The sequence below is a fragment of the Psammomys obesus genome, unplaced genomic scaffold (genome assembly GCF_907164565.1).
Source record: "Psammomys obesus unplaced genomic scaffold, mPsaObe1.curated_primary_1811, whole genome shotgun sequence".
In the NCBI taxonomy this organism is placed as follows: domain Eukaryota; kingdom Metazoa; phylum Chordata; class Mammalia; order Rodentia; family Muridae; genus Psammomys; species Psammomys obesus.
Genome location: NW_026596051.1, coordinates 7,399,224 through 7,471,312, shown reverse-complemented (window position 1 = coordinate 7,471,312; position 72,089 = coordinate 7,399,224).

The following is a 72,089-nucleotide window of genomic DNA, read 5'->3' as shown; positions in this document are numbered from 1 at the left end:
GTCCCGTAGTGGCTACAAGGCCTTCGTTGCTTGGGCCAGCGAACAGAACAGGTGAACATTTCACACCTGCAGCACAGGCTGGCCTTCTTTTGAACACAAACACAGCACGTTCCCATCCAAGGGCCTTTAGGATCTAAATATATCCTGCAGGCTCTGCTCAGACACCTGATTCTCATGGAGCCCTTTTCAGACCCCTTTGTACCAAAGCACACCCCCACCTTCAGTTTCCATCTGCTTCTTGTCCAGTATCTTGAATTTTGTTTGACACTCTTGCCAGTTGTCTTGATGTTTTCTTTCGGATGCTTATCACTTCATTTGTGTGTGTGTGTGTGCGTGCTCGTGCTTTATATGTCTGTTTATAAACAAGGTGCTTATATGTAATGCCTTTTATATTTATATAAATTTGGGTGTGTAAATTACATATACATGGTATATAAATATACATACATACATATCATATTGAATATGTTTATGTGTTTGCCATGGGTCTCATCCTGAGAATGTGACTCAGTGAAGAGTGGGACTTGTCTGGCATTTTTCATTACTCTCAATACCTAGGACAGAATGAGGGTGGATTAGGGCTTACTACATAAAGAGAATGTTGAATGGATGAGTTTCCAGGCCTCTTTCCAGCTCTGGGTGTGGGTATCAGAAGATCTTTCCTGGAATCTCTAAGCTCAGTCTATGCTCTGGACACCAATGTGGGAAAGGGTAGCCTGGGAGAGGCCAGTAGGCCAGAAACTAGGGACCTAGACCTGAGTGACCATCCCAAGAAGTATCAGTGGCAAAGATAGTGGGCAAAGATAGCAGCTGGAAGTCATGAGCATGGTAGGCAGTCGGTTCTCATAGACAGAACACCACGAAAAAGTCATTAGAGGAAGGCACTGTCCACCTCCACGCCGAGCTTCTGATTTCTGTTTTAGGAAGAAGGCCCTGGCAGCATTGGGCCTGGACAACCTCCAAGTCTAAGGAAGCCACTAAACACCACAGTCTGAGAAACCCAAAAGGGAAATGGAGTGGGTGGTATGAACTGGAAAGAGTTATCACAGTGAAGTAAAAGGCAAGATCAGGCTTGAAACCAGCAGGAGGGGCTAAGCCCCCAAAACCTCTGCTTAGAGTGTAAATGGACCAGCCCTGGCAATCCCAACCCAGATTCCTTCATGGAAAGGGTCCCGACAGATCCATCTATGTACAGTTCTTTCCAAAATAATGTATTCTACAGATACACATGGAGGTCAGTAATATGTAAAACTAGACAGAGAAAGCAGAAATAGCAGACAGAAAGCATAGGTCTCTCAGACAGAGGTTATAAAATAAGGGCCTGAGGGGGGATTGTGTTCAGTGTCAGTTGCCAAGATGACCCAACCACTGTGGTCACTGGACACTTTCATGTACTCTTTGATTTTAGTAGAACAAATAGCATACTGACATGTTAGGACACTGATTCCAGGAAGAGGGTGACTCCTCACTGCATGCACTTTAAAATGTTTTTCAACAAACCAGCACTTTTTCAGATATTGACCATCACACAATATTTATAGAAATGCAAACATCCAAGATCTTCTGATAAATATTGTTAAATGTGAGTGATAATGCAGTATTTATCATTTTGCATGATGTGACTTGTCCACAAAGACTGATGACATCAGGATCCCATCAAGTTGTCACTTAATGAAGAGGGAAGCAATCTCATTGGCACTGCTCCAGGCCTCAACTTCCTGCATGCTACATGAAGGCTGTACTTCTATCCCCCTCATTAAAAATCTCAGCTAAGCACCTGCTGTGCTTCCCAGGGCTATAACTGGCAACCTTGGCTACATGACTAAGCTCTTGACCCAGGGGAAAGAGCTAGCACCAGAGTATAGGTCACTTGGAAGACTTTCTTGTCTTATTCTGTCCCAGCCCTCTTATTCCCTTCTACCTTTCCATCTCAAGCTTTACCTTTCCTCTGGCAGAGAACCTGGGACCTCAGGACCCTACTAGTATATATCCAGACTAGATACAGGAAAGCCCGGGGTTGTATCAAGGGTACATGAGGATGGGTAGAGGTGGTCTGGCGATGTCAGTGCTTTCTGAACTTGAATGTTGAAAGAATGCAGATTCTGATCCAGTCTGTGGTGCACCTGAGAGTTGTTGTTCCTAATGGCCCCTCAGGGATGCAAAGTTTGCTGGCCTGGGATTTGAAGGTCCCACACAGTAGCTTCTGGATTGATCTTGTACTGACTGGTAGTGTTGCCAGAAGCAAATTCCTTCTCTCTAAGCATTCATTTCCTTCTGTGAAATATGAGAGCAATCTGAACAGATTTGGGGTTTTAGGGTCTTAAACTTTCACAATTTTAATGATTTTTTTTCACATTTTTAATTTTAATTTTTTTTAAATCTGTGCAGGAGTCCTACATTATCTTCATGAATGGTCCTTGGTTGGAGTATGAGTCTTAGAAAATACCCTGGGCCCAGATTTTTTGGTTCTGTTGCTCTCTTTGTGGAGCATCTGTCCCCTCCAGGTCTTTCTATGGCCGCCTTCCTTCATAAGATTTCCTGAATTCTGCCCAAAGTTTGGCTATGAGTCTCAGCATCTGCTTTGATACCCTGCTGGGTAGAATTTTTCAGAGGCCCTCTGTGGTAGGCTCCTGTCCTATTCCCTGTTCTTTCCTTCTTCCAATGTTCATCCCATTTGCTTTTCTGAATAGAATTGATCATCTTACCTAGGGTCCTTCTTCTTGCTTAGTTTCTTTAGGTACACAGACTTCAGTATGATTTTTCTATATTATATATTTAAATTCACTTATAACTGCGTATCTTTCTGCTTCTAGGATACCTTACTCAGGATGATCTTTTCTAGTTCCCACCATTTGCCTATAAATTTCATGATTTCCTTGTTTTTAATTGCTGAGTAATTGTGTAAATGTACCACAATTTCTGTATCCATTCCTCAGTTGAGAAATATGTTTCCAGATTCTGGCTGTTACAAATAAAGCTTCTACAAACATCTATACATAAAGAAATAGTAATCTTTTTAAAAAATAATAACATGTTGATGTAAGTTTTGATTCCATGGTGGTTATTTATTATACAGACTGAATTTGTGCCCCTTTAAAATATAATAAATGAAAGTCCTAATCTACAATTCACAGTATTTGAAGAAAAGTAAGGCAAGATTAAACAAGGACATATTATTGAATCTCTAATCCCACATTGTATATGTCTGATAGGGAGAGAAGAAATCCCAGGATTCTCCAAGCATGCACAAGAAAGCCCATGTGAGGATACAATGGAAAGGTGGCTGTGTGCAAACCAGGGGGCAAGCTCTCACCAGAACCCAAGCCCAGCCTCATATAAATCATGTCCGTTTTTCAAACTACCTATTCCATGGCATTTTTGTTATGGCCTTCTGAACAGGCTACCATAGATTTAGGAAACAAGCCATTACAAATTATAATTGTTCAAACAAGCAGGTTGATGATAAAAGAAGTCAGCCCCCAGGAGAAAAAATAAAGAGTTATATCAATCTCACATATCCTGGTAAGGATTAAATAAGATATCACATATCAATTGCTTGAGGTGGCACCTGGCACTCTTAAATAATCAATCCATTTTGACTCTAATTACACAGATTAGACAGTCATTGTCTTTAGGTACATAGTTCCCTTCAAAAATGTAGGACCAGAGTTCTAGCTCCTTGAACCATTGCTAGAACATAAAGAAAAGCCACACCCAGCCATTTTGTTCTGGCAGGTAGGCAGAGCTGAGTGGTGGTTAAAAGATTATTGGCAGTAAACATTGCTTCAGAGCTGAGATGCCTTCTCCTTCTGTGAACAAAGGTAAAGAAGTAACTTTGGGTACAAAGTCTTTTTTCCAGCCATCTTGCTTGAAGCATAGAAATCAAGTCCCTGGGGAAAGTGTGAGTTCTACAGCTGAAACTACTTGACATTTCAGTGCGCCTTGTGGAACTAATCTGGAGTCTACAAGAAGTCATTAAACGAAGGCCAAAGGTCTCTTGAGAAAAACCCTGATGACCCCATGTCTCTCCATCCACTTAGCTATTATATTCTGCTTCAAGGCAAGGGCTGAATTGCTCTCTCTTTAGGATAGCATCTTCAGTGGTTAATTTTGATTGTCAACTTGATTGGATTGGGAAGTGCCTGAGAGATTTATAAACCCCATCTCTGGGTGTGTCTGTGTCCAAAGATGATTAATTAACTGAGAGGAGAGGACCTACTTTGAGTCCACTGCCTCTCTCTTTCTGTCTCTCTGTGTGTCTCTGTGTCTCTCTTTCTTACTCTCTTCCTTTTTCTTTTTCCATTTCTTTTTCTTTCAAGAAAGGGTTTCTCTGTGTAGCCTTGGCTGTCCTGAACTCACTTTGTAGACCAGGCTGGCCTCGAACTCACAGCAATCTGCCTCCCTGAGTTCTGGGATTAAAGGTGTGCCAGTCCACTGTTTCTTTAAATGAAATAAATTACAAAAAATGAGGAAGCCAATTAAGCGCAGACATTCTCTATTTCTATTTTATAGTTGCCACAGTGGTTTGCTCTGTTCTACCATATCCTCTCCACCACAAAGAAATGATGATGCATCTGAGACCATGAGCGAAAAAGAAAGCCTCTTTCCCAAGTTATCGCATGCATTCTGTCACAGCACTTCAAAGACCAGCTAGCACAGCATGTCTTAACCTGTTTTGTAACAGCTTTAAACAATGGTTTGAACTGGGTAATGTATAAGATACATGTTTATCTCATAGCTTTGGAGGCTAAAATTTGAGAGTTATTTTGCCTAATCTGGTGAGTATATCCTGGCTATGTCACAGCATGATGGATGGCATTACAGAGGAGAGATGGAGGTGAGGAATGAATAAAAGGACAAACTAGACTTACTCTCTTATAATAATGTACTCTAGGTAGGATAAGCCTGGTACTAAAAGAACTATATGACTCTCTCCTAAGGATGGCATTTCATGAGCTAATCAACTCTTAAAGGTCCCAATATGCCAACATAGAAACAAAGCTTTCACCACATGAACCTCTGGAAGCAAGTCATATCTAACTCAGAAGAATCAAGTTCTTTAAATAGGCATGTTTTATACAATATTATAAATTAATAATGATGGATTAGATGTTTGTATAGATTGCCTTACTTTTATTGAAAACACAGTTCACTTTTCACAAAATGCATACAGTTTGGACCAGTGAGGCAGCTCAGTTGGTAATGTGTTTGCCTTCAAACATGAAAACCCGGGCTTGAGCTACAAAATCCAGGCAAAAAAAGCCAGCGTCATCAGACATGCTTATACTACTAGCACTAGAGAATAGAAATAAGCACATCTCTGAGGCTTGCCAGCCAGTCAGTATAGTGTAATTTGTGTTCCAAGCCAACTAAGAGGCCTTGTCTCCAGAAAACACAGTGAAGGACAACTAAGGAATGACATACAAGGTTGACCTCTGGCCTCCAGATGCACACATACACATGCACATTCATTACATACAAAGAGAAAAGAAATAAAGAATACAGTTTAGTAGGGATTTGTATGTCCACTGGGTTGTATAACAACCATCACCATTTAATCTTAGAACATTATGATCACCCCCAAATAAGCCCTGTATCTATTGACATTCCTTCCTTGGGATCATTCATCTACCTTATGAATTCACCTATTCTGGACAGTTCCCATAAAGAGAACTATACAACACATAGTCTTCAATGACTGGATTCTTTTACTTAGGGTAATATAATCAAGGTTTATCCACACTGTAGCAGGTGTGTTGTTACCTCATCTTTAAATACTCAGAAAATACTCCACCACATAGACAAACCTCACTGAGTTTAACTGTTGGTCAGTTGACAAACATTGAGGGGATCTCCACTTTTTCACATTATGAATTATGAACAGCTATGCATTCTAAAAATTCTGTAGGGGTGTATATTTTGGAGGGTTTTTTTTTTTTTTTGGTATATACCTAAAAGGCATTGTCAGACCAATAGGTAATTCCATGCTTATTTCTTCTAGGGTTTCCTTGAGGAAGGACAAAGCAGTTTTCCAACATGGTTGCACAATTTTACAAACCTACCAGCAATGGGTGAGGATCCTAGTTCTTCACACCCTGGATATTGTTTGCTGATAATTTTTGATTAAAGACACCTTAATATGTACAAAGTGGTATCTTCTGACATTTTTATTTTACCTTTCCTAGTGACAAATAATGTTCAGAATCATCATGTGCTTATTGCCTTTTATATGTCTCTTTGAGATGTATTATTCAAATTCTTTTTATTCATTTTAAAATTAGATCAAACTTATAAGAGTTCATTACACATTCTTCACACAAGTTTATTAGGATCCATATGTACCTTGGAGTATTTTCTCCCATCCATGGGCTTTCACTTTATACTATTGTTGTCCTTTGAAGCATATTTTTTGATGAGGTTTAATTAGTACATTTAATTAGGTTTTTTTTTTTGGTTGTTTGTACTTTTAGTGTCATATCTAAGAAACCACGGTCTAAATGAAGCACATCATCTATGGTATTATTTTTTCAAATAAGTAAATTGCTACCAGGACTCTGCCCATGGAAATTGCAAAAGTCTGGGAATCTACCTTCAGAATTTCTGGCCTCTTGTTCTTCATCCTGTTTTTGTTTGAGAATGCTTAACATAATTGGTTACAGCTTAATCTATTGCTTTTTAGTAGCCCTCATAAGCTAATCCAAGACATGGAATCTACAAAATATCATTAGCAATTGAGGAGAACATACTGGGAGATGTTCTAATTACAGGAATCTTGAAATCAGGGGGGAGGGATTGGGAAGTCAGCTCATCTGTTCCAGACATCCAAAGCTAAGTCTTGAGCAGAACAGGAACCAAGAGAGATCTGATTGGACAATGTCAGAATTAGGTAGAGTGTGATAACTTCTGGCTGTTCCTGACTGAGGCTTCTGGGAGGAGTTCCTATCTTACTCTATTTAGAAATCACAGACTTTGAGCTGAAGCCATCTCTCCATTTTGCCTCATTTGTTTCCTTTGAAACATCCCCAGTGAGTAAACAGTATAGACATGTTTGTCTCTACCTCTCTTTGAGTAATAATTATTATAACTTCGTGTACCCGATGGACAACACACCCATATTTTTTGAACCATAGCAAAAGTTAACATTTAAAAACAGTGGCTATAGGAGCTGGCAGTGGACAGTTGTGGCATACAGCATGTGGATGAGATTTAGCATCCAACACTGCAAAAAGCAAAACAAAATCAATATACAGTGGTTAGATGTCATGTGCCATAAACCTTTTAACAAATTGTAATTACTTAATTTTTAAAGCAAGCCCAATGTATTTGAATACAGTTCAGTGACAGGGTGCTCATCTGGGATCTATCTTTAGCACAGCTCTTTAAATAAAATCAGCAAAAAATATAGGTACCATTGTTGTCACCTTTGGAAAAATCAATAGTTTGGGAGCCTCACAAAGTTATTCGTGTTTGTACGAAGCAAGGGCTCATTCCCTGAAATCTTACCCCGAACACTAGGCTCTTCACCCCTTCACCCGAAAGCACAGTTGCTCTCATGTCTGCCTGCCACCCAGATCTTCTGAACGATGATTCAACTCAGAAGTAGCCCCGACACTTAGGGGTTGTCGGAAAGTGTGTGCTGTGCTCACTGCCAAACAGCAAATGGAGAGAATGTGTAGGTGTGGCTCTCCTGCCACGTTGTCATGAAATTTTATTTAAGCCACCAGCTGTCATCATTTTTCTAATGATGAGATCATTCTGGGGGCTCTGCTTCTGGTTGAGGGAAGCATCTCCTGGCCGCTCTGCCTTGATGTGCAGTCAGGATGAACTTATATAACATCGCACCTCCACCCTCAGCCCACACAAGGATTATGCAACTGCGTGTAGGATTCCTTACAGGGTTTTCCGGAAATATGAGCCTGCACAGGAAAGGCTTCCAAGCAGTTCTGACTAAAGAGGACTTTCTGACCTGGGCCTGGGTGTGTTATGTCTAATCTATAAAGTATTTTGCCTCAGAGAACTTGCCTGGTTAAAAGTCAACGAAAAAAAGCCAATCTCAATATTCAACAGATAAAAGTATGCCCTCTACAATGACTTAGTTCTGCTCCACTTTAAGGTTATTCTGAAAATCAGAACTGGATTTATCAGTGTTCCTTCTTATACACTTCCTTCATTGTCACAAACTATTTCCTAACTTGATTGAGAATGAAGGGATACAATCATACTTGATCAAGAATGAAGGGATACATACATACAAATTTACAAATCTAAATTTTATTTACTGTCTTAACTATTGGTGTTGTATTGTACCAAGCCATAAGATCCCAACCTGAATGAAAAGGTAATCTTTCTAGTAAACTCCAAACTCTACATTTGCATGAAGAATAAAGAGGGGGTAGTCATTTCTGAATTCCTGCATTCTTAAGTATTTAATATTTAGTAGAGGATCCCAGACACACCTATACTTTGGTCTCAGGCTGGACTAGGCATGCCAGACAAAATGAGGAGTTGGGTTGTCAAGACATACATGTCAGGAGGAGCTGAGGAACATTCTAGAAGAAGCTGATCCTCAAGGTTGAGGGGGGGAGAAGAACAAGAGAAGCTCAAGGAGAGTTGATACTCTTAGCATCAATGGTGAGGGATGTGAAGCCTCACAATCTGCCACACACATTGTAATTTACTCTATCCTTCTCTAGTTCCAACTGGTGTGGGGAAGATGAGCATCTGGGCTACATCATTATATAGGACAGCTGTGGAAGAAAGCCCCAGAAGAGGGCCTCACCAGACGCAGCAGCAGCAAGGATGTTCAGAGACTAAAGGAGAGGATCTTGGGAAGCCACCACTGTGACAGGACCACTGATCTGTGAAGTATGGAAAGAACATCTTGGAGGACGTTTTAGAGCCATGGGTGCTTTGGAGTTCTTTAAAAATAGTGGGCTCTAGACTAAGTCATTCTCCTTATGATGCTAGTTGGGCATTATTTGTACTCACTGCCTAAGGCAGACAAGAGAACCTCAGCTGTGTAGCAAACTTTTTTTCCAGGAATATTTTCAAAGACCTTCAAGAATCTGCAGATTCATGTTGACAGAAATGGTGATGGAAGCTCTCAGCCTCCTTCAGAATAAAACTACAGGGAAGAAAACTCTTTACCATGTGTGCGTGCATTCACTGCAAAAACTCACTGTGGGGTTGGCAAATCTTCACAGGCAAACAAAAGAGAGAGCTGAAAGGGTTTTTACTGCAAAAGGAGCTTATGCTAGCTAAGTGAGAAATGCCATGACCGAAATATCTGGAAGGGGTTGGTATGTCTCAACAGCTGAGGGCTTCCCCTGGTGTGCGACTCATCCTTGCCAGGTGACATCACACTTTCCATCTTAACCAGATCTTCTGGGATTTTTAAAAATGAAAAAGCAGACTGAAATCTCAGTAAAGGAAATGTCACAGCCTATTATACTCAACTTCTAATCCAATGTTTTTCTTTGTTTCACTCATTAAAAGAGAGAGAGAGAGTTCTCATGGAGGGCATGCCAATAAAAGCATGCTAACCTTCAGAAATAGCTGCTTCCCACCCTTCCAGATTAAAAAGTAACCCAAGAGAAAAGATTTCAAATGCAAGCAACTCTGTGGGGATTTACTGCTCTGAGGAAGGTATTACTTTTATTTTTCCAAGGAATCATTTGAACACCACATGCCTCTTTGGCAAAAGTCAGATTTCTCCATGTAAAGGTCCAGCCCCTGCTGATTGTTCCAAGGACTCTGTGGGAAAGCTGGGGAGGGGGGTGGTGGTAGATAAGACCTTGCTTAGCATCAGTCTCAGAGGATCTTAAAATCATAAGTAAATTGCAATCAGCCTGTGAAATGATCAACCTTTGCAGATATGGGTGCTACAGATCCTGTGTCCTGAGTCTTCATAAGCGTGGGCCACAGGACTTCTCTAGCAGACACATCACATGGTAAAGATGCTTGTATTTATACTTCCCAGGTTATGATTAATGTTCAAGATAAGTTTCTAAGGACACAAATTAGCCTTTCAGAACCAGAAAAGAAAATGAAGGACCAGGATTGGTTCTTGAATTCTAGATTGGAATTCCAGAATTCAGATCCAAGATGACTTCTCTTTCCATGCTCATCTCTCTCGAAACAGGAGTGTCATGAGGATTACAGCTGCATAAGGCAGGTTACCCCTTACTGATTTGTTGTTCTAAGGTCAAAGGTGCCTGATGTCCTACATCTGCACAGCGAATGATATTATTGCAATAAATCTGAGAAGAATGAGAGCTGGGTGGCTCTATGTCTCTGCTTGGATCTTGTGGTGGTTGTACCTCTTTAAAGAACAGAAGATAACAGAGATGCTATGGTCACCTTAGATATGGTGACCTGACTGTTGGTACTAGTATAAAAGTGTGATCATGATTTTATCATGTTTCACCCAGGGACTAGGAAAGCATGGCAATGGCAGGGCCCCTAAATCAGATGCTCAGGGTTTTGAATCTATAGTGTAAGGGATATAAAAGCTAGGCTGCTAGTACCAGAAGCTAAAATGTAGAAGCAATAATAGCAAGAATTTAGTGACTTACATGTCAGTCAGCTTCTTATGATTGTGGCAAAATACAAAATACCTGGAGGAACCACCTCATGAAGTGGAGTGGTTTACTTGGGCTTCCATTTTCAGTCCATGGTTGTATGGAGCTCTTGTCTTGGGTAGGTGGCAGTGCAGTGCATCATGAGAGTGAATGGCAGCAAAGAAGGCTGTTCAAACTATGACAGCTGAAAAGCAAAGACCAAGAGAAGCCAGAATCTCAATGACGTCTTTAGGAACATGCCTCTAAAGACCTAACGTTTTTCCACTAAGCCTGAGCTCCTAAATGTTCTACCACTTTGCACAAGTGTCATGAATTATGAACCAAAACTTCAAAACATGACCCTTGTGGAACTTTAAATCACTACTTTAAATCACTACTTTGAAGTTCAATACTTCATTTATCTTTTAATTGCTTTTTTTTAATCAGATAACCAGTGCCTTTGTTTATTTATTTTTACTTTACTTTAGGTAAATGGATGTTTTGCCTGTATGTATGTCTGGGTACCAAGTGCCCGAGGAGCCCATGGGACGTGGCATCAGATCCCCTGGGACTAGAGTTATAGCCAGCTGTGAACAGCCATGTGGGTGTTAGGAATTAAACCTGGGTCCTCTGGAACAGCAGCCAGTGGTCTTAAGCAAACACTCCAGCTACTGTGGAGCCTTTTAGATTCAAGAAATCACAGCTTATTTGTAGTTCAGTTTCATGTTAGTGACTCCCAGTAACACACATTTGTAGGAACCATGTGTATTCCTTGAGTCATCGCTGTGCAATTTCCAGGAGGTCTTGAGTGTGACTTCCCTAAAGCTTAGTGAAAAGTGAAGCACAGGGTAGACCCCAGCATTTGAACGGGGACCTTTAAAGTATTGAATGCAAAGATCTTTTCTTTCCTTTTCTTTTCTTCCTGTCTTCCTTTTTTTCTTCCTTCCTTCCTTTTTTTTCTTTCTTTTTTTTTTCCTGTAAGATTTTTCTCAAACTTTCATGGTGATTTTCACTTGTTCATTGTTATTGCTTGTAAAGAACATTCTGAAACTTTAAATCCTGAGCACGAATTTTCCTTTAATCCTTCTATTGTATAATAGCAATTTTAAAATGAAAATAATAACAGGGCCTGGAGAGATAGCTCCAGAGATAAGAGCACTGACTGCTCTTGTGGAGGACTTAGGTTCAGTTCCTACTACCCACATGGTGGTTCACAACTCCAGCTCCAGGGGATCTGATGTCTCTTCTGTCCTCCAGAGATGCCTGCATGCACACAGTGCACATATATAAATGCAGGCATGCGTACACAAATATCTATAACAGAAATAAAAAACTTAAAAAGATAATAAAATGTATATATGGAATATTCAAAATTACATATGTTGTACTTTATAGCTTCCACATGCTATGTCTGTTGTTCATATTACAACTTGCTAAAACTTTAGAAAACTAACTGAACTGCTTTCATTTAATTTCTGCCAATGATTGTGTATGCGAGGAGACTAAATGGAAAGGAAGCTCTGAGTTGCCTTAATTTTTTGCTTTCCTTCTTTGCCAATCAATATCTTCAGCTTTGAGTGGCATATATACTTTAACAAATATGAATAAAAGTTTCAGAACAGAGAAAAGCTCATGACTGCTGTACCACTCAACATTGGTTGGATATTCTCAGCTAATTCACTTATAATGCTTGGCAAAAAAAAAAAACAAAACAAAACAAACAAACAAACAAAAAAACACTTGTGTGTGAGTGCATGTGTGTGTGCATTCATGTGTGTGTGTGTGTATGTGTGTGTGTGTGTATTAGAGCATTTGTGAATGTGTGTGTGTGCACGCATATGTGTGTATGTAAGTATATATTTGTGTGTGTATGTGTGCAAATGTGTCTGTGAATATATCTTTGTGTGGTTTTGTATGTGATTTCACTTCCCATCAAACTCCCAAGAAATGGAAGAGGAGGTGATAGTTCCTGATTTGTTCAGGGGCATCAGGATTGCCCTGACACCAAAACCAGAAAAAAATATGTAACTCTGAAAGTGACAACAACCAGCACAACTCATGAATATAGACCTATTCGACTTTTTATGGACACCAATAATTGGAGATTCTCTTGAGAAAACAGAATTAGTAACAGAGAAGGACAGAGAGAGAGATAAAGACAAAGATTAAAAACTGATTGATTGAATTACATGATGATGGAGTTCATGAAAAGACCATCTACTATCTGCAAGCTGGAGGCCAAGGAAAGTCAGTGACACAATTTCAGTGCAAACCCCAACATGTGGAAACCCAACAGGTGGAAGACAATAGTGTAAATCCTTGCTTGGTCCAAACCAAAAGCAGAGGAAGATAAATTCTCCGGAATGAAAATAGGAAAAGATTCATTTTCTCCTCCTGTGTCTATCCAAGGCCTTAGTGGATTGAATGATACCCACATGCATTAAGGAGGACAATCTTCTTCATTTTGTCACCTCATTTATATGTTAGCCTCTTCCCCAAACTCTCTCACAGACTCTCCAGGAACATGTCATTTAGGTAAAGGGATAGCTCAGCAGTTAAGAGTGCTTACTGTACCCATTAAACTACAGTTCATAAGTTCCCTCTTTCCCTCCAGCCCTGGCAATCACCATTCTACATTCCATGAAGCTGATGACTGAGTGAAGGTGAAATCATTTAGTACTGGTCTCTTTGTGACTGGGTCATTTTACATAGCCTGATGTTCTCCATCTGTTGTAGCATGTTTCAGAGTACCCTATTTAATGCTGGATATCTACCACCATTGTGGACACATACCATTGTGTATATTACTGCCATCACTTTAGCATTGTGCATAATATTGTCAACATGGGAACAGTTATCCTTTTAAGATCTTACTTTTTGGACCCCACAAGATGGCTCAGTAAGTAAGGGCACTTACCACCAATCCTAGGGCCCCACATGGTGGAAGGTGAGAGCTCACTCCTACAAATTATCCACTGACTTCCACACAGACACTATGGTGCATGAACTCAACATAATGAATAAATGATTTTTCAAAGACCACTTCAACTACTATTAATAATATAGAGTTGGGGAGGGGGTAAGGAGGAGAAGTTCCTGTTTTTTCATGGGACCATAATTCAGATCCCTGACCACAGCTTACAACGCATGATCATCTATCTGTTATTTACTCCATCTCTAGGGAGTCTGTTGGTATCTTCTGTCCTTCATGGGAACTAGCATACATATGTGCATGAATGTGCAATGCATACATACACACACATAAAAATAAACAACAAAAAGATATCATAATTTGCTAGCTATCAAGACAAATTTAACTTAGTGAAGTGGTCACATAAAATTAATGATCAAAAGCCCATCTCTTATCAACAAAGGTGATTATCCACATCACCTTACGACAAATTAAACCTCCAAATACAGACAATTATAAAGTCAAAGTTACATGTAATGGGGCCCAAGTCTCCTGCATACAAGCAAAACTGACTATTCGCTTCCCAGAATTAATGGTAAAGACCCCAAGTAATATTTATTCTTCTCCTGGTAGCCCATAGCTTTAGGACCATGATAGGAAATTGACAACACTTAAATGTTGTTTTATGTAAAATTAGTACATTTTCCACTTCGTGTTACTGAAATAAAAGAGGAACAAAAACAAAGATGCTAGCTAACTATATGTACACATACATATAAACATGTTCTTAATTAAACAAGGCTATTAGAATCCTCATTTCTACGACTAGGCATGCAGTCATCACTGACATATATGCTCTTCTACTATTCATTCTGTTCTTCTAGCAAGCACCTTGTTTTTTGCCTGGTGGAGTAGCTCACAGTTGCATTCCTGAAGGGCTGTCAGATGTTCTGCCTGGACTGAGCAGTTGTAGTTTTCCACTGACCTTAATCACAGGGCGTTGTAATTCTGAGAAATGCCCTCAGAAATGCCCTGTGCTTCAGAAATACTTCTTACCCACCTCCATTGTGAAATAGCAGAACCATTTCCCCCTTGGCGGTCCAGATCAATCATCCTAGCCAACACAGTAACTCCCTTCTCAGCCTATTGACTCAAAGACACAAGAATCCCAAAGTGGCCAGGTGGCAGCCTCAACTTCTAGTTCAATGAAGTCATTGTTTGTTACCTGGTGGAATAATTCTTTAGTGCGGAGCTGAGAACCTTAAGCCAACATAGAGTAAGGTGGTGGGAACAGAAAACAAACCTTTTCTAGCAAGTTACAAAGGATGGTGGTGTGTGGGGCCACTCCCATCTCCACCCCTTCACTTCCAGACCCGTGCGTGTCAGCTATGAGAAAAACAACACCACATAGAAGAACCTGATTCAGAGCATAAGCAGCCTCCTAAAGAACTGTGCTTGGCTTGCAAGACAGGCCACTGAGCAGGTGCTAGATGCTATTGTGTCAGATTAGCTGCTTTAGAGCATGTTCAATTCCCAGAGCATGATACCATGCCATGGAATGAAATTTTTTATTAGAGTCAATGCTCTGTAGTTTACCATGATAGATACTAAAGCTTTGTCTAACTCTAAGGTTGATGGTTTTGGAAAAGGCAGTAGAGGAAGAAAAGCCAAATCTAGTTTTTTTGCTAAGTGTTTAGTAAGAATGAAAAGATATTGCTCCCACTAAGGAAGAGATACAATATACTCAAATATGACCAGAAAACTGGCCACGTCAGGGAATAACACCATCCCGGGGAATCAGTGTTCATTGTGGTTGCTGCCAGAATGGACACTCAAATTTGGCTGAAGACAGATCAACCTTGCTCAGAAGCCCATATCAGTAAGCCTGTGACTAACTTCCATTCCTGCCACCATAAGTCAACTTGCTTATAGCGTACTAGATGATGCTGGAGGTGGCTAGGGAAAGAGGTTGAATGATGTCTACAGAAAGGGTCACCTTATACACCCGATTACTAAAATCCTCCTTGGAATAGCCATTCTAATATCTGATAAAATAGACTTTCAACCAAAATTAATCAAAAGAGATGGGGAAGGACACTTCATACTCATCAAGGGAAAATTCCACCAAGAACACATCACAATCCTGAACATCTATGCCCCAAATACAAGGCACCCACATTTGTGAAAGAAACATTGATAAAACTTATACCACACATAGATCCCCACACACTAATAGTGGGAGACTTCAACACCCCACTCTCAACAAAGGACAGGTCAACAAAACAGAAATTAAACAAAGAAACAATATCTCTAACAAAGGTCATGAATCAAATGGACCTAACAGACATTTACAGAACCTTACACCCAAACACAAAAGAATTTACCTTCTTCTCAGCACCTCATGGAACCTTCTCCAAAATAGACCATATAGTTGGTCACAAAGCAAGCCTCAGCAGAAACAAGAAGATTAAAATACTACCTTGTATCCTGTCTGATCACCATGGAATAAAGCTGGACCTCAATAACAACAGAAATAGCAAAAAGCCTACACATGCATGGAAACTGAACAACTTGCTACTAAATGACAGCTGGGTCAGAGAAGAAATAAAGAAAGAAATTAAAGTCTTTCTAGAACTCAATGAAAACGAAGACACAACATACCCAAACTTGCGGGACACAATGAAGGCAGTGCTCAGAGGAAAGTTCATAGCACTAAGTGCCTTCAAGAAGAAATTTGAGACAGCTCATTCAAGCAACTTAATTACTCACTTAAAAACCCTAGAAAAAGAAGAAGCAGACATACCAAAAAGGAGTAGATGGCTGGGAATAATCAAACTCAGGGCTGAAATCAATTAATTAGTAACAAATAAAACAATTCAAAGAATCAATGAAACCAAGAGCTGGTTCTTTGAGAAGATCAACAAGATAGACAAACCCTTAGCCAAGCTAACTAAAAGGCAGAGAGACACCATCCAAATAAACAAAATCAGAAATGAAAATGGGGACATAACTAGAGACACTGAAGAAATCCAAACAATCATTAGGACTTACTTCAAAAGTCTATACACAATAAAATTTGAAAATCTAAATGAAATGGACAATTTTCTTGATGGATTCCACTTACCAAAGCTAAATCAGGACCAGGTAAATCAATTAAATAGTCCTATATCTCCCAAGGAAATAGAAGCAGTCATTGAAATTCTCCCATACAAAAAAAGCACAGGACCTGATGGTTTCAGTGCAGAATTCTACCAGACATTCAAAAAAGAGCTAACTCCAATTCTCTTCAAACTATTCCACAAAATAGAAACAGAAGGAACATTACCAAATTCATTCTATGAAGCCACAGTCACCTTGCTACATAAACCTCACAAAGACCCAACACAAAAAAAGAGAACTTCAGACCAATCTCCCTTATTAACATTGATGCAAAAATACTCAACAAAATACTTGCAAACTGAATACAAGAACACATCAAAGTTATCATCTATCATGACCAAGTAGGCTTCATCCAAGGTATGCAGGGGTGGTTCAATATATGGAAATCCATCAATGTGACCCAACACATTAACAAACTGAAAGAAAAAAAAAACACATGATAATCTCCCTAGATGATGAAAAAGCATTTGACAAAATCCAACATCCATTCAAGTTTAAAGTATTGGAGAGATCAGGGATACAAGGCACATATCTAAACATAGTAAAGGTGATATACAGCAAGCCTATAGGCAACATCAAACTGAACGGAAAGAAACTTAAAGCAATCCCACTGAAATCAGGGACAAGACAAGGCTGCCCACTCTCTCCACATCTCTTCAACATAGTTCTGGAAGTCCTTGCTAGAGCAATAAGAGAGCTGAAGGAGATCAAGGGGATACAAATTGGAAAGGAAGTAGTCAAATTATCACTATTTACAGATGATATGATAGTATACGTGAGTGACCCCAAAAATTCTACCAGGGAACTTCTACAGCTGATAAACACCTTCAGCAAAGTGGCCTGATACAAAATTAACTCAAAAAAATCAGTAGCCCTCCTGTATACAAAAGACAAAAGGGCTGAGAAAGAAATTAGGGAAACAACACCCTTCACAATATCCACAAATGACGTAAGTACCTCGGAGTAACCCTAACCAAGGAAGTCAAAGACTTGTATGAAAAAAATTTCAAGTCTCTGAAGTAAGAATTAGAAGAAGATATGAGAAGATGGAAAGATCTCCCATGCTCTTGGCTTGGCAGGATTAACATAGTAAAAATGGCCATCTTATCAAAAGCAATCTACAGATTTAATGCAATTTCCATCAAATTGCCAACACAATTCTTCACCGACCTGGAAAGAAAAATTCTCAACTTCATATGGAATAACAAGAAACCGAGAATTGCTAAAATCCTCTACAATAAAACATCTTCTGGAGGTATCTCCATCCCTGATCTTAAGTTGTACTATAGAGCAACAGTTTTAAAAACTGCATGGTACTGGCATAGAAACAGAATGGTGGATCAATGGAACCTAACAGAGGACCCAGAAATAAACCCACACACTTATGGACACCTGATCTTTGACAAAATGCCAAAACCATACAATGGAAAAAAGATAGCATCTTCATCAAATGGTGCTGGTCCAACTGGATGTCTACATGTAGAAAAATGAAAATAGATCCATACTTATCACCCTGCACAAAATTGAAGTTCAAGTGGATCAAAGACCTCAACATAAAATCAGACACATTAAATCGGCTAGAAAAAAAAGTGGTGAATACCCTAGAACTCATTGGTACAGGAGAAAACTTCCTGAACAGAACACCAACAGCACAGGCTCTAACAGCAACAATCAATAAATGGGACCTCATGAAATTGAAAAGCTTCTGTAAAGCAAAGGACACCGTCATCAAAACAAAGCGACTGCATACAGATTGGGAACGAATCTTCAGCAACCCTTTATCTGACAGAGGACTCATATCCAGTACATATAAAGAACTAAAGAAGCTGAAAAGCAGCAAACCAAGTAATCCACTTAAAAAATTGGGAACAGAGCTAAACAGAGAATTCTCTGTAGAGGAATATTGAATGGCAGAGAAGCACTTAAAGAAATGCTCAACCTCATTAGCCATTAGGGAAATGCAAATCAAAACAACCCTGAGATTTCACCTTACACCCATGAGAATGGCCAAGATAAAAAACTCAAGTGACAACACATGCTGGAGAGGTTGTGGAGAAAGGGGAACCCTTCTCCACTACTGGTGGGAATGTAATCTTGTACAACCACTCTGGAAATCAATCTGGCGCTTTCTCAGACAACTAGGAATAGCGTTTCCTCAAGATCCAGCCATATTACTCGTAGGCATATATCCAAAAGGTGGCTCAAGTGCACAGAAAGGACATTTACTCAACCATGTTTGTAGCAGCCTTATTTGTAATAGCCAGAAGCTGGAAACAACCCAGATGCCCCTCAACTGAAGAATGGATGCAGTAATTATGGTACATCTATACAATGGAATATTACTCAACAATGAAAAATAAGGAAATCATGAAATTTGCAGGTAATGGTGGGACCTGGAAAGGATCATCCTGAGTGAGTTGTCCCAGAAGCAAAAAGACACACAAGGTTTATACTCACTCATATAGACATACAACATAGGGCAAACCTACTAAAATCTGTGCATAAAAAAACTAAGCAAGAAAGAGGACCCTAACTAAAACGCTCAATCCCCATCCTGAAAGGCAAAAAGGATGGACATCAGAAGAAGAAGAAAATAGGAAACAACCTAGGAACCTGCTATAGAGGCCTCTGAAAGCCAGAAGAAGAAAACAGGAAACAAACTAAGAGCCTACCACAGAGGGCCTCTGAAAGCTTCTGCCCTGCAGACTATGAAAGCAGATGCTTAGCCTGATGGCCAACTGATGGGCAGAGTGAATGGAATTTTATGTAAGAAGTGGGAAATAGTAAGAGCTGGAGAAGACAGGAACTCCACAAGGAGAGCAACAGAACAAGAACATTTGAACACAGGGAACTTCCCAGAGACTCATACTCCAACCAAGGACTATTCGTGGAGATAACCTAGAACCCCTGCACAGATGTAGCCCATGGCAGTTCAGTGTCCAAGTGGGTTACATAGTAATGGGAAGAGGGACTGCCTCTGACATAATCTGATTGGCCTGCTCGTTGATCACCTCCCCCCGAGGGAGGAGCAGCCTTACCAGGCCACAGAAGAGGACAATGCAGCCACTTTTGATGAGAACTGATAGACTAAGATCAGAAAGGAGTGGAGATCCTCCCTTATCAGTGGACTTGGGGAGGGGCATGCATGCAGAAAGGGGAGGGAGGGTGGGATGGGGAGGGGAGGAGGGAGGGGCTAATGGGGGGATACAAAATGAATAAAGTGTAACTAATAAAAATAAAAAAGTTAAAAAAAAATGACACTACACCAGAGCAAATGTTCTCTGTCTAAAAAAGAATTTGATATCTGTAGGAGATGGCAGGGTATTGTTCCAAAATCACAAAGCTCTCTGTTAAAGTTCAACTATAAAGGACTGCCAATGTTCTAACCCCCTTCTGTGTCTCCAATGACAGTTCAAGGCCATTGGCTCTGACATATCACGTGACCCAAACAGCTGATGAACTCATGGCAGCAAGGACTTACTGTAATACTTCTGTATGTTCTGGAACCCATTTAAAACTAGCAGCTTTTGTGTTATCTGTGATGTGAAATAGAGTTCCACCGCCATATGTGAGATGTGTGACCTGCACTGTTCTATGAAGCCCACTAAGCAATATGCCTTTCAGATGTAGGAAAGGATACATACAGAGATGTATCCTTCACAGTGGTATAGGATGTCTCATGCTGCCAGAGGAACCTTGTACATTTCACTGAGGTAGAGACACCTGAATTTTAATAAAATACATTGAACCCCGTGACATGTCTATATGTTATAAACACATCTGGAGTAGCTTCTCTTTCTTCATTATTAGATGAAAACACCATGGTACCATAAACGGGAACTACAATGCTATATCTTGTAAAGGAGAAAAGGAGATTAAACTCCCTTATAACTAAATGCCACAAAGTTGAAGAGTTAAGACAGAGAAAGAATACTGCCTACCTTATCAGGTCAAACCAAACTTCTGGAAATCTTTATTTATGTATGTAGAAAAAGCAAGTGCCAGATTAGTAACTGTGTAACAGGGATGAACTAATTTGTTTAAGCAGTGAAACCACACCTTGTACAGCAGCTACAAAGATACAAAATAAAAATCCATAAGTAATCCTACATACACCTGGGTGACTGGTTCTCAATAAAGGGTCAATTCAATATAGAATGAGCACATTTTTTAACAAAGACTAATATAATAAGAAAATACATTTTAAAATATTGATGTGAATTTTTATTCTTGAAATAAACAAAATTTAACTCAAAAATAGCATACAAAACCTTGAGGAAAAAAATCATACAAAAAAGTTTGTGCTCCTAGGGTATGGTAAGATTATTAGATATGACAATAAAAATGCTAATAAAAGAAAAAAATTGGACTCTACCAGAACTTAAAATTCTGTGCTTGGATGATAAAACAAAAGCTCCAGAATATCAAAAAACTTTGTCAATGCATATAATACACAGAGATACACACAGACACACACACATAAATAAGCCAAGGGCAACACAGATAAAGCATGGAAGATTTGAAGACAATTTCATAAATGAAAATGTATAGGTTTATAATAAAAGAAAGAAATATGCTCAAACCCTGTTAGCCATATAAGACTGAACAAAACACAGCTATGTAGAATTTAAAAGAACAAAAGCAAAGAGATTGTTTTTTGCAGAGGGTAGTGTGAGAAAATGAATGAATGGGCCCTGTCATTTATTTCTTAAAGTAGTGAAATATGATGCTGTGATTACTAATTTTGGCTGTTAGCTTAATGCAAACCTACGGTCATCCGGGAATGGGGAACTTCGGCTGAGGACTTGTCTCCATCAATCAGCCTATGGGCAAGTTTGTGATGGATTTTACTAGTTATTCATTAATGCTGGAGTGCCCAGACCACTGTGGGTAGTGCCATGCCTGGGCTAGGCAGGCCTGAGCTATATAAGAACAGAAGCTGAATGTGATCCTGGGAGCAAACCAATAAGCAATATTTCTCTGTGGGTTCTGTTTCTGTTCCTGCCTCCAGATTCCTGCTTCCAGATTCCTGCCTCAACTCCCTGCTCTGGCTTCCTTTGATGATGGAATGTAACTTTAATCCAAGTTAACTCTTTCCTCCCTGGGTTTATTTTGATTTATATTTTTATCATAGAAGCAGAAAGCAAACTAGACTAGATTTTACCTAGAAGACAGCTGAGAAGAGGCACACACCTACCATGTAATCCAGCCATTTTGCATCTCAGTATTTGCCCAATATAGTTGGAAACATATTTATGTTGTAATAGACCAGGGTTCTAAGAAGTTTTATTTGTCAAACTCCCAAGCTGGAAATGACGGACAGGTAAAAGGAAAAACTCATAATAGTTAATATTACGTTACTTGTCAGTTGAAACGAAACATTCCACAGACTAAACCTAACATACTTTCTAGCCAAATTTATAACAAAGAGCAGTCTTCCATCTTAGAGGTTATTGCTCTTCTCACCGTTAGTCCAACCATCTCACCCTCAAATGTAAGACATTTCTGAAAGTCTGAACCTAACCGAAGTGTGTGGAGGGGTATGGTGTGGTATGGTGTGTGTGTGTGTGTGTGTGTGTGTGTGTGTGTGTGTGTCTGTAATTTCCTTCTGACTACCCTCCATGTTTCTTGGACTTGCTCCCACAATGAGCTCTGATAAAGGAAGAACTTTGATATATCTTCATATTAAGTTTAATCTACTTCTAAGGAATGTTCTATTTATTGAAGAATGTAAAAGAAAGTTTTTAACTGAGCCCAGACATGCTTCCTCCATGGTCTTGAATGAGCTCAGAGTTTCCATTCTTTATCTTAGTTGGCACCAATCACATGATTTCTTTGATATTTCATGTATTCTTTGTTCAGCATTTATCATTCTTTCCATGCTGTGTACTAAGAACAGATATATTTGGAATTATATTCAAGTAAGGTATTTTAGTGGCCCTGGATGCATCATCCCCATGTATAAAGTGGACAATATCTCTGAATTACATATGAAAACAACAAACAAACAAACAAACAAGGTGAGAGGAATTAACACTATACAGAAATTATCACTTTTTTTCAGCTATTACTTTTCATTCTTCATTCCCAACTTCTCATTTTTACATTATAATATAAAACACAGTCCATTACAACCTTTAAAATGCTTGTGGTTTTTTGTTTGTTTGGTTGGTTTTTTTTTTCATTGTGAATTTTTTTATTTTTATTAATTACAGTTTATTCACTTTGTATCGCCCCTGTACCTCCCTCCTCCCCTCCCAGTCCCACCCTTTCTCTTCCCCACCTGTGTCCCTCTCCCAGTCCACTGAAAAGAGAGGTCCTCCTCCCCTTCCCTCTGATTCTAGTCTATCAGGTCTCATCAGGAATGGCTGCAATTGTCTTCTTCTGTGGCCTGGTAAGGCTGCTCCCCCCTCAGGGGGAGGTGATCAAAGAGCAGGCCAATCAGTTCATGTCAGAGACAGTCCCTGTCCCCATTACTATGGAGGCCTTGGATACTGAACTGCCATAGGCTACCTCTGTGCAGGCATTCCAGGCCATCTCCATGAGTGGTCCTTGGCTGGAGTATCAGTTTCAGAAAAGACCCCTGTGCCCAGACTTTTAGGATCTATCGCTGTCCTTGTGGAGCTCCTGTGAATTAACACTTTTTAGCAGTTTGTTGAGTGAATGGGACACCTACTTGTTTACATGAAATGCTTAGAAGGTTATGTGAATTTAAAGGAGAAATGAGAACCAGCTCCATGTGAAATGATATCAAAAAAGGGTTCTCAACCTTCTTAGTGCTGCCAATCTTTAACACCTTTCTGTTGTAGTATCCTATAACCATAAAATTATTTTGCTACTTCATAAGTGCAAATTTGCTACTGTCATAAATCAAAATGTAAATATCTGATATGCAGAATGTCTCTCATGTTTGCGACACACAGGTTGAGATTTGCCAATCTAAACTCACTAAAGAATCTGGGCCTAGAGGTCTTTTCTGAGACTGATACTCCAACTAAGGACCATGCATGGGGATAACCTAGAACCCCTGAACAGATGTAGTCCATGGCAGCTCAGCCTCCAAATGGGTTACATAGTAAGGGAAATAGGGGCCTTATCTCTCAACCTTCCCAACCTCTATCATCAACCTCTCCTGGTTCACTCCTATCAACCAAGACCACATTCTAGCATTTTCTTCCTTAGTCCATTTTCTTCCTTCCTTTCTTTCCTCCTTTCTTCCTTCCTTCCTTTCTCCCCTTCTTTCTCTATTTATTTATTTTACTTTTTAAAATTAATTTATTCTCTCATATGTTACATCCCAACCACATTCCCCCTCCCTCCCATCCTCCCAGTTTCCCTTCCCCATCCACTACTCCTCCAGTTCCCTGCAGAAAAGGGCAGGCCTCCCAGGATTATTATACCATACCATAATGTATCATCATGTAAAAAGTCACATTAAGATTAGGCACTCCCATCATATTAAGGCTGGATAATCCAGTAAAAGGACAAGGTCCCAAAAGAAAGCAAACATGTCAGAGAAAGCCCCCATGCCCTCACTTAGGAGTCCCATAAGAAGACCAAGCTACACAACTATAACATATATGCACAGGGTCTATGTTAGACTCATTCAGGCTTCCTGATTGTTGGTTCTGTATCAGTGAGCCCCTAGGAGTCCAGGCTTATTGATTCTATGTTTGCTTATTGATTCTATGTCTTTGGTTTGTGTATGTGTGTGTGTGTGTGTGTGTGTGTTGTCCTTGAACCTTTTGGCACCTACAATTCTTCTTTCCTCTCTTAATCAGGATTCCCTGAGCTCCACCTATTGTTTGGCTGTGGGTGGGTTTCTGCATCTGTTTTCATTAGTTATTGCATGAAGCCTCTCTTGATGACAATTGGGTTAGGCACCAACTATAAGTATAGCAGAAAATCATTAGGAACCATTTCATTGACTTTTTTTTGCCAGGCATGTTTGGTTCTATCCTAGGTCTCTGTAAAATTCAGCCTCTGGTTTTTGGTCATCCAGGCAATGACAGGGATAGGTTCCCTCTGTGGCATGGGTCTCAAGGTGGACAGTCATTGGTTAGCCACTCCCACAATTTCTGTGTCACCTTTACCCTAGCACATCTTGGTGGCAGGACAAATTGTAGGTCGAGGGTTTTGTGACTGGCTTGGTGTCCCACACAGTATATATTCTCTTATAAGTGGATATTAACTGGAAAATAAAGGACAATCACGCTACAATCCACAGACAGAGAGGCTAAGTAACAAGGAGGGCTCAAAGGGAGATGCATGGATCCTTCCTGGGAAGGGAAAATAGAATAGATACTGTAGGTGGTATGGGGGAAGTTGGGGACAGGACCAGAAGGGATCAGGTAGGTAGATGATGGAGGGAGACAGTCCTGGGATTGGGTGGGTTGGGGAGCAATCTGGAGAAAAAGTAGATATCTAGTGCAAAGGAAACTTCCAGGAATCTATTAGAATGACCTTAGCTAATTCTTCTAGCAATGGGGTATACAGAGCTTGAACTGGCAATTTCATATAACCAGGCAAAGTCCATTTTATATACCCACATCTGCTCATATTTTGCCCACATTTTAATTGCTGTCCTTCAAAACCAATCCCTCTAAGAGTCCTTTCTATGGCTTGCTTCTGCCAGCTCCACCATCTCCTCTTCAGATCTGTTCTATTTCCCTGCTACAATCTCCAGGTCTGTACATGGGCAAAGCTAATGATGAGGGCTTGGTGTTTTCTTTTCACACTATCCTCTTTAAATTGCACCTGTTTGCAATCATAAAAATACAGAAGAAGGCTTCGAGAACAAGAAATTTAAACATTGCTTTAAAAACATGCAGAAATTTAAAAGAACTGAATTGAACTTTATGATTTCTTTAACATTAAAAATAACATTTCAAAATGTTTCAGAATAATTTTAGACTTACTAACAAGTGTCAAGACAGTACAGAAAGTTCACGGGTGCCTTCAATGTATTTCTTCAGATGATGTCTTACATAACAATGACATCACTATCCAAGCCAGGAAATTTACCTAGGTGTGTGGCTATTTATTAAACTAAAGCTTTTATTTAAAAGATGCCAGTTTCTCTACTATTCTTTTTCTATGTCCAAATCTACTCCACAGCCCCAGGCAGCATTTAGCTGTCACATCACAAGTGTCCTCTACAATCTGAGGTAGCACTTCAGTTCAACTTTTTCTGGTGTTTTATGACCAAGTATTTCTGTCAAAGAAAAAAAAAAACATTTGAGCAACCCTAATCTGAAAATCTAAAATCTAGAACTTTTTAAGTAACAACATGACCTTGGAAGCTGTCAAATCCACACCTTGAAATTATGTTTAACACACAAAGTTACTTAAAATATTGTCTAGCCTTACATTTGGGCTGTGTAAATAAGATTTAATGTATAAAAGACCCCTAAGTATCTCATTATATGATGATAATAATATTCTCAAATTTCTTTTAAGAAATTCTTTCTGAAACACTCTCCAACATTTTAGATAAAGGAACAATTAACCTGTAAATTTATCTAGACTTGTTTTTTAATACAACTGACAATATCCTAAGCGTTTTCAAAATTATATTAACCTACTTAAAGTCCTCAAATTGATGATTTTCCTTCAGCTTCATAACTGAAAACCTGGGAGGTTAAGCAACTGTGCAATTCCTACAAAACATGATTATTAACGATAGTGTTGGGGCACAAGTCCCTGCTTCATCCCTGCAACCTGCATATGTTACTGATGACTCTGTCTAGTTCAATGGTTGACTGGGAATCCAAGAATTAAACTTTGAATGAGAGAAGGGAACTCTTCTTTTTTTCTTTTCATTTATGTGTGTGGTGGTGGACGTTGTGTTCTTCAGCACAGAGTTTCACTATGCAGCCCTGGCTGGGGTGATCTGGCTCTGTAAACTAGCTAGCTTGGTACCCCTGCCTGTGCCTTGTGCATGTTGGCACTACAGCTGTGCACCAATATAGCCAGTCTAGAAGGAAGATGCTTCTAACAACACCACTGAAAGGGGGGTCCAGACATCTTTAAAGTCTTTGAAAGCCCTGGAAGTGAAGGCCTTCAAAATATCACTTGACAGATCTTATTTATCTCTGGGAGTTGATGAGAAAGCAATATTAAACTCCATGCTTCCTTTCCTCCTTTATCCCTTTGGAGATTGCAGACTCCACTCAAGACACATCTCAGAACATCTCCAGGAAATAATCAGGTGACGGCTGAAAACCAGCTATCAGAAAAGCAACAAACACTTTAAACAGATGGGCAAAAAAAAGAGGTCATGTCCAGGGCAGTGCCATTAGTAGACAAGACACTGGGAAACCTCCTCCCCTCTGCGCTGTCTTTCTGCATGAAACACCACAGAGAAGAGGTGGGACACCATTTCAAAATCACTCTGCAGCTGTGGTGCCTGACAGCCCAAGACCTCTGTGCAAAAACACTCCCAGGAACCTCAGATGAAGTATCTTAGGACTATGACTGAAACCTAAACAAGAGAATACTGAGCAGCTAAGGAGGATAAAAATGAACAGGTGTGCACAGCTTTCACCCAAGTTAAAATCTGGTGGGAGCCAAACTTTACAGGGAAAGTCAAACAGACACACAGTGTTCAGGACACTGTTAGAGCTACACAGGAGCAGGACCAGCGTTCTCTGGAGGAACTCACAAAGGTTACTCCACTATCTGAGACTCCGCCTGTGAAACACTTCCTTAGATGGTGACAGAGTCAGTAATCTCACTATCCAAAGAGTCGAAGGGCCAAGGGAATCACTCTATCACAGAGGAACTCCCAGAGGTGAGTCAGGTTTCTAGGGGCCATGGAGTGAACTTGAGAGACTCCAGAAATAATTCACCATAAAGCCAAATAATTTCATTTCCTATATCCTCACTCATATCTCTCTCTCTCTCTCTCTCTCTCTCTCTCTCTCTCTCTATCTCTCTCTCTCTCTCTCTCAATACATGTTCCTTCTTTGTTTAATACCCAAAGCCTCTTTTGCAGGCTGGCATGGTCCTGATCTGCTCTTGCCCTATATGGCTTCCCCTCCCCCACCTCCTTATACTTTCCTTTTTCTTTTTCCTGGTCTGGTTTCAGGGTCTCAGCGGCTCAGCTCCTGAAAGAGAGAGGATTACTATATGCCATATACATCTTTTTTTCAGTCTTTTGTTGTTGTAAATAAAAATTGGTGTTGGCTATATAAAGTTCATTATTAACCCTGTAATTATTAGAGTGGTTTTCTTTAACCTGCTATCATAATTAATAAGACACCTGTTAAATTTTATAATTGGCCTTATTTTCCTTGGGCTGGGCAGATATTTCACCTATGCTGTCTCAATAACCTCCCTACCCATTTCCCAGCCCCATCCAATGCCATCTACCTTAACCGTTCCTATCTGTGCTACCTTTCATCCATAATCTTATAAATATTTGATTGTATTTTTCACCTGAGATTTTCCACCTCATTTTGGAGTCTTTCTCCCAGTCCACACAGTTCCTTCTCTATGCTAACCCATCCTGGCATCCTCTTTTCTCCTCTCTTCCTGTTCATCTCTCTCATGATTCCTTTGTCGTTGAAAACCCAGGAACCTTAGCCATACCTTCTCCAGGTACAGGCCATTTAATCAGCCAAATCAGGTAGGTTTACACAGCAAGGATAGGTGTATCAATGAAATAATCAGATCTTGAGGGCCGGTAGTTAACATCAAAATATAAGCATCAGACCAACCTCCAACAGTCTTTCCTTTAGTCAGGCTTAATATCCTTCAACTTTATGTGTGTGTTTGTGTGTTCCCTATTCTATTTAGGGAACCCTGTGGTTCCCTATTCTATTTATGTTCCCTCTTCTACTTTCTATTATCCCAATACTAATCCCACTAGTCTTACTGCATTTTCTTTCTCTTTTCCTCCCCACTGTGTCTATAATAACTAAAACATTGGCTAAACTAAAACTAAAACCCACAGTACAAGCAGTGTCCCTTTACTCTATAAAATTGTTGAGGCTTTAGAAGTAATTGTTTTGCAGTTAATTACTACACTGCTTTCATAGTGGATTTACCCCTGAAGAGTAGCTACTGTTACAGAGCACATGCTATGCTCAGGGACAGATGAGGCAGAGAGCCCAGTGCTCTGGACAACAGCTTAGCAGATAAAAGGACACTTCAACCCTACTCCAAATCAATCCCTCTTGAGCACTGCAGATACTTTTACTGAAAGTAAATGACTGAAATAAAATAATTCAACTAACTATATACCTCTTGATGTGCAAGTCCTAATGTAAAAGACAAATAATATGAAAAGCCAAGAGTACATAACCCATCAATGAACCCAAAAATCCTAGCATAAAGGCTTCCTATGTAAATGACTTCACTAAAATTATTGACTAATGATTCAAAGCAATGATTATAACATTTTCAAAGAAATCAAAGAGGACATGAATGAACTCATGAAAAAATTCTAAGAAAACACAAGTAACTAAGATAAGAAAGTCATCATAGCATATGTTAAAAGCATTTAATAAAGAGAGAGAAGTACTGAAGAAAAACCAAATAGAAATGATGGAAATGAGAAATTCAATAAGTAAAATACAAAACTGAGTAAAGAGCTTCAACAACAGAGTATATCATGGTGAGGACGTGATATCAGATTCAAGACAAAAGTAGACAAGTTGAAAGACTCAGTCACGAATAACAAATGTGTGAATGATTGTAAAGGATCTTGGAATAGAAGGAACATTCTTATTAAAGGCATATAAAATATTATTACTAAAACTATTACAGTAACTTTCTAACTTCTAGGAAAAGGCTTATGCAGGTATAAGAAACATACAGAACACCAAATAGAATGAGAAAAAAATTCCATGTGCCATGTTAAAGTTGAAACTAAACACACAAAACAAAGAAAACACATTGAAAGCTGCAAAAGAGACACACAGTTACATATAAAGGCAAGCCTACCAGAATGATTTCTTACTCGTGCTTTAAAAGTTAAAGGTCTTTGGCTGATGTGTTCCAGTTTTGAAAGATCACAGCTTCTTTGGTGGTTTGAATGAGAATGGTCCCCATAGGCTCATATATTTAAAAATGTACTTCCAAGTTTGTGGAACTATTTGGGAAGGATTAGAAGGTGTGACTGTGTTGAGGGAAGTGAGCCACCTGTGGTGGGCTTTGGGTTTTAAAATGACTCATGTCATCCATGTGTGCCCTGTCTGCCTCCTATCTATGTTCAAGATGTGAGTTTTCAACTGTTTCTACTGCTAGTCCTTTGTTATTCCATCATGGATGCTCACCTTTTGAAACCATAAGCCAAATTAAAAACTTTCTTTCATAAATTGCATTGGTCATGGGGCTTTATCAGAGCAATGGAAAGAAACCATAACAAAGACAGAAGTTGGTACAGGAAGTCAGCTATTTTTGTGGCAGCCCTAACAACTTGGGGCTTTTTGTTGTTGTTACACTTGTTGTTGTTGTTCTTCTTCTTCTACTTCTTCTTGTTTTGTAGGAAAATAGAAGACTCTGGGATTTTGGGTTAGAGAAACAGTTGAATTTTTTACGTGAAACTTGGTGAATCATCTTAGCAGGCACCTGGAAAATATTTCTGTAAGCCATGCAGACAGTGGAAGCCAAGCTCAAGAGGTTTTAGAGGCAAACAATATTAGCAAGCAAGGTAGAGACTAGTCTTTTGAAAATTTGGCCAACAATGTGGCTGCCTTCTGTCCTTGTCCTAAGAATTTTCTTGTAGGTAATTTGAAACATCCTGGGCTTATTCATAGGCATAGGAGATTTCAAGACAGCCTAGTACTGATTCCATTGTTATTAGTTACTAGGTTTGTGCAAAGTGCAAAAGTACAAGTGGGACAAAAAGAAATAAGGAACATATACTTTGAAATAAAATGATGACCAAGAAAATTAGTGTTGGAGCCAAGGCTTGTTCTGGAAATGATAAAGAGACTAAAGAGACCTCTGGTCCACAATGGAACAAAGAAAAGGATGCTCTTTGAGAAGGCCCCACCAAGCTAATCTTCAAAGTTGTGAAAAGAAAAAATCTAAGGAATTTTCTGCTTTAAAAACACCATAATATATTGTGCAGGAGTTTTAATTTTATTATTCATTTCTTCTTGTGCTTATACATTAAACAATCATGGGTAAATATAATACCTTATTTTTTTAAAGAACCTAGAGATGAAATTGTCTAGGGTTTCATCCTTCTTGAGCTCTAACCCTTAAGTTGTGCTTTGTTTTCATCCTATTTTCATCTTAAGGCACACATTCTGGCCTAGAATGATTCCATTGAATCATGAGCTGCCAAATAGGAAGACAAGGATTACAGAGATGGATCAGCTGTTAAGAGCATGTGCTACTTTTGCAGAAGACCTGAGTTCGGATCCCAGCACTTACGTTGAGCATCTCACAAGTACTTGTAACTCCAGCCCTGAGAATATTTAATGTCTCTGGACTCTGAAGACACCTGCATTCATGTGTGCATACCCACACACAAACACACAAAATTGTAAGTAATAAAAATAAAGCTTAATAGATAAAAGAATGTTCTTCCTTTAAAAAGAAAAAAATAAAATGAGACTATTGTAAAAACCATCAATTCTGTTCCATTCTTGAAGATTAATCAGAATGTGCTTGCTATATTCTGCCAACAGTCCCCAGATCTTGTTCATAAGTGCAGAGCAAAGGCTGTGCCATTCAGCAGTGCCCCTTGTACACAGATAATTGTTTTATTTTCTCTTACACACAAGACACATTAATAACAACCTTTTACCCAACAAATGATTAATTATCATATTAAATACTTATCTAAAATTATAGCTGTACATACATCTCGGCTATTGAGGACCCTGGAATAGATCAAGGTTTTCATACCACTAGTGTCACCAGGAGGAAAACGCACCTTAGGGACGACAGAATGACTGGCCAGAGGTCAGTAGTAAGAGCAGCTGTCAGCTATCCATGTTACTTGGAATTAGGGAGCAGTGTCTCTCCAGCCTGGACCCAGCATTGCTTAACAGCTTTATCAATGATCTGGTAAGATGTCATGGGAAGCATGACTTTCCTGTATTTGTAGCTGGTGCAGATCCACATGGGGACAAATCTGACTCTGGAAAAGGATGGTTGAGATTCGTATTGGCCTTGGTGAAAATAGCTCCCACCATTCAGTGCAGCAAATGTGGCGGTACAACTACTAAGAAATAAAGGCAAAGGTGCAGACAGACAATACATCCCAAAAGCCTGGGACCCCCATGAGTGCACAGTGGGTAATATCTTCATAGCTCCTCGGTAGTTAGGGATTTATGAAGTGACTGAGCTGGGCAAGGGAGGTGGCCAATGTGTAAGGGACTTGATAGTGGAAATGGGAACTCAAGGAGATCTGTGAACAATGTGGTCCATGGCAGAAGGCTGTGGCTTGATTAATGCCATGGAAAATAAACAACAAAATAATAACAGTGAAAAAAGTGGATTTTTTTCTTTTCTATTTTTTATTATTATCATTTATTACAATTTATTCAATTTGTATCCTGGCTGTGGCCCCCTCTCTCATCTTCATGGCAATATGGATTAACATTTAAATCAGGAAGAAAGAGAAAAATCCCAAACTGTGTGCAAGTAAAGTGTTAAAAGCTAACAGTAGAAATTGTGACTTATGAGCACAAGGAAAGTCTTGCAGTTGAGAATGGAGCCACAGATGTCCTTCTTGGTGTGAGTTCATTTTTATGTTACACGCATTGTGTCCCTTTGAAAATTTAGCAAAAAAGAAAACACATAAAAACATACATGCATGCTTTCATAAGTAAGGTTACATAGAATGGGATTACCTTTAGTACTTGTCCATTGAAATATGATTTGTTTCTGATATACCTCACTCAGGATGATCTTTTTTAGTTCCCACCATTTGCCTGCAAAATTCATGATTTCCTTGTTTTTAATTGTTGAGTAGTATTCCATTGTGGAACTGTTCCTCAATTTCTGTGTCCATTCCTCAGTTGAGGGACATCTGGGTTGTTTCCAGATTCTGGCTATTACAAACATAGTTGAACATAGTTGAACAAATGTCCTTGTTGCATACTTGAGCATATTTTGGATATATGCCTAGGAATGGTATAGATAAATCTTGAGGTAGCACTATTCCTAATCTTCAGAGAAAGCTCCAGATTCATTTCCAAAGTGGTTGTACAAGTTAACATTCCCACCAGCAATGGAATAGGGTTCCCCTTTCTCCACATCCTCTCCAGCATGTGTTATCACTTGAGTTTTTGATCTTAGCCATTCTGATGGATGTAAGGTGAAATCTCAGCATCATTTTTATTTGCCCAGATGTTGAGCATTTCTTTAAATGTTTCTCTGCCATTCGATATTCCTCTATTGAGAATTCTCTGTTTAGCTCTGTTCCCCATTTTTTAATTGGATTACTTGATTTGTTGCTGTTTAACTTCTTGAGTTCTTTATATATTCTGGATATAAGCCCTCTGTCAGATATAGGGGTTGATGAAGATCTTGTCCCAGTCTGTAGGCTGTCATTTTGTTCTGATGACAGTGTCCTTTGCTTTAAGAAAGTTTTCAGTTTCATGAGGTCCCATTTATTGGTTGTTGATCTTAGAGCCTGTGATGTTGGTATTCTGTTCAGAAAGTTGTCTTCTGTGCCAATGAGTTCAAGGCTCTTTCCCACTTTTTCTTCTAACAGGTTTAATGTGTCTGGTTTTATGTTGAGGTCTTTGATCCACTTAGACTTTAGATTTGTGCAGAATGATAAATTATGGATCTATTTGCATTTTCTACATGTAGACATCCAGTTAGACCAGCACCATTTGTTGAAGATGCTATCTTTTTCCATTGTATGGTTTTGGCATCTTTGTCAAAAATCAGGTGTCTATAAGTGTGTGGGTTTTTTTTCTGGGTCTTCTATTTGATTCCATTGATCCACCATTCAGTTTCTATGCCAGTACCATGCAGTTTTTATTACTTTTGCTCTATAGTACAGCTTGAGATCAGCAATGGAAATACCTCTGGAAGATCTTTTATTGCAGAGGATTGTTTTAACGATTCTGGGTTTCATATTATTTCATATGAAGGTGAGAATTTTTCTTTCAAGGTCTGTAAAGAATTGTGTTGGTAATTTGATGGGAATTGCATTGAATCTGTAGATTGCTTTTGTTAAGATGGCCATTTTTACTGTGTTAATCCTGCCGAGCATGAGCACACATGGTATAAACTCACTTCTAAGTGAATATTAGAAATATAGGATAACCATACTAAAATCTGTGCACCTAAAGAAGCTAAGCAAAAAGGAGGACACTGGGCAAGATGCTCAATCACCATTCAGAAAGGCAAATGGGATGGACATTGGAAAGGGGAGAAAACAAGGAACAAGACAGGATCCTACCACAGAGGGCCTCTGAAAGACTCTACCCAGCAGGGTATCGAAGCAGATGCTGAGACTCATAGCCAAACTTTGGCCAGCGTATAGGGAATCTTACAAAAGACAGAGTAGATAGAAACACATGGAGAGGACAAGAGCTCCATAAGGAGAGCAACAGAACCAAAAAAATCTGGGCCCAGGGGTCTTTTCTGAGACTCATATTCCAACCAAGGACCATTCATGAAGATAACCTAGAACTCCTGTATAGATGTAGCCCATGGCAGCTCAGTCTGCAAGTGGGTTCCCTAGAAAGGGGAAAAGGGATTGTCTCTGACATGAACTCAGGAGCTGGCTCTTTGATCACCTCCTCTTGAGGCAGGGGCAGCCTTACCAGGCCACAGAGGAAGACAATGCAGACAGTCCTGATGAGACCTGATAGGCTAGGGTCAGATAGAAGGGGAAGAGGATCTCACCTATCAGTGGACTGTGGAAGGGGCATGGAAGGAGAAGAGGGAAGGAAGGATTGGTAGTGGACAAGGGAAGGGGCTACAGCTGGGATACAACGTGAATAAATTGTAATAAATAAAAAAAATAAAAAATAAAGTACGTAAAGATAAAAAAGAAATACTATTGTATATCTGAAAATTCGCCCCTTTAATCTCTCTCTGTGTGTGTGCAGGGTGGTGTGTGCTACCCGACTTGATTAACCCAAATTGTTTAGTAGGGAAACTCTGGCCTGGCCTCTTGTGGAGAAGGTGTATTTTGGAACATTAGATTCCTAACAGAGACTGTAAAAGTTCCCCTTCAATGAATAATTCTCTCTAGGGTGTCATTTGGTTCTGTTAAGTCAGCTGTATGTGTTGTTTTGAAATGAGCAATTTAGACACAGTCCTTAATAGGAAAACAAAAAGTCATCAGCCATTCAGGCTAGTGTATGCTGCAAATGTTCCCTCAGATTCTGCACAACAACCATGCTGGAGTTTTTCTTCAGCTGTCACGATGAAACCAGATGGCATAAACTAGTGCAAGGCAAAATACCAGCTCTCTTGCCAGTGGAGTCAAAAGTGAGCTGCTGTCAATCTCTAGTAGCTAGGGGCATGATTGGTACCTTCTGATCACCTTCCTCATCCACTGCAATGGGCTCATAGCCCTGGTGACATGTCTAGCCATATGAATACACAGAGGCTACCCTGCCACTCTGAAAAAAAAAAGCCTAGGTTGCTTCAGAACCCTTTGAGAACTTTATTTATTCCCTACATCCTGTAAAAGACAACAAATAAAACATGGATAGCAACCATGAGGAATATTTCCTAGGTGTTGCCAACTGCTTCACAAAGCCTCTTGTTTCCAGACAGCTGTCCTGGCCTCTGACCAACACTGGTCATCTGCAGGTCTCAGTGATCTTCATATTGAGTTCCATCTTCTTTGAAGTTACATGGGGAGTTGGGGTTTTAAGCAGTCCTACTATGTGAAATCACCCACTATAACAAGACAGTTTGATTCTCTTTCATCTAACTTAGGAGTGCAGCCTGTTCCTAAAATTATCTATAGTAGTAAGTCCAACAAAAAAGGTAACAATGCACATAAGGCTGGTAACTAAGACTTCCAGAATTTGTTTCTTTTATTACATTTGCAAACGCTGGACCTTAAATTCCCTTGCCATTCATTGTTGGTGCACTTAGTGATTTGGAAAGATTCTGATATCCTCTAATAAAATGATGATAAATTCCCTGTTCAGCATAAATGCCACAGAAATCATCAAAGATGAACCTAATAACTCATTTATTCCCTTATCTGAATTAAAGTAGATAACTATTGGCAGAGGGAGTCAGAAGGCATTGCTGTAGGATTTAAGCTGCTCTCTGAAAGAAAGCTGTTTGAAAAATGTTAGTTCTGAGTTTTAGAGTCTAGTATAGACCTGCCAATCACAGCCAGTGATGGTATTTTGAAGTCATGACTGAAAGTCAGTCATGTTTATTTGGACATTTCTAAATATTGGACTATTTCTTTTCAACTTACCAATTGTTTTTTGCTATGCCTTTAGTATCTAATAAGTCTTATCAAATTCTAGCAAACAACCCGCATGAAGATACTTGATAAAACAGGGTCAAATGAAAGGGAAGGAGGTCCCTTTCATCTATCAGTGGACTTGGAAAGGGGCAGGGAGGAGACCAGGGAGGGAGTGTGGGGTTGGGGAGGGAATGAGGGAGTGGGATACAGCTGGGACACAGAGTTAACAAAATGTAACTAAAAAGAAAAATAAAATTAAAAAAAGAATATATTTTAAAATATTGTTTTTACTTTTGAATAGCATGTAAAGTATTATTAACATAATACTACAATGATAATTTCTAAACATGTTTGGCAACATCCTGTTGTATGAATAAAAATAAGATAAGATGAGAAGTCAAAGATATTAACAATCCTCTTGGCGATTAAGTGGCAAATTGTGTATTTGAATTGTGTCACCAGTATTCACAAATAAAGTAGAAAAAAATCATTAAAAAAAAAGAAAGAAATTGTTGTGATAAATCATTAGGACTGCAGTGATACATTTCCATGACTTAACTGTGCTTTTTTTTTTTTTTTTTTTTTTTTTTGCAAATAAAATTCTTTCACATATTTTTTTAATGGAATGATATTCATTTCCCCTTCTTATAGCTCAAACACTATCAAATTTATGGGCCCACAAATACTTAGAGTGACATAAACATTAAGAATGATTATTTAGCCAGGCATGGTGGCACAAACCTTTAGTCCCAGAACTCTGGAGGTAGAGACAGGTGGATCTCTGGATCTTTGAGTTCAAGGCTGGCTTGGTCTACAGAATGAGTTCCAGAAAAACCAGGTCTACACGGAGAAACCCTGTCTCAAAAACAAAACAATTATTTTTGTTAGGCTTTGTTGTGATTTTAAGCCTATAAAAATGTGAGCAATTCTATATATAAACTGTACGTGAATTTTTATAAAATTAACCTAAAATAGAACTTGAAAATTTTAACTAAGATCCAGGCCCATTTCAAATGTAGAATGGTAAAGAAATCTCTCAGTGTTCACACCCTTGGTAGCCATGTCAATATAAAAGAATGCTTTATTATAAATGTTCAAATTCTTCATTTCTTTCTAATGCTGAGAATTGAACCCATGGCTCTTTACATGCAAGGCAAGTACTCTACAACTTTTGCTACATCTTTACATTCTAAATGTGGCTTTCATTTTATATCTGCGTTTGTGAATGGGCACATTACCAATTCTCTGCCCCTAGATTGAAAGAAACCGGAGCAGATAAGAGGACATTAGATCTCTGGTTTCTCTGGTCCAAGATATAGTAATTAAACTCCATTTCACTCTCTTGTGTGCATTCAGGAACATCTCCAAAGAAAAGAAGAATGGATTTGATTGGACAGAAGTAGTTGTTGATTGAGCCATAGCTTACATTGATGAAATATAAAAGAGAAAGATCTTCAGTTCCCCAATTGCTTCAGCTGTGCTGGGCCACAATTGCAGCTTGCTGCTATCAGCCTGTACATTGAAACATATTCTGTCCACTGCTCTCCAAGCCAGAAATTCCTGAGTGGAGCCTCCCAGAACAGCGAACACAGGAGCACTTAGCACGCTTGGGTCTGACATTCCCAGGACATACAATACAGCCTGTCCAGCAGCCTGGCTGCTTGGGTTTCGAGTTTGTGTGGTGATAGCCCCCTTCCAAATAGGGAAGAGGATAGGTTGGCTGTGTGCTGTGAAGGCAGGCATTAGGTTTCAGTCCAGGAGGAAGAGCGTATGGGATCCCTGGTGTCAGGTTGGCCTTGGCATCTTTCCCTTCCGGAAACTTCAGATACTCAGGGTGGTGCCGAAATTCCCTGTTTTCTTAGTGTGGAGCACTCTTACGTCTGAGATACAAGGATGGAACATATTCAAAGCTTTGTTTTAGTCCTTTTGTGTTTGTCTGTATTGCTATCCTTCCTGGGTGTATTAATCAAAGCAGAGTGTTAACAGGATCAAATTGGGCTAATGTAACAGATGTGAAGTTAGAATCTCCATGGCTTGACACACAGCTTGTATCTATCAGGAATGGAAAGTTAGAGTATATTACTTTAAACTCTTTTAAGTGATTTTTAACTTATAAAATAAAGATAGTAAATACTATTAATAATAATTAAAAGCGTATGTAATTGTTATGTATTGACAAAATCCATGCTCACACTTCATCCATAATTGTTGGGCCATGTTTGCAGTTTGCTGGCCTCTGAACATTGCTCACTGATCTTCAGGTAATACTGATCTAAGGAACCGCTGCATACCAAGTGAATTATGTCATATACAGTTTAGCTGGTGGCTAAGAGAGAGTCTCCACAGAAGACCGTCAGGAATCCTGCAAGCAGGGATGAGCCACATCATTAGTGGTGTCTGTACACCCTCTAGCTTTGCTTTTGGAGATATGTAGAGTTTAGGCTTATTTTTCCTTGAAATCATAAATGTGGTTTGTAAGAACTCTCAAGAAGCCATTTTCTCTAGTCTTCTTTATATGCTTAAAATGTAGAGATTCTACCAAAAGGTGAACTGCTTTGCTCAAGCTACAGAGCTCTTTTGTGTCACAATAAAAAGATAATTGTTGGCTGTGTGCGTGGTACTGCTGTATGAGGCACTGCTAAGAACTTGGGCACCCTCAGAGTCCAGCAAGTAATAGAAATGCATAATCGATGGGCCTCAGCGCTTACAGAAACTACCACAATGGATGTACAGATCTGAGGTGTAAGACTCTGTAGGTGCTACTTTTTATCTATTTTATTTGGGTTTCTTATGCCTCTGCCTCCCTTTTCCACCCCAATCCTTTCCAACGCCCTAACACCAGATAGGAGAGAAAGAAGTTTAGTGGGGAAAGAGGGCATATTTCTCTTTAGCCAATTCCTACTGTTTGGGGACACAGTTCTTTGGGGAAAGTCCAATCTTCATTTCAGGATATCTCCAACTTTTTATCATCAAACTGCATCAAGAGCAACAAGGATCAGCACAGGAGAGCAGTGGCTACCTTCTTCTTTGTCAGAGGCCCCCAACACTCTCTTGGCTCTGGCGTTTATTCCCTCTGAGAGTCCTCAAAATTAAACTGTCTGCATCTGGCAAAGATCCTCTCTCAGAGCCTGCATTAGGCAAATAGTTTGCTGCTGTGAACAATCGGAATCAGCCACATATCCCACACCTGGGATTAAAACACAGCCATGTTTACAATAACATAACTGAGTTTTTAAAGATACCAAAACTTCCACTACAACTCCGGGTCTTGTACAATTGGTTTCTTAATGAGGAAGCATGAAGCCCACAGAATATAATTACTATCACTTCTTAAGATTGCTATGTCTCATCATAATTTACCAGGTGGGTGTCCTATTGCTATATTGTTCTCTTGTGTATTTGGTTAATGGACATCTTGGTTAATGATATCAAGCTCATATACACACGAAAATATCCCCCTTGAAGGCCAGGGACTATTAATATCCTGAATTTCAATGATCTGGGAAAGCTGAAGAATCATAGATGTCAGCCTCCTTCCCAGGCACCATCCTGTCATGTCGTCAGAATCATGCCACTGAATTCTAATGTAGTCTTCTTTGCATTCCAAGGAAGAGGCAGGGGTAGCCACTAAACTCCTCCTTCTCTCATTTTTCTTGTAGGCAGTATTAACTCATTCTGCTGTGTGTTACCCTGAGCAAAGGTGGCCCACTCAGACAGACGCTGCCAGGCTGTGAAGTCTACGTGAAAAACTAATCATAACCACAAAAATGTGCTCAGAGGCGGCTGGTGGGTCTGAAGACACAGGCCTTGGAGTTTACTTAAGTTGGAACTGCCCTACTCATGACAGTCACCCTGACACTCATCACATGACTGCATTGTTGTGGTTGCTGGTGTTTTATGATGTGACTGCTGCATCCTGAGAAAACAGACACATGTGTTTCTTTGTTTGTTTGTTTGTTTAGTTAGTTAGTTAGTCAGTTACTTACAATTTGTAATAGTCCGTGAAGACAAGTTTTTCAGTTTATTGGATGACAGTGTCCTTGGGTGATATGTCATTTTTCTAAGTAGCAGCATATGGGAAAGCCTAATTGGGATTCATTCTACCTGTGCAATGTTAAGTGGCTATTTTCTACAATAGATTGAAACTGGCAGGTCCTGAGGTCGCTCTCCAGTTTCTCCACTTTCCTTACAAGGCAAGTTTCACTGGGTTGGACAAGTTTGACAATGGCAGCTTTTATTACCTTCCATGGGAGTTTCAGGTTACTGTTGTTTCTTTGGGGACTCCTGAAACTTTGGCTCCAATCCAGAATTTCCTAATTGAATTCATACCAAGTTTAGGCGGCTTCCCAAATGTATCAGATTTATACAAATTGAAACAAGTTGTAGGAGAACAACAAATTGGAGCCTCAGTTCTAACTCAAATAAAAAAAAAATCATTGGAAAATTTAAAAATACAAATGTAATGAAACAGAGGGAACACACAGATAAACTATAATTTTGTCGTTTCATCTGCTGGATTAAACTGATGTTTTAATCTCCATGTACTTATCCTTTGTGTTATTTAATTGGATCAATGGTGGGTTATTAATTCTGTTTATTATTTACCAGTACATTTATTGAGTGCCTACTATTTTCCAGAAAATGTGTCTGGGCCCACGGTATGTTGCATTAGATTTTAAATTGTTTCTTTGAAGGAGGAGCTTCTAGTCTCAATGAAACTTTTATGATTCATCTCTTTGGGGTCTGATATTCTCTTTTCAAAGAAAATATGTCTGATTGTGTACTGGCATTTTTACTTTTCCTCCACAAATGACTTTCAACATCCAATTAAATTCTTCCACTTTCCATGTTTACTGTCAAGGCTGCTATTGTAGATGTACAGCTTCCTAATCTTCCAAAGAATGTTTCTATGTTATTACAGTGAAAGGTATGATAGAGAACAGAGGGTATTTTTAGGATGTCAGAAGTCCCTTCCCTGAGTTTGCAGCCAAAGGAAAGGCTGCCTATTCTTTTTTTTAATGCTTATTAAATTTTTTTAAATTTTTTATTAATTACACTTTTTTCATTTTGTATCCCCCCATAAGCCCCTCCCTCCTCCCCTCCCAATCCCACCCTCCCTCCCCTTTCTGCATGCATGCCACTCCCCAAATCCACTGATAGGGGAGGTTCTCCTCTCCTTTCTGATCTTAGTCTATCAGTTCTCATCAAAAGTGGCTGCATTGTCCTCTACTGTGGCCTGGTAAGGCTGCTCCCCACTCAGGGGGAGGTGATCAATGAGCAGGCCAATCAGATTATGTCAGAGGCAGTCCCTCTTCCCATTACTATGTAACCCACTTGGACACTGAACTGCCATGGGCTACACCTGTGCAGGGGTTCCAGGTCATCTCCACGAATAGTCCTTGGTTGGAGTATGATTTTCTGGGAAGTTCCCTGTGTTCAAATTATCTTGTTCTGTTGCTCTCCTTGTGGAGTTTTGTGACCATGAACTTCGACTATGGACTAGCTGTTTGCTCTGCACATTCCATTGTATGAAAACATCCTACTTTATCTATCTATCTATCTATCTATCTATCTATCTATCTATCTATCTATCTATTTATTTTTATTAATTACACTTTATTCATTTTGTATCCCCCCATAAGCCCCTCCCTCCTCCCCTCCCAGTTCCACCCTCCCCCCCTTTCTGCATGCATGCCCCTCCCCAAGTCCATTGATAGGGGATGTCTTCCTCTCCTTCTTTCTGGTCTTAGTCTATCAGTTCTCATCAGAAGTGGCTGCATTGTCAGGGTTCTAAGTTATCTCCACGGATAGTCCTTGGTTGGAGTATGAGTCTCTGGGAAGTTCCCTGTGTTCAAATTATCTTGTTCTGTTGCTCTCCTTGTGGAGTTCCTGTCCTCTCCAGCTCTTACTATTATTAAGCAAAGTAATTCACTTATGAGTTGCCCAAATTTTTGATAATATTTGTAAAGATTCTATGTCCATTCTAGTGAGTATGTTTGTTTGAAATTGTATAACTGCTCCCCTAAGTGTCTTATCCAGGAAATGGATTGTTGAATCATAGGGAAGGCACCTGCTCAGCTTTAGATGTTTCTCATAGGTTCCTAAGGTGGGCATGCTAATTTAAAGTCCCACCAGTGGGTTGTAAACTGGTACTTACTTCTGTTGAAGCATTATAGAAATGCAGGGAAAAGTTAGAGGACACATAAAGGGAATGAGCCATTAGCTTGGAATCTGGTTTAAGTCTCATGCTGGCTGAGATTCAAGAGTTTCAAATAAAAATAACAACAACAAAATCTCTTGTGGAGATTGCCTGCATAGGCACAATCTTCCTTTTGCTTTGAGATATATTTTTAATTAAGAATGTTAAAATAGCAGTGAACCATGTTTACAGTCTAGACATATGATCTGGCTTTTCTGTAGGGTAAAAATACCTTTGTACTGTTTTGATCTGTGTTTCTATTTTATCAACCTGTAAGCTTGTGCAATACACCTCACAAACCACATATAATCTCATTTGTTGTATCGTCTATATTTTTTTTACATGCAGCTCTGGTCAATCCATTTAGAGCAAATCATTGTGCTTGATCATGGTAGGCTGTACTTGATATGCTGAGAATAAGACCTTGAACTGAAATAATAGTAAGACAACTCCAAGAGGGCATATGCAAATGGTTACGAGCACTGTCACAGGCAAAGATTATACTCACTAGAACTATTGACTTGGTCAAATGTATATTCAAATATTAGTTTCCTCCTTTTGTTGACCAACTTCTTCAGCAGCCAATACCTAGGTACTAGTGGGTTTGCTGTGTGCATCCTTGTCTACTGAAAGCCATACCATGTTGGTCATCTTTTCTTTATTCTCTCTCTCTCTCTCTCTCTCTCTCTCTCTCTCTTTCTCTCTCTCTCTCTCTCTCTCTGTGTGTGTGTGTGTGTGTGTGTATCTAATAAACAAAAGGAAGTTTCTGATCATGGTTTTTAGTGTAAAGAAGCATTTTTTACACATGATTCTTCTCTGATAATTGATTTTAATTAAGCTTTCCATATCTATTGGGTCAGTTGTAGTGAATTATATATATTTTTAAAAGTTCAAGCTTTATCTACTTATAAAAAAAGGTATGTGTAGAACATCTCCTAAATGCATGACTTTTGCATTTTTATTTTATTATTTTATTTAAAATGTTTATGTATGTGTAGTGTGTGATTACATGTGGAGGCAAGAGGCAAACCTCAGCTATCATTCCTTTGGGGACATCTACATTACTTCTTTTAGCTAGGGTCTCTCCTTGACCTGGATCCTACTCTAGGTAAGCTGTCTAGTGATTCTCAGGGATCCACCTGTTTTGCCCAGCCAGTGCTAAAATTACAAATGAATGCCCTTGAGACCAACTTTTCTTTTTTCATGGCTTCTGGGGATCACATTTAGGGTCCTCAACTGTGTAGCATGTACTTGACTGAGTTACTCTTCAACATGAAACAAACATATGTGATGAGGCCAAGTGACCTTAGCTTAAATTTCCAATTCTGTCCATCTATCTTTGGCATTGCGTACCTCATTCTCTACTCATAGATGTGTGATGGTGAGGGCAGCCCACTTTCCCGCTTTCCCACACGAATACTGCACTTGTTAGCCCTTCAGTCACCACTGAAGCATGAAACAAAGCCTCAGCCTTTCTTTCTGCATTTTCCTCGTGTATACAAACCATGAAAGAGTGCAACTTTTGATTTCTACTTTTATGTTTAGAATAATAGCTATTAAAACTGAGCTGAAGCAAATCCTGAAATCAATGTGAAGCATTTGTCTAATTCTGCAAGATTTCATATGTTTCAACAGCAGAAATACCAGCACTAGGGGTGTAGTTCAGTGGCAGAGTATATTGATACTATACATGGAATCTTGAAGGACATATAATGTAATGTAAGTACAATGACCTCTCCTTGCCCGTGTTTTTGCTTTCTGTGGTTTCTGTAAGCTAGAGTTTCCCACATTCTGAAAATATTATTTGGAACATTTCATAGGTGTAAATTACTTCATACAATTCATAGGTGTAAATTACTTTCTTATGGCATATCATCATCTACTTGTTTTATTTTATTACCGTTATCATAAATCTCTTACTGTGCCAAACTTATAAGTTAAACCTTTTAGTAGATATGTATGTATAATCAGCCCTCCATACTTGCAAGGTCAGCCAGCCTTGCCATATATTCAGCCAATCATGGCTAAAAAATGTTATCCATACTGAAAAAGTTATCCATACTAAAAAATCTTGTCCATACTAAACATATACAGAGTGATTCTGCCAGTTTCTCTACAAATAAGCTTAACAGCTGCTTACACATTATCTTTAGTGTTGTAAGCAATCTATAGATGATAGTATATGGGTGGATAATGAGAAAATATTATGGAGTTTTACAAAACTTTCGTAATTGCAAGGCACCCTGACCACTGAAGCTAGTGGCCCCCAGAAACCAAGGGACAACTATATAAAGAAATAACAGCCAGTGGCGATCTTAGGAAACCTGAGGTCTCAGACATTTACTGAGGTTTAAACACATCTTCTGCAAACAAAGAGGAGCCACTGTACTTCATGTATAGCGCATCTTTGCCTTGTGAAATGCTCGAAGTTTTCACCTGGCAAAAGAGCATCTTGAGAAAGGCTGCAGTAAACTATAGGATTTGAACATGGAGGGATTTATGGGAAGCAGGAATAAAGCCAAGGACCAGATCAAGGTCAAATGTCCTGAGTAAAGGGGAAATGTCTGTCTCTGAGTGTTGGGGAGGGGAGAGAGGAAGCAAACCAATGTAAATTATTTGTTTTCACACACTCTCTCTGGGACCTTTGAAGTGTTCAAGAATATAAGGTTTAATTTGCCAGTTAGAGTCTTTGATTTCTGTATATTTTATTACTCTCTGAGCTCAGGTCTTGTGTGCTAGAAGGAATGCACAGTGTTCTCTTGCCTGGTTTTCATCTTGTTCATGCAGATGACATCCCCCCTCCCAGGTCACTAAAACAAGGGTGGAGGTGTCTCTCTGGCTGTAAGACTGCCCTTTCCATCCACTGAAAAAATAAACACAGGTGCTGGTGTCTGGAGGGCCCTGCGGCATGGTAATCATTACAGAGACACATGAGCAGGGCCCAGCCTGCTAAGGCTGCAGGACTATGTCTAAGGAACACAGGGCCTAACTACCTGCCATCCCTGTCTTGGAAAAGTGCTCATGGCCCAGGGTCTCACATAAATTAGCTTATTCTCTTTGCTCATGAATAATTAATCATAATGTAATTGTGATATTTCCTCACCTATTTTTCCTTTTCTCACTTGTGTTTAACTTGTCATTTCATATATTATGTGTACTTGTTCATTCTCTCCATGTGACCTCTGAGATGATAAGTCTGTGGAAATTTGTTTTCTCTTATCTGCTCTGCATGTTGTTTGTAACAAAATATAATAACATGCAGGGAGCACCAAAAGATGTCAGGGATCTTCGCCATACTGTGAACTTACTCTGTTTTTTTTTTTTTTTTTTTTTTTTTTTCCTTAAAGAAAGATCATGCTTGACCATGTTCTCACAGGTTTTACAGACAGGCACTTAACTGTTGTAGAAACAATAGAATATGCTTTACCTATCATTTAAGCAAATCCGGTATGTAAATGGTGGCTCAAACTCAAGTAAAGAATGATTTTTCCACTCATTCTGAACACACCAGATTTCCAGTGTCTCTGTTTGCTTGGCTTTGTGTGGATGTTCTCTATGGCAAATGCTGGTGCCATCAGATTTAGCCTCTCCCATACATGCTTCTCAGCAGAGCCTCTGACTCTTCAGCCTAATAGACTTTATTATTTTATCAGATGTCTTATGTGACCGGTAAGTAGGAGAAAATTAATTTGTTTTTTATTGATTAACAGTGGTGAATACTTCATCATTGAAGTGTTTCTTGATATCAAACTGTATTTAAATTATTTTATCCTACATACAAGTAATGCATAATTTCTGTTAGGAATAGAAAGCTTGTCTGGGCCTCTTGTCTAAAATTCAGGTGTGTTTTATGCAAATAGCTACTCTTAAAGCTCACTTGAATGTCTCTGGGACATGTTTCAAGATTGGATTCTCTACTGGGAGCCTGCTGTGTAGGCAATGCCCCATCTAACCCTTCTGCAAGTGGCTCAAGGCAAGTCCTTGGTGTCACCTTTGGCTTATCCCTGCCTGGATACAGGCTCCCACTTCATAATGGCACCCTCCTTTTAAGATAAACATTCTAAAATAGTTCCAGCATTAGCATTTGAGAGCTGAGGCAGGAGCTTGGTAATCTGGGACCAGTCTGTCCACCTACTGGACACAGTGGAGACCCTTGGTTCCATGGCTTTACATCTTTCTATCCTCCTCTGAAGGTTCTTCTTCTATGAGATTTCATTTTCTCTAGTTACCCCATTAGAGAGAGTTGTTACTATTAATTTTTAAAATTTTATGTCCTAATTATTTGTACTTATTTTATTTTTTCCTCATATTTATCAACACTTGATATATAGTTAATGCATTATTATTAACGTTATTGGCTGATTGTGCTCCCTGGGATTAATATGGTAGAGTCCTAGTACTTAGTGTCTCGGTATATTGTTGCATTTGACCAGGTGTCTGAAAAAGGAACTTAGCTGAATTAAGTTGGCTGTAATGGTGTTGCTGTAGACTCAATGTCAGTGTCCCTCTAAAGTTCATATGTTGAATCATACTACCCAGTGGGATAGTTTTTGGAGGTAAGCTCTCATGAATGGGGTTAGTGTTTTTATAAAGATACTCTAGTATGTGTGGACACAGCTAGAATTTAGCCATCTACGATCCAGGAAATACAACCCTGCTATTGGGTGTATTGTTTGAAAATAATAATAAAAAAAGGCTAGTTTTGACGATGTCTTGATCTCCATTTCCCAAGACTCTAGAATTATAAGAAATGGCTAAGCTACCTAATCTATGCTATTTTTTAAAGAAAAGCCCAAACTTCTAAGAAAGGCATGCCAGAGGAGTGAGTAGACAGGCACAGAGGATCAACTTTCTATATCTATCATATGCCTGGGATTAAAGTCAAGGTATGATGCAAAGGCACTAACCACCACTTAGCTAGACTTGCCCTGTATCTAGCACAGTGATGGCCTTCTGATTGAGACTGTCTACTAGATGATTACAACCCCCAGTGTGTATTTACCGTCCGAGACAGGACTTGTCTGGCCTCTAACACTTGTTCTACCTCCTTAGTGTGCAGGCATTTACAAAGTTAAACATTCCTGCAAACCAATTATGTTAGCAGAAGTGGCAAATACAGGAGATGCGTTCCAGGCATGCCTGTTCTATGTCTGTCTGTCTTGGTATTTTGAAAAACAACTCTACAATCTCCTTAGGCAAGTACACAACATGCACTCGGACATTATCTCAAGCAGACATATATAAGTTCTTTTCTCATGAGACTCCAGAACATTCTGAAATTGTCTGCATTTAGTTTTCTCCTTCCCACAATTGTCTTGGACCCCAATCTTAAAAAGAAAAGCATACTATAAGAGGTCCTGAAGTTTTGGCAGCAAATCAGTAAAGTTATATTATTTTATAGTTTGAATATGAAGTGTTCCCCCAAAGTGTTTGGAAGGCCTAGTCCCTGGTTAAAAAAAAAAAAAAAGCTCAATGGATTAATCCTTTGATAGATTCCTAATGTGGCACAATGGATACCTAATTAGAGAAAGCAAGTCATAGAAAGTAGCCTGAAAAGGTATTATGGGAATACCTTCACTCTTTTCCTTTGGGGGGCTATGATGGTCTCACTGTGGACCCAGAAACATGGAACTAGTTGGCCATTGAATAAAAGTCTGTAACTGAGTGTGGTGGTTTGAGTAAATGGCCCCATAGACTCATGTGTTTGAACATTTGGCCCATACTAAATGACACTATTGGGAGGTGGGGCCTTGATGGAGTAGGTGCACACTTGTTGAAGGAAGTGTGTCACTTTCAGTTCTCCTATGCTCAAGCTACACCTAGTGTGGTACACAGACCCCTTCTGATTCCTGTGGATCAAGATGTAGACCTCTTAGTTCCTTCTTCAGTACCATGTTTGCCTGGACTCTGCCATGCTTCCCACTATGATGTCAATGGACTAAACCTCTGAAACTGTAAGCCAACCCCAAATTAAATGTTTTCCTTTATAAGAATTTGCTGTGGTCATAGTGTCTCTTTACAGAAAAAAAATCTAACTAAGGCACTGAAGAATGATGAAGCCCACCTATCTTGAGTTGAATCAAATAAATCTCTCTTCTCTTAAGTAGTTTTACAGTTACAAAAGTTTAACTAACAATACGTCACCTGTGCCTTTTGCAATAGAGAGTGATTCTGAAATTTTGTGGTATTTACTGTCTCCTAACTGAGGGCATTCCCTTCCAAACCTATTTCTGGAGTCTGCATCAAAACTAATAAACAAACAAAAATTGAAAAAACAACCTTTTTGGGACTAGGAGGAGATGGGGGGGCTATAGAAGGGATACAAAGTGAATAAATTTAAATAAATAAATAGATAAATAGATAAATAATAAATAAATAAATAAATAAATAAATAAATAAATAAATAAATAAATAAATAAATAACAACCTTTTGGAACTAGTAATTCCTTACCATCAGAGGGTCACATTTTATTGACAGCATGTCAGACATTAGATCTTGGCCACTGCAGCTAACCCTGAAATTCTGTTCACATTGAGTCAGGGCAGGTAGGAGGTCATTTTGAATCTTGTATTTGTAGTAGAAGCCATACAATCTGTTGAAATCCTGCTCTCACTGTCCTTCCACCCAGTGGAATATACTCTGTCATAGCAGTGACAATATACTTAGGGGCTTTGGATGACACTGGAAGAGACATCATGTGAAATCAGCAGCTATGAATCTGGTTGGAGGTTCATGCTCATTTTATTGTGTGATGCTATGTGACACCACTCTGTGACATTTGTCTTCTGCATAAACAATAGGGTGGAAAGCATGACATAATGCACCTACTCCAGCATTCTGACTGCCTCCAGTCCCTAATCTTGTTGCTCCCCTCCTGTGCCCACCATAGACATTGATAAGAGGGTACTCTTCTGCAGCTGACTTACTGTCTCCCAAGTTTGTCATGGGCATTACATCCTTGAACAATGCTGCCATTTATGTGTATGTGTGTGTGGAGGAGAGAGATACATAGCCACTGGGTGGCAATCACTTCCCTACAGCATTTTAACGTTAGGTCTCTATTCGAGGATTGGGCTGTTTTTCCCCTAGACTTAAGTACCTGAGTTGTGGATCTTTCACTGTGTACCATGTTATTTTAACTTCAGTGGTAATTCTCACCTCACCCATGCCAGTATGGTTTCAGATAGGAGATATACACATACATACATGTATATAATGAGAGGATTCAGCATGCGAGTGTTACTAAGTGTGCCTGTAGTTTAATTAAGTCTTCTTTCCTAGCGGATACTTGTGGAAATCCAGAAACATGTCTACACTGGTGCAAATGCTCACAGAAAGTCATGTTGTCCTGGGAAAGTGATACAGACTTTGGTAAAAACAGTTTCCAATATACTATACTTTCTTTTATTCATATACACATATTAGTTGGTGATGGAGGAGTCAGAATATCTGTTTATCTGCCCATTAGACACCAAATATGCTCAAATATTAAATGGAGCCTGTCCACTAGGCACTTTCAAAGCCTCTAACATCATTGTTATTGTACTTATTATATGATGAGAACACCCCAACTGAGCATCGCCAAGGTCTTTTGTAACTACTTGTAACAACTTACTCATTACAGATAGTTGTGAGCCACCATAAGGTTACTGGGAATTAAACTCAGGACCTCTGGAAGAGAAGCCAGTGCTCTTGACCTCTGAGCCATCTCTCCAGCCTAACAGCTTATTCATAATTCTGGTAGCTTTGATAGTTTCATTGCCCTCTTGACATGGACTGCGATACTGTTCTGATGAATGAGCAATGGGTGCTCCCCTAAGACATTCACTCTGGGGACACAGTGCTGCTTAGATATGGGTTATGAGGATTAAGTAGTCTAAACCATATGATATACCTATGGTGCTTTATGGTAACTGCTTGGTAATCATGACTTTCCTACTGTTATTGTCACCAGATCATGTCTACACCATCACCACTATAATATTATCATCTACATTAGTAAAATGATTACTATTATGACCTCCAGAAACTCTACCATCATCATTGCCACCAACACTTTCACCAATGTCATCTCTGTTGTGGTTTGCTTTCTAAGAATCATATGTTGGAGGCTGATTCATAGGTGTTTTGGTGATGTGGCTATAAAGAGGTAGGTCGTAATGAGAGGTCCTTAGGTTGGTTGGGGATATTCTATCAGAAGGGGTGCTGTGACCCCAGAGTCTCTCTGGTTTCTTGTTTTGCATCTCCCCTTTGTAGACACCATCTCACCATGATGTGACACAAACAAGAAGGACCTCATCGGAGCTGTGCAGGTACCAGGTGCATGCTCTTGATCCTCCAAAGCTGTAAGCTAAACACATTTCTTTTCTTTATAAGTTTAGCCTGATAGTGTACTACTGTAATCCTCATAATCATTTTTATTGTTACCATAACCTTTATCAGTACTGACCATCACCACCATGGCCAGCTATTTCATCTATAAATATACACACGAGTTTTTGCTTTCTTGCATCTTATCTGACCCTACTGGTTCTCTGTAGTCTATATGGGCTTCAGTGGCCCTCCCTGTCCACAGGTGTGTGTAGGGGGTGGGTGGAAGTCAGAGACTGGAGAAAGGAGATCCTCTCCGAAGCTCCAGGGTGGTCCCTGAGAAAACAGAGCCTGCAGTGGCTGGGATGGAAAAACTAGTGACAGAGGAAACCCACACTGATCTGTGAACTCCCACTGAGTGAGCAGAGCCTCTTGCCTATGTCATGGGAGGAACAGGGGGATGGGGCTGTGCAAACAATGCAGCCCAGCAGACCCACCACATCACCTCTGTTTAAGACCCTCTGGGAAGATTTGCTTTTATTCCTCATCACAGACTCTTCCCTTCCTTTGGGCTCATCTCAGTAGGTTGAACCAGTGTGAAAATTCAATCTTTCTTGTGTCAGCTTTTGTACTCACTGATTCTGAACCCTCTTCCCCTTTCCAGATTTCTTTCTGTCTCATTCTGCTTCTTCCCCTTTGACCCTTCTTCATAGATGTAGCCAGCTGTGTTTACCACCACCCAGCTGTGTTTACCTCCACTTTGTTGCTTGATTCACAGACCCTAGAGTTACATGTCAATTGGGAATAAATGTAAAAGACTGATATCAATTAAGGTTCAAATAGAGCATTTAGATTGACATTTCTTTCTGCTAACAATGGTGAAGTAGAAACCACATGGAGCTTATCAGGAGCGATGTAGTGTCATATGGCCTCAAATATATTTTTGAACTCAGATGTTTATGGAATTAAATCAAGATATAATTACTAATTTTTATATTGAAGAATAAAAAAACAATTGTTCTGTGTCTACTAGTAATCTTTGATTCCCACAGATGTCAGAGGAGACAATCATCCATGTAAGAAAAGAAGTATGCGATACCATTCATGTTCATTGGGATGTATTTACTTTTCATTGTTGGAGAGCATCCTAGTGTGCTTTCTGTTGTTGTGATAAATACTATGACCAAAAATAACCTGAGAATGTGTTTATTAGAGCCATTCATTGAAAGAAGGCAGGGTATGAGCTCAAAGCAGGGAACTGGAGTCAGGAACTGCAGCAGAGAGACCACAGGTTAACTCTGCTCACTGTCTTGCTCTCTATGGTTTGCTCAGCTTCCCCTCTTATCCAGTCCAGGTCCACCTTCCCAGGGATAGTACTGCCCTCACTGGGCTGGACCCTCTTACATCAACCAGAAATTAATCATATACACAAGCCTGGATGATGGAAGCTATTTCTTGTTTTTATTTTACTTTATTTTTTTTATTAATTACACTTTATTCACTTTGTATCCCCCCATAAGCCCCTCCCGGTCCCACCCTCCCCTCCCCCTTCTTCACGAATGCCCCTCCCCAAGTCCACTGATAGGGGAGGTCCTCCTCTCCTTCCTTCTGATCTTAGTCTATCAGATCACATCAGGAGTGGCTGCATTGTCATCTTCTGTGGCCTGGTAAGGCTGCTCCCCACTCAGGGGGAGGTGATCAAAGAGCAGGCCAATCAGATTATGTCAGAGGCAGTCCCTCTTCCCATTCCTATGGAACCCACTTGGACACTAAACTGCCATGGGCTACATCTGTGCAGGGGTTCTAGGTTATCTCCATGCCTGGTACTTGGTTGGAGGATGAGTCTCTGGGAAGACCCCTATGTTCAATTTTTCTGGTTCTGTTGCTCTCCTTGTGGAGTTCCTGTCCTCTCCAGATCTTACTATTTCCCACTTCTTACATAAGATTCCATGCACTCTGCCTAACAGTTGGCTGTAAATCTCAGCATCATGAAATTTGCAGGTAAATGGTAGGACCTGGAAAGGATCATCCTGAGTGAGCTGTCCCAGAAGCAGAAAGACACACATGGTATATGCTCACTCATATAGACATATAACATAGGATAAACCTACTAAAATCTGTACATCTAAAGAAACTAATCAAGAGGGAGGACCCTGACTAAAACGCTCAATCCCCATCCTGAAAGGCAAAGAGGGAGGACAACAGAAGAAGAAGAAAACAGGAAACAACCTAAGAACCTGCCACAGAGGGCTTCTGAAAGGCTCTGCCCTGCAGACTATCAAAGGAAGCTATTTCTTAGCTGAAGTTCGCTCTTTTCAGTATGTAAAGTTTGTGGCAAGTTGATGAAAACTATGGTGGGGATTAGTTGTGAGGCTTCAGACATGCTAAGCACATTCTCAGGTAGACCTGTGTCCCTGTCCATGTAATTTTATCCAATAATTTTGAATCACACATCACCTGGATCCAATGATTGAGTCATAGAAAACATAAGGTTAAAGGATATTATTCAGTACTACTGCAGATGTATGTCTTCATCCATGTGTAGTGGCTCAGAAAATGGGAAAAATGTTCCTTCAAGAAATCCATTTATGGAAAAAAGAGATGGAGAGAGAAGGGAAAAAAAACCTTTCATATAAAAAGAGAACATTGGGAACCATTATTAGCAATTTCTAACATGGACCTTCATTTGTAAAATAAACACAGAAATAGAGAGACATTCAGAAATATCCAAGTATCCTCTGAATATTGGATGGCATTAGGAATAACTGATAATTTAATTTTAGAATGACTGTCTATGCTTCTTAAGAAGAATATTTGTTCTTTAAAAGAATATGGTAAAGTGTTTTGAGATAAGTGACCAGATGTTGGGGAACTGCTTCACCACAATCTGAGTGGAACTAAGGGTAGATGGAAGGTTTGAGACTGCGAAGGTGGCTGACTGCTGTAAAAAAACAAACAACAATGACAAAACCCGACGTTTTTAATTTTTTCCTTTTTTAGTTTCTCTGTTCTAGAATGTCCGCATTAAATATAAAATGATAACATTTACCTGGTAAGAGCGATACCAAGATCAAGACATTAGTTTTTCCAGGGTGAGCTCCATGCTAATGTACTTTTGCTGTGCCTATCCCTGTGGTTTCTCAAAATGTGGGAGATTCAACTGCATAATTTATAGTAATGGGGAATAATGTCTATACAGAAAATAAAATAGTGACAGTAAAATGAACAAGCTACAAAGAACAAAAAGGTAACTAGGGATAACACCCACAGCCTAATGGAACAGAGCCTGTACGTAATTCAAAGTCTAAAGACAAGCCAAATCAACAAGTGGAATGTTTGCACTATTCAAACGATGAGTTATCAGACATTGATGACTGATACTCAGAGGAGGCGTTACGTGACCTTGAACTTATAAATAATAGAGCTTATGAGCTTACAAATTTGGAAATCAGTGATAGCTGGACTTTAAAGACAAAGCACCAGTGAGACGGAGCACTTGTTCCCCTCCCTCCCCTCCAGGGCACCCAGCATCTCTCCTGCTCTTGTGGTGTCTCTCGCAGAGTTCACTACTCTACTACTTGTCAACATACTTCCCACTCTGGCAGCTGAGACTTCCTGGAACTGCGTACCTTTATTTTCCCAACTTACTTCCCTCTGTTTCTAAGCTTGGTATGTCCACCTACTAAATCAGTCAATTAGAATAGACTGATGTCTTATGGGATGCACTGAAAAAACACTAAACTACACTGGTAGAGAAATGCTTGCCTGCGTTTTACGATGAGGCCATCACCAGAAACAAACTTATGAAAGCAGAGGTGTTTAAACCACTTTCAGATCACCTGAATAGGAGTACTCTTTAGCTAAGGAGAAGTGCTCTTACATTGCAGTAGCCAGACACTGTGGTATCAAGTCCTGTCTGATGTCTTAATGAGGCCACTTGGACTGGGGGAAGCCTCCCCTGGGCTGAGTAAAGAGCAACTACTAATGTCTGCTTTGGAAACAGAACATGTAGCTCCTGTTTGTGTCTGCCTATCAAATGATTCTACAAATGCCTAGAACAGCATTTTCAAGTGTGGACCCAATAGGAGAGGCATACTTGGTCCATGACAGTGTTAAAACTGGGTAAAATCTCTCTATATAACTGAATGGTGAGGCATTTGTATAGTATGTGCAAGGCCCTGGGTTCAATACCCAGTAATCCACACAGACATACACAGACACACAGACACACACACACATACACACACAGGAATTAGTCTTAAAATCTCAGCTATGGCCTTTATCAACAATACATCGGGGAACAGGCTTTGGGATCAAGAGGATCAATTTTGAACCAGGCTCAAAGATGTGAACCCTGGCCGAGGTCAGAAAAGTAAAGATGATGGTCAATCAGAGAGACAATGAACAGAGGAAGAAAGGTAACTTTGCAGCCCAAAGGGATGTTGGGAGTTGGGATCTAGAGGGACCTACACAAGGCTGTGTAGTTTCAAACGAGCCTGAAGCTTGAGCAGAGACTTCTCTGAGATTATGTGGGAGGCCATCTTCGTGGACAAATTTTGGCTGCATTGGCTCAGGTAGGCCTTCTCTCAGTAAGTGCAACCTACAGTCACGCCCAAGCCTAAAGGCCATCAGGATGTGCACCAACTTCAGAGGGTGTCTAAACACCAGCATGCGATCCTATTTGAGCAGCACCATGGAAACAGCTGGGCTCTAGATGGCTGCAGGGTTTGCATCAGAGCTTGGTTTCCAGGACAGCTTTCTCTGGTGGGGGCAGAGGGAAAGGTGAGCCACAGAATGGTTGTTCTGCAAGGCTGCATCCAATCCTCTGAGAGAAGCTAGCAGGGTTTTTTTTTTTTTTTTTTTTTTTTTAGGGAGCTCTGAAGACTGCTTGAGGTTGAGCTCCAGAACCCTTTGGAAACAAATCTGCGGCTACCACTTCCATCTAGTGGTAACTGAGATAAAATACAGGCCACAGATGGCAATGATTGCATAAGGAAGCTCCCTAGTGTAGCAAACCTGGTTGTTTTCCCCCAAACCCAAGGACAAATCACCTTCCAGATCAGCAGCCTGGCCCTGAAAAGAAAGCCATATGCCACCTTCACCTAAAGTATGAAAAACGTGAGGACCATTCAGCTTCTGGGGCTCACTGGCTGCTTGAAGCAACCATTTCTGGGACCTAAAGAGAAGCAGTGTCTAATGTTTTCCTGGAATCTGAAGCTATACAAAGAGCACCTAGATAGATAGAGAAGACAAACAAATGAACAGATAGACCTTGGACAGACAACTATTTAGGATGAAGCAGTAAGGGAGGTCTAAATAATATAGTCAAATCTGTTCAATACACATTTTCATTTCTCAGTCTTTGCTTTGAGAAAACCTGTATCTCATGATTGCTTGGCAAGAGGACATCAGAATAATGTTTTGTGTTAATTCACTTACTTTGGTTTCCCTAAAGGGAAACTCTCCAAGGGCGGACAGGGGACTTCTGGGCTTCTCATTCTAGCCCCACGTAGCCATGGTTCTAACTGATCCTGGGACATGGAGGCCGAGGTCCAGCCTCCCCAAGCAATCATCATTCAGATTCTCTGCAGAGCATGCCTTTTGCTCAGGGCTTCATTTTTCTTCTTCCTCCAAAGGGACACCTTCTGTGCTCTTCATTATTCCCCGTTTGCCTCTTAGATGATTTATTTTCCAATTGCCAACAATTATCGATCCGTCTCCCAAACACGCAACAGCCATCTGTGAGTCATTGACTTTTGGAGCCCAAAGGACATCTATTTAAGTCCCTATCTCAGTACAAAAATGAATCATCTTTGAGACTTTTGGACAACAGGCACCCTAACTGGTTAACTGCTTCGGGCTATTATAACATTATTCTATAGAGTCATGAGTATCTTAGACTACTCATTCACCCGCTGGCTTGCTCATGCACCTGCTTCTTCTTGTAACTAGCCTTTACTGTTCTGTAGCATCACGGCGTATAGCCTTCTTTGTCTAATCTAAATGGGGGGAATGCTTTGGCTCACTCTATCTCACATCTTTGTTTCTATTTTACTTTACTTTAGCATTTAGTTTTGTCCAGTTACTTAATTTAGCTTTGAAGACCCATTTTTTTTCATTCTTTAAACCAAACTCTATTAAGTAAAAATCACCCTACCTCACTCTCTTCCTACTACTATAGCAAAATCCCTGAGACTAGATAATTTGCAGACAATGGAAATTATTCTTCCAAGGTGTATATTTTTTAGGTCCAATATCAAGAACCAGCAGATTTGGAGTCTGGTCATGATGTTGCCATCTTGAAAGAAGAGAGAGTATATAAGAGGTCAGTGCTGTGTGCTCACATGGCAGAAAGAATGGATGAATGTGATAGCTCCCTGAAGCCTCTTTTATAAGAGCATGGATTTATGCTTTCAGTCCATGAAAGAAGAGTTCATAGCCTCATCTCTTTCCCAAAGCCCCTATCTTCTAGAACCATTGTCTCTGTGATTATATTTCAACATACATGTTTTAGAGAGACATGTATCAAAAACATTAGCATCTTCACACCAATAGAATTTCTTTTAAAATCTAGAACAATTGTTGCAAGCAATTTCTACACACTTTAGTCTGGGTTTTAAGTAGCTGCCATTCCTCTGATGTTTGTATGTGCAACGGCTCTTGATTTGTGTTTCCAAGTAAGTCCGTCCTGATGTCTTCTGTAAGGAGATAGCAGGCAATTTGCTGTTAATATTTGATAATGTCTTTTCTGCAGTGTAACACAGGTCTTTACTTCCCACAGAATGTGCATGTACTACACCACAATCCTTAGCTTCTCTGTACAGAGATAGTGGACATATTTGGGCCAATGGGCTAATTAGGTTGTGTAAGACCTAACAATGTACTCTCAATATCTGTAATCCTTTGTGTTGGTAACCTTGGTGACTATGTTAGAATAAATTATTAGTGTTTTGTTAATAGATGTAAATCAGCATGATTTGTGTTCTTTCCCAGTATTATGTTACTACATGTTATTATTGAGTGTAGAGGTGGGAGGAGACACTAGGATCTGGCTGTGGCAAGCCAGCATGAGCTGACATTGGAGACAGAGCCACCAAACCCACCTGGATACAGAATTATAGTATGTAGAAATTATATGTGTGAAAGCAAATGTTTATGTACTAAACCTCAGGGATTGTGTTTGTTACTGAAGGTCAAACAGGGCTTTTTTTATTATGATCTCAATATTTGGTACAATATTTGAGATTTCCAGTGTTCTAAAAGGCTAGAGAACATATTTTCAAAACCTTGTTCTTGAAGTGTTTTGGTGTGGTGTAAAACAAATACTGAAAAAAAAATATGTCATGGCCTAGGAATGTAGCTCAGTGGTAGAGCAATGCTTACCATGTGCATGGTCTTGGGTTTAATTCTCAGTAGCAGACAGACATACACACACAGACAAACACAGACACACACAGAGACAGACACAACAGACAAACACAGACAGACTCACACAGACACACACAGACAGATACACACACACACACACACACACACACACACACACACATACAGAGACACAGAGACAGAGTGACACAAAGACAGACATAGACACAGACACAAATACAGACACACAGACACAGACACATACACACACACACACACACAGACATAGACACAAACAGACATATGCAGACATAAAACAGGCATAGGCACACACAGAAAGAGAGAGAGAGAGAGACAGAGAGAATATCTTAGGTGAGTTCTCTCTCATTCCCTCTATACTTGTAATTGCTTTTTATACTGACTGAAGGAGGAAGGATACTTGAAAAAGAAAGAATTTTGCTGACTACTCACATACCGTTGTTTCCCTCAAAGAATAAAGCCTCAGATGTTATGCTTGGGAGGCACAAGCCAGAAAGAATGTGCTTGACCCCAGGCCCAGGAAAGAGCCACATTTTTCCTCATGTGTGGGCTTGGAGCAGTGATCTGGGAACCTTGTGGAGAACGTGAATATGTATGGCTGGCAGTCTGTTGGAGACAGTGAATCCCTAGAGCTTTCATCAGATGTCCAACAGAAGAACCAACCTATTTCCACCTTCCCAGTCCAGTTTCCAATGCTGCTGATGTTATTTGCCTGGGGCTGCTCAGAGATTCACTAATCTGACAATGAATACGATTTTCATAAGTGGCTTTATTTAGATACTGGACTGACCAGCACCTGGACCACACACCTGAGCCTGCAGCCCAGACGCAGCATTTAGCTATATCAGCCCAGGTGGCTCACAAAGCCAAACACCACAGATTACATGTGTTCTGCCTGCATGAAGGCAAGGGCTTATTTTAAAAATATGTCTTGAGGTTGTCCTGGTTATCTTTTGAGAAGGCTAAGCAAGCTTGATTGCAAAAGCAGAAATAGTAGTTAACCTTGTGACCGAGTGTTTTGCAAGAACAGCAAATTCTTACAAGATCAGTCCATTTAAGAATAATCTTCAACATCTGGGGGGAAAGGGTGGAGCGCTGCTAGGACACAGCTTGTGCAAGCTAGGTAGGAGCTTACATGTTAGAAGCAGTTTTGCTTTTCAGTCTCTCAAGCACAGTAAGCTTAAACTTTAAACATATTGTTAACCATCACACTGAAAGGCCTAAAAACTAAATGAATACTTAAGGAAAAATCAGGAAATCTCCAGTGACTCTGGTTTAATTTAAACAATTTATCATCTTGTTTTAGCAAGAGAAATCATACTTGAAATAGAGATTAAGTTAGTAAAGCTAGGCTTTTGTACATAAGAGTTTTGTGGAATGAATATAGTGTCTCCACCATAATGGTACAATCTTGCTCACTGCTTGTGTTTGTTTTCCATCGCTGTGTGACAAATTGCTATAATTTAGCAGCTTAAACAACGTACATTTGTTATCTCATAGTGTCTGTGGGTCAGAAAAGGGAGAGCAGCTTAGCTATTTCCTGAGCGTAGGATGTCAGGAGGCTGCAATTAAGTTATTGGCTGGGTCTGGCGTATCCTCTGAGACACTGGGTTACCTTCCATGCTTGCATGGCTATTGGCAGAATTCATTTCTTAACAGCTCAATCAACAAAAACAAAGCTACTCATGCAAAGGTGACTATGTCCCTGGAGACTGATGGTTGGAACAGGGAGTGGGTTGAGAGCAGATTGCATGCCAACATAATTTACACTAAAATGTCCTTGAGTCTTTGATTCTGTAATGGAACGAAAAGATGATAAAAAAGTCTCCTGAAAATCTGAAGATTTATGTCAGCCCCAGGTTAAAGGACTAAGACATGGATTCTTTTTATTCTTCATCCCTTTGAAAACCTCCCTTCTCAATTAGTTCCTCATAAAGTATTCTACTATTTCTATAAGCAAAGTAACTTTATAGATTGAGAATCAAAGATAGCTTAAATCCCTTATCTCATGGACTGTCTGTGAGAAGAGGAATCAAGTAGCTTAACATCAAAGACTGATGGAAAACACAGCTGTGTTCTTCTGTTGAAGGGACAGGAAGGTTCTGCTTCCACGCTCTGAAATCAGGCACCAGGTAGAAGAGATGGTGAAGGAACCTGCTAGTGCTTTGAGTTTTGGGCACTGCAGCAAAGATGGGTATGTGCTGGGTGCCTTCTTTTAAGGTTCATCTCTGGTCTCTGGTACATGTGCTCAGCCTTAGCAGAGTGAAAGGCAAAGCCTGAGCCCTGATCAGGAGTTCTTGCTTCCCATCTAGTGTCTGATTCTGAATACACACTCACATCCACCGGATTAGCCTGGAAGATAGGCAGAAAAGCTAAAGAGAATGAGTAGGAGAGGACAGATATTACAGGTCCATGATGGAATTTGTGGGAGTGGTTATCATTAACAGCAGCACAGAGCACCACGTGACCTTGGGAGTGAGTTGCTATGGTTGGCAAAAGACAAAAAAAAAAAAAAAAAAAAAAGGAGAGGTTAGCAGCTGAGAGATGAGACTACCTAAAGGCCAGCTGAGCATATAGAGAAATAAACAAGGATTATTCTTGGTGTATTAGCTGATGAAAACATGCCTCATGCTAAACTACTTGTGGAGCTCTGTGGTGTAGCAGTTTCCTTGAGATTAAAATACTTCATCCTAGCTCTTTAAGACAGTAATCAACTAGAAAATAGTTTCAGGAAGTCCCTGAAACTGACTAGATTCACTACCCATCCACCCCCAGTACACAATAAATACTGCTGAGACTTACTCTCCGACAAGCAAAGCTGCAAAGAAGACTCTTACCATGCCTGTCATTTTTGAACCAGGCTTTTGTTGCTTGTTCAAATATACCAAGTAAGCAAAACATAAATACGTTGTAATGGTTAGCTTTAATTGTTGTCTTGGCCACAACTTAGAACCACTTAAAGGGAAGTCTCGGTGAAGATTTGCCTGTGGGAGTGTCTGTAGAGGTTTTATTGTTGTTAATTGATTTGAGAAGACCCAGCTTACTGTGGGTGGCACCATTCCTTAGGCAGCAGGTTGTGGGGGTGATATAAAATATTGGAGAACTCAAGATGAGCACAAGCAAACAAGTAAACATGCATGCATACATACATACATACACACATACATACATACATGCATACACATACATACATACATACATACATACATACACATACATACATACATACACATACATACATACATACATTTGTCTCTCTTCTTGACTGTGGATGTGATATAAATAGATTTTAATTTTGTGCTTTGATGTCCCTTCATGGAGAGTAAAAATTGAAGCCAAATCTTTCTGAGATTCGTTTTTGCCAGGGTATTATTTTACTATAGCAACAGCAACAAAACTGGAAGATATGTCACTGAGGAAAATAGAGCAAAGCAATTCAGGTATGGTCATTGGGTATTTGACAAAATCTTAACACAAAATCACATTTGTCTTGTATCCATTCTGCTACAGGATATTTTCTTTTTTTTATGTTTGGTATTTGTTTTAATTCTTTTTTTAAATTTTTTATTAATTACACTTTATTCATTTTGTATCCCCCCCATAAGCCCCTCCCTCCTCCCCTCCCAATCCCACCCTCCCTCCCCTTTCTGCAGGATATTTTCTTTTTATCTTGTCTTTTGGTAGGTTTATATTTCTTTCGGGAGCTTCACTTATTTTTAAAATAAAATTTTTGATTGTGATAAAACACATGTAACAGAAGTTTCTGTTTGTGACAGTTAACTTTTTGTGTCAGCTTGACAGTGTCAGGTAAGGCTCACATATTTGGTGTATGTTTCTTTGAGGGTGTTTCTAGATGAGATTGACATTTTAATTAATAATGAGAGACGCTTATGTCTCTTCTTGATGTGGACAGGCCTAATTTAATCAGTTGAAGGGGAGAACAGAACACCAGGCTTCCCCTGCTCTCCAGTAATAGAATTCTACCTGCCTGATGGCATAGGAATGAAAACATTTTCTTGGGTCTGAAGCTTGTAGCCTTTGGGTTGAAATTTACACTATCGGCCTTCCAACTTGCCAACTTCAGGTCTTAGGACTTGACCTCCATGATCTAATCTTCCTGTTTACACACACACATACAGTTGGCACTCTTTCTTTAGAGAATTGCAACTAAGACAGACTTTTATTCATTCTGAAACTTACATTTCACTGACATTAATAGCATTTACATAGTTACGTGTGTTACTGTCAGCACTATTTGTACACCAAACTTTTCACCTTGCAAAAATGAAACTCTTTTCTGAGGTGTTTGAATGAAAAAATGTTTCCTACAGTCTTTGGCATTTGGACACTTGTACCCAGTTGGTAACACTATTTGGTGAGATTTAGGTGGTGCCGACTTGGTGTAGGAACGAGGTCACTATGGCAGGGCTTGAGGATTAAAAGGTTGGTGGCATTCCAGCTTTTTCTCTTTCATTTTGTGCTTGTGCTTAAGATGTAAGCATTCAGCTTTCTGTTCCTGACACCACGCCTGCCACTCATTGCTGTGCCTTCTTGCCACCACGGACTTTTATTTTCTTGGAACCATAAGCCAAAATATACTCTTTATTCCATAAATTGCCTTTGGTAATGTTGTCTTATCACAGCCACGGAAAAGTAACTAATACGATACTCTTAAACCTTAACCTCATTCCTTTCATCTCTCACGTGCTGGTCATTATCATCTGCCTTCAGTCACTAGACATTTGCCTCATCTAGACACTTGTAATAAATGAGATGATGTATTCGTGTTCTGTCAGTGGCTTATTTTAATTAGCCTTTTGTCTTCCAGATATCTCATGTTGGGGCATCATTGTCAGAATGCCAACATTTCCTCCTTTGCAGGTTAAGCAATATTCAAAACTGTAAACCGTATAATTTATTTCTCCATTTGTCCCGTAATAAACACAGAGTGCTTACATCCTTTTATTATTGTAAATAAAGCTGTTGTCTTGTGTGTTTGTGTGTGTGTGTGTGTGTGTGTGTGTGTGTGTACTAAGATCCCTGTAAGTCCCTGCTTTTAATTATATGGTTAGGAGCTGTATCATTTCTTATTCCTTTTAACAGTAAACAAAATTTGTATTTTTTCTACATCCTTGCCTATTATATTATTTCATTTCATTTTTTTAATGGCAGCTGCATTAATGGATACAAGGTGGTAGATTGTTTAACTTACACATTTTCACAGGGACTTTATGACTAGGATTTTCCCCCTGCTTATGCCCAAGATGTTTCATTTATCTAACTAATTTGTCCACAAAATATGTGATAAATTCCTTGGGTTAAGACTTTAAAAGGATTAAAATTCTTTTCCAATAAGAAGCAAGCCCAGTTCTCCAAGCAAGTGTCCTCTCTTCTCAGTGTGATGCTGCTGTGAAGCCACACTCAGGTCTCTGTTGGGTTCCAAACCCAAGAAGCTGGCCACTTGCCACTGGCTGACAGACTACAGAACATGGCCCACATGTGCAGTGCTCCAGTAGCACAGGCCCTCCCTGGGGGAGCTTCTCTGTGTTCACACACTGGCGGGAGACAGTCAGCATGTGGTACTGAAACCACAGCCTTGGAGGACCGCCAGAGCCACTTGCCAGTCTCCTGCTGTGACCTCTCTTCTCCAGAAGCACAACAGATGAGGGTGTCATCCCTCTGCCTTGATTTTTCCCTGAACACCAGAACAATGGGACATTTTCAGACTCTTCACTGATGGTGTTAAGGTGTAGCAAGAAGTGACAGTTGACTTAATTTGGCGTTTTCTCTTTCCACCTACCCTGCTGAGCATGTCTGCATGATCGACTTTTCTCTCCTAGGCTTTGTTTCTATTTTAAAAATTCTCACCACTTTTCTACCTCTTTTGACAACCTCTGTCTTTCCTGAAAATCTTTGACATTCATATTTAATTATTACATAGGCTACTATTATGCTGCTTTAAAAAAAAATTTCAAACATTGCTTTGTACCCCAAACATTTTATAAATATATTCTTTTTCTGAAAACAGTCTATTCTTTCCTTCTCCAAGTTATAAAAATAAATCAATGCATCTGTAATCAATTACAGTTTTAAATATGAATTTCAGTCCTGTAAAAGCAGTAGGTATGAGGAAAAAGTTGGGTACCCAAATAATGTTTAAATTAGTTTTGGACATTCTCCCTTTCCAGGATGATAATATTAAAGCTAAAATTGCAGTTATTGACTCTGAGTCAGCCCAAGAAGAGGGAATAGGACGTGATCACTCTTGGCTCTTATAAGGAACACAGGCAAAGATTCTGAGACCAGATTTGTGGAGTGGGATAGAAGTCTGGAGGTGCGGCATGGCAGAGAGTGGGTAGAGGATGGGGCAGCAGCTGGTACTGTGAAAATGGAGGGAGGAACAGGCCATACTGAGGTTATCAACTGTCCTAAAGACAAAGGTTCGTCTCCTATTATTAAGCTCCCTGAGGGCAAACTATGAAAAGCAAGTAGAGTGGCCAGTCAGAAAACTGCTGACATTGTCAGCAAGTCAAGCCACCTTAGAACATCACTAGGAGAGCACTCCCTTCATGGCCATCTCTTTGGCAGAGAGGCAGAGCACAAGGAGTTTTGCCTGTGGGTTGTGAACATGTTCCACTTGATAGCCAAGTTCCAAGCTCTTTTTTAGTGAGAATTTAAGAATTTTGGTTTCTTTTTTAAAAGCATAACTATTATAAGACTATGTTCTAATTTTTTTCTTCATTAATTACACTTTATTCACTTTGTATCCCCCCTGTGGTTCCCTCCCTCCTCCTATCCCAATCCCTCCCTTCCTCCCCCCTCTGCATGCATGCCCCTCCCCAAGTCCAGTGATAGGGGAGGACTTCTTTTCCTCCTTCTGATCCTAGTCAATTAGGTCTCATCAGGAGTGGCTGCATTGTCTTCTTCTGTGGCCTGGTAAGGCTGCTTCCCCCTCAGGGGGAGGTAATTAAAGAGCAGGCCAATCAGTTCATGCCAGAGACAGTCCCTGTTCCTATTATAATGTTCTAATTTTAATCCCAGTTGTGGGGATATGGGGCTGCATTGCAGCAGTGACTATCATTTGCCTTAGGCTTTAGCAGAGGTATGGTTTTGCCAGATGCATATAGTTTCTGCAATTGTGTGATGTTTGGAATTCTGGGAACTTTTCAGAGGGTACATAAATGCTAGGGTCCCAAGAGGCAGGATGGGTGGTTATTGGTTACTCAGGGAAGCTGGTTGTGGTTTGTTAGTAGTCATGCTTAAAGAAGAAACAAGAAGAACAAAATAGATTCAAGGATCTCTCTCTTTCTATCCAAATTTCTCTTCTATCTAGTGATAGGGAGTGAAATCAGGGTAGAGGGATGAAGGGTTAAAAAAAAGGAACCCACAAAGTAGCAAGGCCTAACTACAAGAAAAGAATAAACAAGAAAGAAGAAATTAGATTCATGGATCTCTCTTTATCTCTCTCCCCTCTATCCTTCTTTCTCTCTTATCTAGTGATATGGGGTGAAATGGGGTAGGGTGATGAAGGGTGGGAAAAAGAACCCATAAAGTAGCAAAGACTGTCTACACTTTTTAGCATAATCTTGCCTTTTGCTTTTTAATACCCTGAGACAGAAGAGTTTCTTATTTAAAAAATTGCTCTTTGCTTCACCAACATGGTATTTTTCACCCTCATATAATGTTACTAGGGCAGAGAGACACTGAATCAGCCATTCAGGAGGGCCTTCCCTCCCTCTAAGTACAGCAAGCTGAACTCTTGAGGATACTCAGGGCTCATAGCTTCTTATTCTCACAGGCCTAAGTTAGTCTCATTTTCTCCACCTTCATCTTTACTGCCTTGCCATGCCCTTCATGGTTTTCACACATACCCGATTGAACACACATTCCTCTACATGCTGGACTTTAAAGATCACGTCTTAAATCTTGCTTAACCATTTCAAAGCATCTTTTTTTTTTCAAAGCATCTTAACTGTAGATTCACTGTGCATGTTATTTAACTTACGACTTGTTATTTCTGTTTTGTGACAATTAATGCTTCCTCATTGGTGCCACCCTGTGGCAAAAAGAAATCATTGAGGATATATAAGCAAAAAGCCTTGTCAGAAGTATTATGTAGTGCTTTGGCTGCATTGAAGGGGAGGGCCTGGGATTAGGTAGGCGGTGTGAGAAGGCCATCCAGAGGTGGTGGCCATGGTGGCACCAAGACTGTCAGAAAGATATCAAGGAAGTAAATTCAGTACATCCTGTCAAATGTCTTAACACAAAAGAAAAGAGCCAACAAAGGCAAATTTTTTGTTAATATATTTCTTGGGAAGACTTCAAAGATTGACAGAACTGAAATTTAAAAGTTTTCATAATTAATTATGAATATATGTAATGAGATAACAAGCACATAATTTGAACTCCCATTCTTCTTGATAATTTTAAGGTCTCCAATTATGAAAAGTTCTAAAACTAAACAAGAATAGTTACTTTGATGTATAGCCAAATTACTTTCACTGAAGTTGTTTGAAGTCATTATCTGGTTTCAGCCCCTGCAAGAAGTTAACCTTCATTCTCCCTTAAGTATGAAAAGAAGGTATTGCTCCTCATCCTGACATTAAGATTCAGGAGGGGAATAAGGTCTTTCTATCACATAAGGGCTGATATCTTTTCCAAAAGGTTGTTGCTAACAACTGAAGAGTGCCAATGCCCCTTGCCAATGTATATGGATGGTTATAGGTGTCTCCTGACTAACTAGTGAGGTGTTATGAGCCAGCGGTGCCAGCACTTGGGAGAATTAGGCCACAGGATCACATACTTGATGACAGCGTGGGCTATATAACGAGACCTGTTTTAAACAACAAACAAATGAATGTAACAATAATTGTCTATATTCATGCCCAAAATCTATACAAAACTCTTATCAGCAAAAATGTTCAGCAGCCAAGAAAAGTATTTCTTTAACAAGAATTTTGACCTGCAGGCTCTTTTGAATAACTTCAGAGAGCAGTAACTTTAACAAACAAATTTACCATCTTACTAAAAAAAAATTGCATAAAAGCATGATATAGTAAGTTAAAATTATCTGTCTACATCTTGTGAAACTATAAGGCTTTTTAAGTTTTCAGGAAAACTCCTTAGAAAAGACCAGAGAGTCAAAAGTCATTTTTGTGTTTCCAGCAGTTTCATTCGTGCTTTCGGTTTTGGATGAGCATGAGTAGCGGAGAGAAGTATCATATAGATGGTAAAACTCCGAAAAAGTAATGCTTATAACATCTAGCAGAAATCGAGCAAGGAAGCACCATTTAAACTGTGATGCACAGTTTGTCTTGTTGGCAGGACAAATATGGTGTCAAAGGTTTTGTGTGTGGGTTGGCATTCTTATCCCTCCTACAGGAAGTGGCCACTTCAGGCTCTATACCTTCTGCTGCTAGAAGTCTCAGCTAGGGTGTCCCATAGACTTCCTGGGGCCTCCCCTATCTCAGGTCTCTGGCACCTCCCAGAGATGCTCCCTACCTCAAATTTCCCTCATCTCTTTACCCCTTATCCCTACCCTTGCTCCCCTTCCCATCCCCAGTTCCCTCCCTCCATCCACCACCAATGGCTATTTTATTTCCCTGTCTGAGTGAGATTCAAGCATGATATATAGGGTCAAAGATGGAGCAAAGATTGACAGAATGGCCAACCAAAGACTGGTCCTTCTTGATACCCATCCTATGGGAGAGAACAAGTCTCTGACAGGAGCCTAGCATAACTCTTCTTAGAGACTTCACTTAGCAGCTGATGGAAACAGATGCAGAGACCCACACCCAAACATTAGGCAGAGCTTGGAGAGTCTTATGGAAGAGTTGAAAGAACAATTGAGGGAGCTGGAGGGTTCAAGGAATCCACATGAAGACCTACAGAGTCAATTAACCTGGGGCCATGAGGGCTCACACAGACTGAACCACCAACCAAAGAGCATGCATGGCTTAGTCCTAGCCCCCCCCCACCTGTACATATGTAGCAGATGCACAGCTTGGTCTTCATGTGGATCCCCCAACAACTGGAGCAGAGCCCTCTCTGACTCAGATGCCTCCCTTTGGATCCCATTCCTATAAATGGGCTGTTTTGTCTAGTCTCAGTGGAAAAGGATGTACCTAGTTCTATAGGGAGCTAATGTGCTTATGCCAAGGTGGGTTGATGTCCATGAGGGACCTACCCCTTCTCTAATGAGGAGAGGGGAGAATGCATGGTGGGGGAAAGGGTGTGTGAGGGGAGACTGGGAGGAGAGGAGGGAGGCTGCAATCAGAATGAAAAGTGAATAAATAAATAAATTTAGGATAAAAAACTGTGAATCATTATCAAATGAACTCAGTGTTATTTGCCCCACTTTCCTCTTCCCAGTTAGAGCCTCCACGCTGATTTTTTCCTTTCTCCTTTCAAGCCCCCACCACCTCATGATTTCTTTATACCTTCCTGGTTTCTGTGGTCACTCATATACTTATATCTGACGATTTGGAGCTAGGAACTGCAGAAGACAGACAAGATAATTCCTTATCTCAATTTGAAATCTTATACTTACAGATAAGTGTAGCTATTACTCCTCAGCAAAGAAGCTTCTTTCTACAGCAACCTGAGACCATTACAGAAAACCACAACTGGAAGCAAGGCGAATATCAGTGGACTATGGGGTTCACAGCTCCCCCAAAAATACATGTATCACATGCCTCTATGGCTCAGAGAACAAGAGGAGGGGATGGGAAGATTGTCCTGAATGGCAGGAATAAGTCTGCTTGAAATAGTCTCTCCTCAAAATGGCTACAAAACCAAGACTGGAACAGTGGTACTATCAACAGACAAGGTAAAGTAGAAGAGAAAATTTTTATGGGGTCCCTCCCATAGAACAAGAACTATATGCAATTAATGGCTTCTGGGAGAAGGAGAATTAGCCTATCTCAGTATTGATTGAGAATTGGCCTCAATATCGATTGTCCAATGTGAAATAGTCAGTCTTGAAACCACATACACACAAACAACAAAAATAGACTCTACAGATTGTGTTTATATATATTTGTACATACATATATATGTGCTACATATGTGTAACAACAATAATAAAAGAAAAGGAGGGTACAAGCTTGTCAGTGGGGGCATGGAAGGAGCTGGAGGGAGAAAGAGGAGAGAAGCCAATGTAATTCTATTCAATTAAAATGTTTAAAATATAATTACATCACTTCTCTCCTTTCCTCTCTTCAGCCTCTCTAATCCCCCATCACTTGAAATGTCATAGATTTTTATTTTATTATTATTGTTGCTTATATATGCAAAAATATATAAATATAACCTGCCAAGTTTATTTTTGTTGTTGTACATATATGGTTTCAGAGATGACCACTTTTTTTTAATAACCACCCAGGAGACTCATGCCTGGGAGAGGCTGATTCTCCCTCTCAGCACTCATTAGTTGCCTATAGCTCTTCGTGTAGTGGTGGAACCCTGTGAGACTTTTATGCCTATTGATATTTCCATTGTTTAGGTGCTTGTCTATGCAGCTATTTCGAAAAGAGGGGTCACACAGCTTACTTCCTTCGTGCTTGACCCTTTGCTTAAAGACAGGCCCATCAGTCATCCTTCCTGAGCAATGAGCACCTCATGGGCCACTGACATTACTGCCCTCGATATTTTCCTCTAGACAAAGGAAACACATGTGTGCACACTTACTGACTTTTCTTATTGGCATTGGGCAGGCTGGCCTATGTGAACTTGAGTTATTATTTTCACTGTACCTGAGAATGAAGTATTCACGATGAAGATATCTTCTGAAGGCTCTCTAGTCCTTTGTTTGTTGGGAACTGAGATGTTCTTCTGGATTCTGAGTCTCCTTACAAAAAAAAAAAATAATAATTAAAAATAGACTCAGAGAAGCCCAAGCATAGAAAATTTTGAGAGAGGCAACAGGATAGTCATGCTGCAAATCCTGGCAGCTGCCAGGAGAGGAGATGAAAACAAACAAAACACAACAAACCATGCTTTTGAAGTTAGGCATAGAGTCAGAAACACACTGATAAAGCCAAGAGTGTCAGGGAAAGCTGGTTTTAGGCCAGTAACCAAACCAGAGGTAAAGAAAAGGAAAAGGAAAAACCTGTTTAGTGCTGTTTAGATCTGAGTTCAGGGGCGCTCAATCCCAGGCTCTGGTGTCCAAGCACAAACTGTTCCACTGGAGAAATGTGGTTAGAAATAGAAACCGAGATGACTTATTATGAAAGGAGAAACACTTCCCCTCAATGGGAGTGGGTCAGTGCACCAAGGAACAAACCCAGAGCATCAGGTCACAAGGCTTATAACCCTTTATTGGACATTTACATAATACCTACCTGTCCCATTGGTATTTTGCCAGCTCTTCCTGAGCTTACTCTGTTTACTACATAAAGCAGAAGTGAAAAAGGGCTTCCAGTAACCTGGCTTTTTCTTTTTCGTGAGATTCTTTTAAAAAATTAATTGTTTATTTACCAGAAAGTCTGCTGCAAGATTGTGACATTTAGAAAAACAAGGAAGCTACACCCATGGTACCTCAAAAAAATGACTTCCAAAAGAACCTGAACAAGGACAACACCATAACTATGATAGCACAGAAGGGGGAAGTTTCACTGCTTACCGCCCCTAGGCAAAGATCTGCAGGTAATCAGGCATTTGCCAACTTGTGAGAGAAGGATTAATCTTCCCCAAGGAGGAGTGCCATAATGGTTATACAATACCAAATGGTCAGCCCTGAGATCCTACACATTCAAGTAACACTGAACATACTCAGCATATTGTGCTTATATGTGTACGAATAATAATTAAAGAAAGAGAAGCCATGGATTTGAGAGGGACTTGGATAAAGGGTGTGATGGGAGGGATTGGAGGGAAGAGAGAGGGGAGGGGGAAATGGTAAAATTATACTTTAATTTTAAAATTGCAAATAAAATACACAAATCATATGCTAAGCTTGATGTTTCAGCCTTTAGTCTCCTGCTGCACCATGACTGCTCTTAATACATTTTAATATCTACTTACGTGCTCAACATTTACTCATAATGGCCTTTTAATGGGCTGCTCAGCCCTATAAAGAAGCAAGGTCAGACCCATTGTCCTAACATGAGTTAAGGTGATCTTAACTCTTGATGCAGATGATAAATAGGTTTGCAGATCAGTGACAGGGAACTTCATCCTGAGATGATCAACACAGAAAGGTACACTGACATAGTTTGCAGTTAAGGAAAACATTCAAATGGATTAATAGAGAATATTTGTTCGTATATTTATTAATTTATTTGACAAAGTCTCATGTTTCTCAACTTGGCCTTCACTTCATTTTATAGTGGAGGCTTATTTAAAATTCCAAGTCCTGCCTCTACCTTCAAATTGCTGAGAGGACAAACATGCACTACTAGACCTGGTTTAAAGGTACCAGGGATCTTGGTTTTAATGGAACTATGAGCAGCTAATTGCAGTATGTGATTCAAAACCTCAGAGAGGTCAATGGGTGTTTCAGGATGCACAGGCCTACCAAGAACCGTTGTTGTTTAATGCTTACCCCCACAAATAAACTCTTTTCACTTGGAAATCCTGGTGCTTGCCATAGATAGTACAAGTTTCAAAATCTATCTACAAGGCACTGATTTAATTTTACTATCCTCTGACCCTTGAAATTGAATGATTCAGTAAGAGGAAATGCAATATAGGAAAAGACGTTGTCACACTAATCTAACGGTGAATCTTGGTTGTCAGTTTGACACCCCTGGGGGGAAAGAATTTCAGTTGAATTGTATCCACCAGGTTGGGCTTCAGGAACATCTGTGGGCACATTTTCCTGATTGCTAATTGATAGCAATTAGGAGGGTTCTGCTCACTGTGGGTGATCCTATTTCTAGGCAGTTGGGTCTGAGCAGTATAGTAAAAGTAGCCTGGGCATAATCCAGTAAGTAAAGGTCCTTTATGGTTTCTGCCTCAAGTTCTTTCCTTGAGTTCCTTCCACTGATAATGTATCTGTAGACGAAAGAGAGTCTTTCCTTCCAAGTTGCTTCGGGTAATACTGTTTCTTTTTGTTTTTATTATTATCATTTATTACAATTTATTCAATTTGTATCCTGGGTGTGGCCCCCTTCCTCATCTCTCCCTCCCTCTTCTTCCGCTATGCCCCTCTCCTGTCAGTGTTTATCATAGCAACAGAA